The sequence below is a fragment of the Prinia subflava genome, chromosome 1 (assembly GCF_021018805.1).
Source record: "Prinia subflava isolate CZ2003 ecotype Zambia chromosome 1, Cam_Psub_1.2, whole genome shotgun sequence".
In the NCBI taxonomy this organism is placed as follows: domain Eukaryota; kingdom Metazoa; phylum Chordata; class Aves; order Passeriformes; family Cisticolidae; genus Prinia; species Prinia subflava.
In genome coordinates, this window is record NC_086247.1 from 72,890,148 (window position 1) to 72,962,236 (window position 72,089).

The 72,089-nt window shown below is 41.0% G+C and overlaps 1 protein-coding gene across 1 annotated transcript; it reads right to left on the reverse strand.

Annotated features, from left to right (window-relative positions):
• Nucleotides 1-2,999: 2,999 nt before the first annotated feature.
• DAP (death associated protein) lies at nucleotides 3,000-55,887 on the reverse strand. Its single transcript, XM_063399994.1, has 4 exons — nucleotides 55,722-55,887; nucleotides 49,287-49,383; nucleotides 7,693-7,735; nucleotides 3,000-5,790 (listed from the first exon to the last, which is right to left on the reverse strand). Exons 1-4 carry the CDS (start codon nucleotides 55,774-55,776, stop codon nucleotides 5,671-5,673), a joined length of 315 nt encoding a protein of 104 aa, XP_063256064.1. The 5' UTR covers nucleotides 55,777-55,887; the 3' UTR covers nucleotides 3,000-5,670.
• Between the last annotated feature and the right edge of the window lie 16,202 nt (nucleotides 55,888-72,089).

A 72,089-nucleotide genomic window follows, 5' to 3' on the forward strand; every position in this document is an offset into this window, starting at 1 on the left:
ATTTGTCATTTCAGCTGTTATCAGCGTACAGAAATTAGTGGCTAAATTTTGCTTTTCGTTTTAACTAAATCCACTGTTCTGTATTTCAAGAGCCACTTCTGGTTTAAGAGAGAAGCCAAGTGGACTCCATTGTGACCCTGAGATTAACTCAGTTGGCCAGAGCTAACCACACCAGGGTTGTGGGTCCAATCCCCCTATGGGCCATTCACTTAAGAGTTGGACTTGTTAGATCCTTGTGAGTCCCTTCCAACTCAGAGTATTCTGTGATTTGGAGACTGTGCCCTCCAGTTCACTCACTCCACTACGTGTGACACAGTCACTTTCCATCTCAGCATGGTATCAGACATCCACCGACACCTGAGCAGCTACTACTACTACACATGGCTACTAAGAACTCATTTCGCACACCTTCATAACCTGCCACTTGCTTCTCTGCCAGAAAGGAGCATAAAAACTATTATGCTGAACCAGCTTTAGGCAGGACAATGTGAGACTACGCTAAGGTAACACGATGTTACCTTACTGACGCTGATGCGAGCTGCAGTGTCATTAGCAGCTAAGCAAATTTCGTAATCCTTAAAACCACTGTGGATTACTAATGCTTTTCTTTTTCTAAAGATAGGAGGGACCTATAGCATGCCAGACACTCACGTTTTCTAAACATACCTCTGCTGTAAGCTGGACAGCAGAGATTATGTTACAGGGCTTTTTTCAAGGCCACTTGCAACATCTATGCTTGCCATGGCTTTAGTATCCTGCACTTCAGTTTTGTCATTGAGAGCATTGTGTTTTTCAAAAAATCATCAGCAACTGTGCTTGCCTGTCAGCTCCAAACAGTAACAAATTACATTCCCAGAAAGAGGTATCATATTCTTTTTCTCACCTCTGATCAGCATTCTGAAGGGAAGGAAAACAGTCATTGCAATAGAAATTACTTCTTTGTTCACAGAGTGCTTTGTCAAATACAATGCACTCCACCTCTCCTCTCAGGCCTCATATCTGAATGCTAGTGCTTCCATTTTATGATTCAAGAAATAGTATACACCAGCTGCAGTCTTTTCTCTGATAGGGGATGAAGAAAATCAATAAATGCACATTCTTGAAGGAAACCCAAAAACACAGGGACAAGCAAAATACAAACCTCCACCTTCCTAGGAAATTACCTTTACTAATTTTATATAATACAATCATGCACAGCACTAACCAAAGGTTACAGCTACAATGCTGATTTACTTTACCCATCTGCTGAAGAAATCCCGTGATTTACTGCTGCAGACTTGACTCAGTTTCTTCTCGAGCCAGGCAGTCACTATGATCTGCATCCTTATACAGCAGATAACCTTAGCTGTAACCAGTTATATTTAAGTGTCTTTATCTTCTGAGAGGTTTGTGTGCAAAGAATTTAAACAGACATTTGTCTTCTTAATTCTTTACATCACTGCAGCCTCTGACCAGCAACATATCCCCCTGTTGTAAAAGCAACTGTACCCATACTGATATGCCCACATTTTCTAAAATCCAATTATTAATTGCATGTATTAACTAATGTATTAATTCAGCATCTTAAGGCATTAGCCTAGACCTAAATCTCATTTTAAACTTAACATACCCAAATCTGAAGGGGACACAAGAAGTATAAAGCCCACACCTCCCTTCCCCACGAAGAGTATTCAGAATAAAGTTATTCCAAAGGGATAAAAACATATGTACGTTCATTCCCCTCACCTTTGTATGGAAAACTGCTGTGAGTATTTTTATTAAACAGCCGGGAGCATACAATGGTCACACTACTGTGGAAAAAAGTACAAGACTTCTGTTTCAAGGCATTCAGTGACAAAAGGGTAGATCACACTGTTGACATAGAAGTAAATAATTTCTAATTACTAATAAAATTTGCAATGCTGCTGATAACAAGGCCATGGAATTTGGAGTAACAATGGACAATGTAATCAACAGCATGCTCAACATCATGCACATGTATTTCCCCCAAATTTTAATGAGAGAAGATACCTTTTGAATAATGTAGCATGAAAAAGAGGCTGAGAGGAGACCCTATTACTCATTACAACCTGTAAGGAGGTTGTGGCAAGGTGGGCTTGGTCTCTTCAAGGTAACAAGTGACCATAAGAGGAAATGGCCTCAAGTTGTGCCATGGGAGGTTTACATTGAGTAGAAGGAAAACTTTGTTCACCGAAATGGTTGTCAAACTTTAGAACAGGCTGCCCAGGGAAGTGGTTAAGTCATTACTCCTGGAGGTATTTAAAAGATGCATGGATGTGGCTCTTACGGCCATGGTTTAGTGGTGGACTTGGCAGTGCTGGGTTAATGCTTGGACTCAATGACCTTAGGGGTCTTTTCCAACCTGAACAATTGTATGATTATGTGAGCCCAGAGTCTAAGGTCATAACGCTGCAATAGTCCCAGGGCAGCAGCTGTCACCTCTGCTCTGTATCACATCCATTTGCTGTATTATATACACACTACACATACACTAAACACAGGATGCCCAAAGTATCAGAAAGGTCCCAGAAACACTGGCAATTCCTCCATATTCTTTAGCAAATCACTTACATTACAGAATGCCTTATGAAATGTTAACTGCAGCTTCATGAAAAGCTCGCCACCTCTTCTGATTACAATATTTTTCTGAAAGACTAGAACTTGCAAAGCAATGGAAAATGTTACATTTAACTTCCTTTACCATCCTGGTTTATTACCAGGCTTAGATTCTCTAGCTTCACAGGGGCTGAGCAAGCATCTCCAATTTCACAGTGGATAACAGCAACTCCCATTCTGTCTGGTAGCATCTACTTTTTATTTTGCATGAGACTGGACTATTCAAAACAGCTCATCCACTGTGTCATAAAACTTCATAACAAATTTCACTATCTATAAAATGTTGATTAGTCATGCAGCAGTCTGTAATAAAATCCCATAAATCCCACAAAGCTGCACCCTGCTGATTTACATTGCTCTTACAGAGAAAAAAGAGCCCAATATACAACTTCATGCTTTATTGTTGCATTATTGCCACATGGACAATTACAGAAAATTTCTTTTGCAGTTATTTCAAGGTAACATCTGAACATCTCCTGTGCTTACATGCTATTGCAACATATTTTAAAAGTATCAATAACCATCAGTAAGAAATCCAGTTCACCAGTTATGATTATTTTGGACAAGGTAATGCTTTGGGGTAAGGACATCTACGTTATAAACATGGATACCTCCCAACCATATATAATACGCCTTCATACAGAGACATTTTCTAATCATGTATGAATTTCTGCACTCTAAAAGCCACTAAAGCAATCTTAAAAGCCATATTTTATTGTACAAGTCTTATATATCTATCTAAGTAATCAAAGACAAAATCAGGTATTGTCTATATATGCTGTATATATTGCATTAACAACCAGGAGCAGTAGTTTGTAATCTGAAAGCGTCCATGCTCCTAACTTTTACTGTCAGAATGGAGATGTGGCGTGGCTTTCAAAACCATTTCTACCTGTTACAAGACCTGGAGCAGAGGTACCCAGCCCCACCTCACTGTGTGCCTCCACACGGAAGTTTAGTTTTCCCTGCAGTCAGTGGAGCCAAGAGTGATCCAGCTCATCCTGAAAGACCCTTCCCTTCGGCCAATGATGCCAATCCTAAACTCTGCTGACTGTCCTGACTGCACCACCACTGACTACAGCAGGCTCTAGACACTGCCTCAGATGCAGGCACAGCACGAGGCAGAGCTGAATCCCACCCAGCTCCCCCTCAGGCCAGCAGGCACCAGCAGTGACTGCGATGATCTGCTCCGCTGCTGACACAGCACATGGACAACCACAGCTGCACCACAGCCGCCTCCTGTCCGAGTCTGCAAACATTCCTGCCACCAAATCACCTCCTGCAGAGATCCCAAGAGGCTCAACAATGTTACCCTTATGAGTGAGTTGCTTGCTGTGAATCATTTGCACACTCACAAGCAGCTACAAACAAGGCCTCTGCACCGACATCAGAAACAGAAAGCAGATTTGGGAAGTTAGCACATACTCTAATACAGAATAATTCTTACAAAAACCCCTCGTTCCTTAAGGCAAGTATGGTTTCTAATCAAACTGAAAATAAGGACTGCATATATAGATTGTACATCCTTCCTTAGGTTTAGGATAAATATGTCCATGCATATAATTTGCATCATTTCCATTTCAAGCCTATGAAGAGATGGAAATGTCAGGTTCCTCGCACCCACATGGAGTGAGTTATTCCACTTGTGAAATGGGCCATACTTCCCATTATTTGGTTGTTGTTTTAAATCACCTACTCAGGAAATAATTACTAAATCTGCAGATTTTTTTTTTTAATACAGTTTTTAAATTTTCCTCATCTTTATGTTTTTTTAACCATAAAAGAACTGGTAAAGCCCCAAGTGACCCTAAAATTTCACTGATTTGCCAGGTGAATGGCTGCAGCATTAGTTCCCACTTTTTTGACATCAAAAATAGAAAACTTTCTAAACTAGGAGGGTACATAAGGCTGTATTGTATTTGTACTCAGTTAAAAACAGAAGGACACCTTAAAATAGGTAAAATGTATAATTTTTTTTTCCTGTTTTTCACAGAGGTGTGTTGTGGAAGGAAAATGACAGAACCAAGTAGCTTTGAACTGAGAAATCAAATTATTTAATTATGTGGTAAAAATAAAACAATTGTTCTACTTGGAAATAACTTTCTTTTTACTCCCTCATATCACTAGTGTCCTTCAGAATAAGAAGACTAGGAAAAACTACGATGCACAAAAGAGGTTGGCTCATAAACATATTTACTAATGGGATCTCTTAATTTCAAAAGATTATCTCATTCTAAATTAAAAAATAGTAAACAGATTTTTCACCAACTTATTTTAAGTTCAATACAGAGGGTCATGAACTACTTCAGCTTGTTATTAGAATGTAAAATCATCACCTCAAAAATACAGCCCCCAGTGAGACCCATGAGATTACAAATGAGTTGTCTACAGCAGCAGTGTTCTTGTGACTCTGATTTCTCTCTCCTCTCCATACCCACAGACCATCAGAGGGAAAAATCTCAGCAAGACTGTGCGAGTGCAAAGGGGTGTAAAGAAGATGCAGCTGCATCTCTGCCCGCTTGAGAATCTATGGGGCCCTTGCATCATCTCCTTGGTTGAATCCAGAGGGCACTGGGGTGTAACTGCAGGATACTGAAGGCTGCAAGGGCTCTACATAATCAAGACAGCCACTGACTTCTGTCTTAACACACCCAACACACTCCCTCCCGACAGTAAAGGTACCAGTACAAAAGGGCTCTTCTTCCTTACTGGCTTAGCTTAAAAACTACATTAACTATCTGCTATTGTAAGTCCACAACTAAAAGTACATTTTTTAAGCTCATTAATCATATTATTCATACTAAAATTTTTATCTTGACAGTAAGAAAATCTTGTAAAAAAGCACCCCTGATCAGCAAATACTCAATACAGAATTTTCCATCTGGGATAACAACTGAACAATGCCTTCATTCTTATTTACCCTTGAGAATTAAAGTAAAAGAAACAGCACATTATTTTAGATGTCAGTTTTACAGATTTGACAGTAAAGGGCTTTTGTCTTCTCTTGAAAACTTATTCACTGAGAGCAGTTTGGCAGAGATGCTGACGGGGAGCTCATTTGCGAGGCTGGTGGATGTGCTGCTTGACGTGCTGTGGGTGAGGAAGCTTTTCCACAGAAGGATGTGGTTTCTGATGAGCCACCTGAGCCGCAGCTGGAGGGAAGTCCTTATCTCCCTGTTTGAAGAACACAGCAGGAAAAGTTCAAAGAATTTTAAAAGTGTACTTTCTGGTTTAAATTGATGTAAGTTCTAAAAAATGTGACAATCAGATGGAAAACAGTGTTGCATGTTATTCTGGACTCCCCCTGTACACATTCTATGTTTTCATCCTTTCAGCCAACTTCAAAATTTTTCTTATGCAAGCTTCACTTCTTCCAGTTATACACACTATCTAATAATAAAGCATCTTAATGTTTTTCCCTAGGGGAAAAAAACCCCAAAATATTCCTGTCTTCAGACACGTTTGGTTTTCAAAAAGCCACTAGAAAGAACAGACTATTTTAAAAGTAAGTCACGGCAGCATGAAAAATACCTGCACAAAAAGCCTGCTGTAGGAATCAGAATTGCAAAATGGGTTGGAAGGAACCTTAAAGATCATCCAGTTCCAACATCAATGCCATGGGCAGGGACATCTTCCACTAGACCAGGATGCTGAGGACTCCATCCTGGCTTTGAACAATTCCAGGGATGGGGCATCCACAACTTCTCTGGGCAACCTGCTCCAGTGCCTCACCATCTCCACAGTAAAGTATTTTTCTTAACATCTGATCTAAACCTACTCTTTCAGTCTGAATCCACTCCCCCTTGTCCTGTCATTCCATGCTTTTGTAATGAGACCCTCTCCATTTTTCTTGTAGGCTCCCTTCAGGCAATGGAGGGCCGTAGTTAAGCCATCCCAAAGCCTTCTCTTTTCCAGGCTAAACAATGCCAGTTTTTAGGAAGAAAACAGGATCTAAAATTACTTATGACTCAAATCTTAGGGATGGCTGGCTTTTAAGTTTAACCTGCCCTGCTAACCAGGTGTGCTAGTGCTAGCTCTCAGGTGCTGCTGCTGGGCAGTCTCAGTTCAGGTGTAACCCACATGCCACCTATTTACTATTGCCATTTCTAGGGTCAGTCCCAGGAGGCTTTCAAAAAACAACAGGAAACAAACACCATCAGTGCTCAGTGACAGGGGGACAAGAGCACCACAGCTTCCCCTTTCAGAAAGGGGGACAAACACATCACATACCAGAAACTCCGGGCATTCTGCTGGCTCACAGGGCAATAATCTTACACGGGTTTGTTTTAATCACTATGTTAACTTGTTACATTTTGTATGTTTTTCTCTACTCCAACTTGCTTCCAATTTTCAAAGATCTGCTCTCCTCAGACTCAATGTTTTCTACCTTCTCTCCCCTGATGCTGCCAATTGCCTATTCCTTATGGGCTAAGGAAAATTGCATCAGCTCACTCTTTCCACCTATGGGATCTGACAGAACTACAGATCTTACAGTAAACCACACTACAAACCCCAGTGATGTAAGGTAACCACTACATAAAGCCATGACAAAACCCCTGTCACAATGCACAAATTACTGATCACATGCTTAATGGCTAGTTAATACTAAGGATTTATAGCTCCTGCCTGCTCTTAAAGCCCAGGAATAACACCCTGAATCCCCAGTACCTCAAGGCACATATGGCAGCTGAGACACACTATCTTCAAGCATGTATCCTTACAGGCAGGAGGGCTGCTCCTCATCACAGATCAAGCTACAGCAGCAGTTAATATACAGCTGATTCCAAAAGAAATGAATACAGTAATATCTAGCTTAGATATGAAAAGACAATCTAATAAACTTAAAGTGCTAAAATTCAAAGAAAAATGGTGGAAATAATTTCAATGAATAATTTCAATTTCACACAAACCCAGGAAGTATGCTCAAAGGGCCTTCACGAATATGGAAAACATGAGGCTTCTTCTCACAAAAGAAAAAGGGGTATGAAAAAGATTAATTTTGCTCTGATTGGCAGTAATTCTGAAAAGCTTACAGTACTTTTGCTATGATTGAGAGAAATTTACTCATGATCTTACCCTAGCAATGACACCGGAGATGAACACCGCTGGCTTAGGTGGGCTGAAAAAAATAAGAGGGATTACTTACACCACTTATTTAGAAGGTAAAAATGAAAAGGAAATCACCCACACAATGGGAAAAAAAAAAAAAAAGCATTTTTGGAAACTGATTAATGTTTCAAATAGACAAGACAAATTTCCTCTTCAAATGACTATTCCCTTAGTAGTACTTACTGCAGCCAAAACCAGATCTGTAGGTTTTGGCTGCTCTTCCTTCACACTGATTGTGACAAGAGGCTAGTCCAACAATACTGCTTCTTAAAGCTGAGTCTTTGTTTGCACTAGTTTCCTAATCCTCAAATTTTATACATAAACTGCCAGCAGTACTTTAGGCTTAGTGTATTTGTATTGCACAATGAAAACTGTAGCTGGACTAAAGTCACTGCTGTGTTAGAGAATAAAATAAATTTCAAGTTCACATCTGTCAATCAAATGAATGAGGATTCTGAGTCTCAGGAAGAGCAACTATCTGCACTTTCATAATAGATTTTCAAGCAGGTAGTCTATTACAAGAAAAACAATAGTCTGTGATCAAACAAATATTAAAAAATATAAAGCAAAGCTTATCCTGGTTTCTCATTTGCAGACCCTCCATCCACACCAACAGGAACAGACTCCCCACAGCTAGAGTTCCCTGAAGCTTGGTCAGCACGAGCCACCGTGGGTCCCCGATCTCCTGAAGTGACCACCTCTACCTGGAGGCCACGGCACAGGCGCATCCAACTGCCCGCCCTGCTGGCATTGCCCGTGTCTGAATTGCAGACACTCAGCAATCCCGGTGCCTCTGGGGCAAGTAAAACCACTCATCTGCACGGAGTCTGCAGAAGGCTTGAGACCTGGAGCTCCAGAAAATCTCCACAAAGAGGCAATTTTGTAAGAAAACCATGTAACCTGAGGCACTGCAAAGGGAAGCAGAGTGGCGAGGTGAAGGTGTCCCTTCCCCTGAGAACATCTGTAACTGAGGACTCAGGGCAGGCGGTTCATTAACCTCGGCCACAGGGAGGGCTCTGCCCTGAGATGTTACAGCTCACGAGGCTGCAACAGCACAAAGCACACACAAATCAAATGACTTATTAGAGGAATGATAGTGATTACTATGGTGCACTTTACAACTACACAGCTTGTAAAAATTTATTAACAGGATGATGTGTGAAGTTAAGATAACAAGCAGCACAGTATTAGACTTGATATAATGAACTCATAAATATTTCCTCAGCCCTGTTTAAGTCACAGTATTGCTACTCAGTCTCTGAACAGCTTGGTTATTTAAAAAAGCACAGCATCCCTCCTAGAAATTTTTAAAAAGTCAGAAAGAGAAAGACAAGGTTAGAAGAAAAAGGAGAAAGGAAGAGAGTTCTGCTTTAAAATACATCCACGGAAGAGTAACAGTGATATTTCCTGCAATGAGAAATAACATTTTGATATCTATATTAGACATTTTCAATCCAATTTTCTGTCAGTACAAACTAATAACAAGCAAAGAACAAGAGCAAAACACTTCCATTTCATTCTAATTGTACTGAGCCAATTAGTATGTTACAGTCTGCATGAGACTTACTGGATGCTGAGTAACAAGCTCAAAGAAATAACTCTGACTGAGAAAATACAGATGTACTGCAGTGGCTCAAGGTATGGTTCACACACACCACGACATTATAAAGGAAAGGAACATTAAAGGGGGAAAAAAAAGCATGGCAATGTATTCTTCCACTATACATGGAATCTGGCTTTAGTCACACTCAGAGAAACCGTTTTTTGCTTGACATTGCGTTATTAACAATACTGGATAGTGAAAAAGTCAAATCAGAAGGATTTTTTAAAATATTCTTAACATGACCTTTCAATGTTCATTATGCTTGGATGATGCATGGAATTCAAATCAACATTTCCCCAAACGAGCCTGCATCTGCTGAATGTGCCACGAGCTGTTCACCAACTACCTCACTGTATTACCTGCTGTGTGGTTCATAATTCTTGCTTTAAAAACAAGTGCAATGCTGCATGGCTTTGGCCAAAAATGACAACCAGAAGGAATCTCTTGCATGGTAATTTTGAACACATCTTTTACTACTGCAAATTGCACAATCTTCTCAAGAACCCTGGTCTCCTGTTGAAATGTCATGCTATTAATATTTCAAGGACCCAAACTTGCAATTGCTAGGTCTCCCAAGTACATGATAGAGCTGGATAGTTAGAATCCTTGGCAGATTTCTGTACTTATTTTAATTTTATTGTATGTTCTTTTGTTTCAGGAATTAGGCTGAAGATCCTGTAAAGATCATTGTCATTTTCAGGTAAGCTAAAATCCAGTCTGAGGTTTATGCTTCAGGTAATACTTCAGAAGCAGCTAGCGCATCTTTATAAGGAATACAAAAGTCAGCAGTACTGTTTTCCTAGTAAAAACTATATTCTTCAGACACAAAGCATGTACCTTGAACACTATCACGACATAACATATTCAGCCTTGTTTGTATGCAGTGGGTTCTGTGACTGTCTTTAGTTACACGGCCTTGGAAGCAGGACAGATAAGGGCTCTCCCACAGGCATGTGGGAACACCTCACTTAGGGTTCACGTGGCACATTCTAGGATAGCACTGACACACAGGGAACAACCTAACAGGAAACAGTTGCAAAAGGTACCTACTCCCAGATGCAGCTGGAAGAGTTTTCTTCTTGACTTTCCCCCTTCTTTGCCATCTCCATGGATTTTTGACTGGACTCCTCCTGCTTCATACTAGATTTCCAGCTTTTTAAATGGAAGAACTAATAGGAATGCTGACCCGGCTTCCAGCTCAAGTGCCTGTCCCCTCCATCTATCTTGCAGAAACCCTGGCACTTGTTTCTGGCTGCCCTAAGTTTCCATGATCAGCTGCAGGTGCACACAGTAATGAGGTTTCACCTCTCTAACTCGTTAAACAGGCAAAATTCTTTGCTACTGCAGAAGACACACCAGCCTAATAGGAAGCTCATTTCCATATATTAATTATCTTGTAGCAGGGAAAAAGACAGAAAGCTGGCCAGAAATGAGAATGATTAAGTGTGTCAGTATTTATGTCCTATGTCAAGCCACTGGCTTTCCTTACATTTTTACCAGATTATATTGCTCCAGAAAAAAATCTTAAAAAAAATATTATTCATTATCTTGATGATCTATAGAACCAGAACCAGGCCAGAGCACATATAATCACACATCTGTACTAATGAAGAATCCAACAGATCAGAGAAAGGCCTGGATAATCAGTCACTGATTCATGCTTTAATTTCATTCCTAATGAGAGAAATCTTCCCACAGATGAACTTTGTCATAATAAATTCAATCTCTACTGCCAGACTCCCAGACTGTGGGCTTTTGTGGATCCAGATTAGCTGCCAGGACCACAACTCTGTAATTGCACTCTGAGACATCTACTGGGATTGCAGTGTTGCAACATCACTCATCATCTTTCCCAAGAACCTCTTGAAAACAGAAACAAAAATGGAGAACAGGCACAGGCTATCATTGCTACATTTGTAAAACACTTTTAAGTGCTTTAAATTCTATTGGTGTTTTATGCAGAGCACAACCTACATTTCCAGTATTTTGTAAGCTGTGATGGTTGTTCTGAGGATATACTTAATCTGATGAAAATTGGTTTGACAGATGTTGTTTTGAAGATACAGCATTCCTTTGTCTAGGCATCAGTAAACAAGAAAGCAAAAAATTTATTTTCTGATAAAAACTATTTAGCATGGATATACATATGTGTGCTTTACAGCTATTTAATGCATTCATTTATTTAAAGTTAATTAATAGCCACAGCTGATACTGTGTAAGGAACACAGTTTTGTGTTTGCCAAGACTGGTTAGCGTTTGTGTTAATACTTGCAGAGCAAATCCTTATTTTGTTATAACATATGGAGAAAAAGAACACATCTGTTAAGATCTAAGTGTTCAGAGAACTTATCCTGATTTTACATGTGTGCTGCTGCACCTGTTTAACATCAGATTCTCTACTGGATTCATTTATCCTGACTGTTCAAATAGAATAAAGACTTCTATTATTTCATAATACTTAGCTTGAATATGATCTTTATCTGACATGGAAAGTAAATCACAAAGAAGATGAGATAACTCAAAGAGATCATTAACTAGATGAAACGAGGTACTAATAATACTAAAATCTTATGCCTTCTCCTTAGAGGGGTTGGTTGAACTCAAGTATGACAGACGTACTGTAAAGACAAACACGGTGACACAGGAGTTACTGTGAAATCTTTTAGAGGCCACAGAACACACACAGGGCAGATGAGTATTTATCCAACTCCATTAAAACAGAGAAACCGACTAAATCAGTTTTCTAATTCCGCAGGGAAATTTAGAGTTAACTGTATCTCTATAAGGGCGGTGAGCGTGTGCACATACGTGCAGAGGCTGTGCATGTACACACACAGAGGTTACACAAATTCACAGCTCTTGCAGAGTGGTTCCAAATGCAGAACAAAGCAGAGCACACGGCGGTGGGGGGATGAACACCTGCAGCCACTCCAGTGTTTGGAGCACCCAAATTGCCTACTGCATCCCTTACCTGATGGGAGGGATTGGATCTAATGCTGGCTTCCAGCAGCAGTTCGAACAGCAGATCCAATCTAGAGGGAGGACTGTGAGCACTGCTCACAGTGCAGTCCACACCAAAGGGCTCCATTCAGAGATGATAAAACCAGGAAACACCCCCATGCATAGGCATAGTTCCTGTCCACACGATCATAAAAGCCCCTAAAATGGGAAATGGATCTCACTGCAGCCAGACAGTGCAGAAGGTGAGTGCCTCATGTACACTGGTGATCAGAAAAATCAAAATAACATACCAAGACAAAGAGAGAATGAGAAAAAGCAATAGTAAAAATAGTACCTCACAGTACACCTCAATTAAAATATGGTCCTCAGGCCAGGAACACAGTAAGTGAAGAACTAATGCAAAAAATATAGATGGAAAAAATAGCTGAGAGAGCAGAAGAGCAGAGAGAGCAAAGAACCCACATAAGGAGAGAGCTAAGAACTATTAGCATACAGTATACAGAGGAGTAAATAATATTGCTTTCATTTACCTTCTTTACTGTATAAGTAGAAAGTGACACTTGCAGAAGACTACATTTAAAATTATTAATAGCAGATACCCTTAAAATAGAATTAAATGTAAAACCTCCTAAAATAAGGCATCAATCTCAAAATTTCCACTATGCTGACATTCAAAACAGGTTAGCCTACTTTAAAAAGGACAAAACTACATGAATGCAAGGCTTTTGTTAGACTGGATGATTTTTTTTGTCAAAATATGTTAGACGAAAGTTATATCATTAAAACTGTGTTAAACTAATCTTCTAGTTGGAATGATTCATCTTTATGATTACAGAATAGGAATGATTCATATTTATCTTTTAATATTCATAGGAATTAATGGTATGTCTTATCACTGATCACTTTTTGCTCTTTTAAGTAAGCCTGGCAAATAGATACAAGGAATCTATAAATACATGTTTTTTGCAGACTTTGGAACCACAAATTACTTCATCATTTTTAACTATCCAAGAATAATGCTAGAGTTTGTTACTTGGTGTTTCCTTGTTTTAATCAAACCATCCAGTGGCACATATTGCGACTCATAGTTGGCTTATAGCTCTGCAAAGCAAAGGAGCAATTTCTGTGACAGGCATGGAGAAAGCAAAGAAGAAATTCCTGCAAACCAAAGAGATTACAACACAGGACCTGGAGCTGCACCCAGCTCCCTGACCCTTCAGGCAAAGGCAGCACATAGACAGTATACTCTTGTCCCTCCAGCACCCCAAACCAGCAGGGACTTGAGAAGTGAGCAGAGCCTTCCACTGATCAGCTTGCCCTTTATTTCCCTGCTCATTTCCAAACACCATTCACTTTCCTCACAATTAGCTTAGGCAGGCAAATTAAAACCATATATGAAATACCATGATCTGCAGTTACTCACTGATCCCCCCACCTGCTCCCTAATGAGACCAAGTTTTGTAGGTTTTTAATTTTTCCTGGCATGATACTATCTCCATGAACAGAAGATTCCCCAAGTATTCTGAGCAGAATTTCCTTTTCAGTCAACAAAATTTCAAACCTTAATCCTGCCCTTCTATCTCTGCAATTGAAGGTATTGTTCCCAGTTGTTCAAATCATCCAGCTTAATCTTCAAGATTGTTTGGGAATTTGTATTTTCTGGTTATGAAACATGAACATTAACTGTCTTAGTTTCTATCTAATGCTTTGTTTCCATCTAAAGATGTCCAGATATGTCATTACAAAGGTGCTTATTTGAATTTACAGTTGCCTTTGATTTTGGCATTGTCTGCAATAATAAATTCCAAGATGATTAAAACCACACTGAGATGATTAAAATCACACTTCTCAGCAACAGAATAAAACTAACAAGCACTCTGCTCATCAGCTTGCTTGAAATAATTTCCTATTGGTTATAATACATTTAGGTTACTAATTTTCTGGACAGAAAAGTAAAAATTAGTCTGACTGACTACCAGAGGGAAATGTTTTAGCTGATTGCATGGGGACATACAGTATCTGATATTCTATAATAATTTATTGTGTTGAGGTCATTTGTCTGCCAGAGCTTTCAGATCTGTAAGATCATCCACAGGATGGCACTGTTGAACCTCAGAGTCTCCTGTAGATGAGGTAGGGAACAACCTCAAAAACATCCAGGTGCTGCAGCAAATACTAAAACGAGTAAAAAGCAGTACTTCCCCTTGATGACAAATCTTAATGAAACACAGTACATACACAAATACACCCAAAATTCTTACACCTATCTATAGATGCTACTTTGGCATACAATTTTCTTGTCCACGTGTCCTGATACAGCCCCAAGAGAATGCAATGCCCTATCAGAAAATTTTAATTACTATTTGTTTTGGTTTTCACATACAAGAAAATTGGATGTCCTGATCTTTTAATGAGGTGGTAAATGACTGGCCATTACATTTAATAGAAACTGACTGGCATTCATTATTCTTACATTCATTATTAAGGCATTGCAGCATATGGCCTGATTAATCTCACCAGCCTCTCATTCATCTTTGGTTTTTGTTCATGTATAACCCATAAAAGGAAATTATTTAAGATCCACCATCTCTTATCTATATTGTTGTACATTATATTGCTATCAGAGAATAAATTTCTCTTTCATGCTGCCTTCTGATCACAAAATGAAGATTTAAGTACTTCACCTTTTCCATAGACTCAGAGGATTCAGAAATAGCCCACAATTCTCCAACTGCTGGTTGATTTATAAAGGTTCCACTGTGTTATTGCAGTATCTCCATTAGCTCTTAGTGAACACCAATGACCAACTTTTCACATACGGCAACCGCAGCATTAGCACACTTAATAGTCTGTAACTACTTAACTGTGGAGAAAAGAGAGGTATGAAAACTGACACAAAGTAGTGCTTAAATGGTGACACAACTCAAAGGAAACTCTAAAATAAGGAATGAAACAGGGTAGACTTTAAGCATTTGCAAAACTACCAAAGACTGTGGTTCAAAAGGGAGAGAAAACCAAACCTTCCATGTGTTTGTCAGGTGCTGAAGTGCATCCCTGTGCATGTTCCCATGACAGTAATGCACTTCCATGCTGAGAATATCATGACCATGGGCCTGCACTGCAGTGTCTTGGCTACAGAGACATAGAAGCCAGTTGTGGCACTGTTGTACTCCTCCATCTCTCAGCACATGAAATATAGAGTGCAACTGGAAGAACAGCTTGATGCTGTACTAGGAATACAGGATGTCAGTGCAGTGAGAAAAACACAGGAAGGTAGAAGCTGAGAAGGTGAAAATCTTATCATTTCTGCCCAGGTGAAGTTGTGTTTGTCTCAGAGCAACACAGCAGTGGCCCAAGACTTCCCAACCTTTCCTGTTAAGAGTTCATGACATGAATCTGGTATTCCAATGTTTCACAGTGTTAATCATTCTGTAGATGTGCACCTTTCACTCTCCTACTGCTTTGAGCAACTGCAGTATCATTTGTTACTATCCCCAAAACCACTGCAGACATGAAGTCAGATATGCAGGTGTGTGCACATTCATAAATACTACATCACCTTCCACCCCATGCAACTGTTGTGAGGAGCCTTCTCACCCCAATTTTACACCGTGAATTCTGAATGGTTTCCATTCTACAGTCACAACCAAAGCAAACATCTCTGCCCATAGCACAAGGGACCACAAGGAAGTTCTTGACCATTTCAATAGGCCACTCCTGGGGAAGCTCTGAACATGATAAAGGATGATGTTGTAAGGCTGTGAAGATACTCTGGTAGAATCAGATTCCAGTGAAAATTTTTTAAGCTAACTGTTCTTGGCCAAAAACTTGCTTTAGTTCAAATCCTAGTGTCAGTTATCAACACAATTTTCCTTATTCTCCAGCAGCAAGTGGAGTCATAAATCATGTCATCCAGAAATAGGAAACATTCTTTAAATATGAAATTTTATATTCAGAGCTCACACAGGAGCAACAGAAGATGGAATTAAGAAATGTTTTTAACTTAACAGCTTACTTTTAATAGCAAGAAACCCCCTAGTCCCTAATACACTTAGCCCAGATAGGTTTTTACTGCGACACAAAACAAGGAACAAAGTTCACTCAAAGGGATTCAGACACAGGTGCATCTTTGCTTAAATGAACTTGGTGAAGTCTAATTTCTCCACAGAGAAGCTGACCTCCGTTGACCTGAGAGGAAGCAACCACTCGATTCCTCTACTATCATTACTATGGTAGCCTGTGCTGAGAGGTGGTGGTTGGAAAGGCAGCATCATTTTCCATCTAGAAACACCCAGTCACCTGAACACTATCACAACAGGCTGTTTTTCCTTCCATATTAATCTTAAGGGTTTCATCTGGAGGGTCAATATCAGACATCATTACATTCATCTGCAAAACTTCCACTGTCAATGGGACTGGGACTTGTTGTCATCAAAATACACAGAAAATAAGCTTGAGGAAATCAATAGCAATGTGATTCAAAGCATTGTAATCTGAAGGATGTCAAGAGGAGTTCTTAGACACCAACCTTTCACTCTGTGTGAAATAATGTCTAGCTTTGTAAAGTGATAATAGAAGCCATGACAATTCAAATGGGTAACAGATCAATGTGCTGTTAAATCTGAATATAGTACTAAAGTAGTACCCATTCATTTCAATGGGATGTAAAAATCTTAAAGCAACTACAAACTCCTGAATGTCAATACCACTAGTGATTTTTCTGTTAATCAAACAAGAATGACTGCTACTTTTCTAGTTGAATCTCTTAGATCTGCTGCTTTCTGGGGTTCTATTTGTTTTAATGGCTTTTAATTGCTTTAGTAACAGCCAAAGCAGTTCCTTTCCTTAAAGAAGCACCACAGCACCTGCAGGATGGCAGCTGACCACCTGGCAGCATTACTTCTACCATACAGAGCGGGGTTAGGCTACATTTTTTCTGTTTATGATGCACACATAGCTTTGCTTCTTTGGGACAAACAGATCAGGCTCTCCAAGGAATGAAAATAAAACATACATGCACAGTCTCAGTTGAGTTTACATTTATTAAGCAGCAGCAGTACCAGTGGTACTTTATGCTGCAAGTTTGTGCTAGTATTTCATACTGGTCATTTCCATGCACAGCACAACAGAAAAGAATGAAGAAACACTAGAAATTACTCATTTTACTTTATGCACTACCTGGTGGGACAGATCTGGCTAGAGTAGTGTCTAAAGCTACATTTCTGTACTTCCAGGTGAAGGGTGTCCTCAGCAAGAACACGGTTTTTCCAAAATAAACTGCCTGGTGGCAGTACCTCTGGCCACTGTCTGGATGTTATAACAAGTGACAATATAATAATGGGAGCTGACTTAAGAAATCATTACCCTACTCATCTTTGAAAAGTGTACCTATATAAGTATCAGCTTAGGTTGGATTAGCAAAAATAACAATACCATTCCTCTGCACGCTTCAAAAAACCGTTTCTGTCATCCTGTGTATATTTGGACATAGAAACATTTTAATTAATGTCTTTTTATTTACTAATGAAATGAGACATGCTTTGGAAAAGCCTATCAACATGCAAATGCAGAGAGCTCTCACGACTCCGGTCATTTTTAGTTTTAGGTAGTTCAGTGGAGTCCCAGTACATCAGTGTGAAGATTCATGAAAACATACACCACCACAATGAGATTTTCAAACAATCAGAAAGTGAAAATAGCAATTGTCACAATTACTACAATATCTATCATACACACAGCCAATTTGTCAATTTGTAAACACTAGTTTTCATAACTTTATATAATGTGGTGTGACTCACAGCTAATTTTTTTCAAATTTTCCCATTTGGAATAAGCATTTTGTAAATAGGAGCTATTTGTACTACAAGAACATATTTTCTATTATTTATCTCTTGGTTCCATTAAGTTTTCTGATTTCCCTTCCCACCATTAAGTCCTCAATATGCTGGGACACAGAGCTAAACATGTGGAATGCTGATTATTTTAAGAGTTGTAATGAAAACTCATCCCTGTTGAGTTTTCATTACAAAAACAAGCGGTTAGAGGGAGCTCAAGATCTGCAGGAGCAAGAACCAGAGGAAATTTTTCAATGGTACTTTTCTGGCAGAAGGTACAGGGGAGGTAATGATCCTGTCCTTCTCTAGCAGCCTTTTAGCCCCCAGGGACTTGATCCCAAACCAGCAGTTTTTGTGGTTGTTTTTATTAGCAACACATTAACTGTGCAACAGTGGCAAGGTTATCACCAAACTGTTTATTTTCTATGATGTGATGACTTTGGATAACATATTTCCAAAGTCAGTGCTTTCCTGAGAAAGCATCTCTGCAACTTGCAGCATAATCACATGTAAATACATCAGGAATTTGAAATTTGTAGCAACCAAATTTTGCGCCAGGCTGGAGTGTAAGATGCTGCACTACCTGATTCAGCTGAACTCTTCTGAATTTACATGATCTTAGACACAGCTGAAAACCTTTGCAACGAGAAGTCTTAAAAATACTTTAGAGGAACAACAGCACCAACTTGGATCTTGTCATTCTTCCTTTTTTAAATCAAAGACCTGGGGAGAAGACAGAAGATATACTGCCCAGGGATTGCCAAGTCAAAGAACACAGGAAAGGATTCAGATGGTTATCCTGCTTTCATCAGAAAAACATATCATGAAGGAATGTGAGATAGAGAGTAGAAATCATGCTGACAGAAATGCATACATCTGAGAAAGGTCTCAGATTCCATTAAGGCTCTACATTCTGCTTTGGTATCTTACAATACAGATAATCTTAAAAAAATTAGCCCCTCCCCCCAAAAATCCAAGTTTTCATTTAACTGAAAAGTAGAGGTATTATCTGAATATTTTATTCAGAAGAGAGTTGCAAAACATAGAATAGCAAAGGTGAGTGGAATGCAACAATGCTGGAAGTAGCAATCATGTATTTTGGGGTCTATCTGTTGTCATTTCTCAGGCTCTGAGTGACTCTCAGAGCACCTACCCATGGCTGGTGCAAATTAATCATGAAGCAAGACTGCATTTCAGGCTGCTCAGACACAAAAAGCTGTGGTTCATTGAAAATCTATTCTCTGATAGGGGCTGAAAAATACCCAAACACATGCATTACTACAGATCTTTGGTAACAACCAGACAGTTGTGACCTCAAAAAGCTCAAAATAAGAACACAAGAAACCAAATTGATGTCAATTAATTGATATTTACTACTTCTATCTGTATTCACTTATAATCCTCTTTTTACATTATATTCAGAGATCACATTTTATAAACTGATACATGTAAATTTTTGACCAACAAACAAGTGTGTGTACTCCTTTCACATCAAATGCCTACTCATTCATACTCATATGACCACAAAAAAAGCAAAAAGAGCAGGTGTAAAGTGAATGTCCCTAATTTATCAAAAGGCCAAATAATTTTCTAATTTTCATCCTCTATATTTATGGAAAAATTTTGTATTAACCAACATGGCACTCCTATTATTAACCTCCACTAACAAGAGTGGAGACAGATTCTCTTGTGTATTCTTGCTCTGAGTACTTGCTGCTATGACATTAAAATTGACAGAAGGGTATTGGGCTCCTGTCATATTTATTTAAAATCTTCATACAGAAGAAGCCCATAGAGACATACCCTAGGCACCCAGATGACAGCAATGCTATTGCTGCTACATAATGGCCAGCTGCAAACTTAAGTTTAATTTCATTTTTGCCTATCAGAGGGATCTCTTCCAGCTACTTCTAGTTGTAAAGAAATGTCCATGGATTTTACAGCACCAATCCTCATGCATAACTGTAGCACATCAAAAGAAGTAGAAAGTAAAGCATGCAGGAGCTTTAAGGGAGAACAGCAAGTTTTATTGTGAAGCTCTGCTACAGAAAACAGCAACATTTCCTGATGCAACACAGAGAGGACAGCAGTGCAATCCAGAGTGCAGAAAAACACAGAAGCAATCAAACTACTTGATCCATGAATAGAAGTAAGAAGAGAATGGCCCATTCCTCCGAGGTTCAAGAGTTTTGTGAGTACTGGGCAGTAGTATAGTAGGGAAGAAAACTGCAAGGAGAGGGAAAGGAAAGGGAAATGGGGAGGGGACGGAAAAAAAGGACAGAAAAAATAAAATCTTCTCCTTTGGCTGTACTGCTGAATACACATCAAGAAAATATCCTTAAAACACAGTGGAAGTGTAACAGGCCCAGACAGGCCTTTTGGCCTTATGACAGGCCTGGATAAACAGGCAGGAGAGATATCCAGGGATACGCTCCATGTCAAGCACAAGCTATCTTGTTCTGTAGACAATAGTAAGGCTAGAGAAAGCCCATGAAAAGACAATGCAAGGATGCCGCTGATCTGCCTCTGGAGTGCTTTGATGTAGGTACTCCAGGGTATCAGTGACATGTTGCCATGCACTTCCCACTTCATGCAGACAAAGGGCTTGGCCATGACCTTGTTAAGCATATGAAGGGACACAACACTGATGCACAGATATTCCTTCTTCTCCCCACTATGTGTGGGTGGGTTAAGTATAATCACATGTATGCTATTCCCCACCCCCCTCCAGTTTTATAGCTGTGACATGGAGAAATGATCCAAGTGTTTTGTAGCCTACCCAAAGACGAGGAGCACTGCCATTCTTCTAAAAGACCATCAAAAGACAGATTTGCATCTCATATGAAAAGCACCAATAAACTATCAGCAGTAACGAACCACCAGACATCCATGGGTTAATTTTGGTACCTCTGCTATTTCCTGAAGCCTAGTTTCCATACAGACCACTGGAGATCCTTAGTCTTTTACAGATCAAAATGTTACGACTTTGGCATTTGAAAGAGGAAGGCCACAACTCCCCACAGCAGCAGAAAAATGCATGGAGAATTCCCCACTCTCTGTCTCTGCCTGTGCTGGCATGACACAAACCACACTGTGTGACAGAAAGCAGCTACCTAGCATTATGTCAAAGGAGAGCTATGATCACCCTTGGAAGTGGCAGGAGACATGCTGATTTTAACCTGCATTTGCTTTGCAGAGCTTCAAGTAACAGTAGGGTGTTAACACCGAATGGAAACACTCCAGGAAACATGAGCTAAGCCAATTCACTACTACAAAAGTCCAGCCTGAAGTAATTCCTGTGTTTCTCTAAGTCTCACAGACTGGCAAGCAGCCCCTCATAACTTTCTCATAAATCACTCAATGCTCAGAAAGTTTCATTTTTTATTTCACCAAATGTTATCTCACTGTCACTCTTAGCACATGAAGCAATTTCATCAGCTGTTACCATTTCTTTTAGGTATGGTAATCTTGAGGAACAAATTAATTAAAAACTTAAACCAGACTGACAGGTGTAACTTCAGAAGCAGTTTTTAATGGAAATGCCTATTTAGAACTTCAGGAAGGCTTGTAATTATTTCACGTAGGTCAGGTGTTAGATCAAAGCAAAATATTAAAATAGCAGTGGGAAGGTGTAATTTGGGGATATTTATGTCCTTGGAAAATCTAGGGAAGCCTACTCAGCATCTCAGCTATTGTGCACATAATGCAACAGTTTCAAATGCAGTTTGTAAACTTGAACTCTTGCTATTTTCATTACTATACCCTGCTGCACTTTTCAAAGGGCTTAGGCCTTCACAAATGTGACTGATTTAAACAGGAACACCTGTGCCTCCAAAAATTGAGTGAAGACTATTAAGCAGGGTACTTGCACTTGAGAAACCACTTCTGAATTTTCAGTAGAATGGGTGACTGAGCTCTCTCAACCACTATCATAGAAGCATGACAGAAGGGAAATATCTGATATAGTCCTAAGGGAAAATATGAAAGGAATTTCAGCACAAATTAACACAAACAAGACAGTGCAAAAGAGCTGATAATTCACCATCTCACACGTGCCTTTTTACTATTAACAATTTGGTTGTAATGACAAGGAAATATAGTATTGTGCAAAATGTGGACTTGACAGCCCAGAAGATCATAATCCTTTTAAGCACAGAACAGACAATGCAAGCAGAGGCCAACTCAAACATTGTTGCTAATGCGACCTTTCCCCTGGACCTGCACTTCAGTATCTTCCCTAGTGGTTCATCTGGCTGCAGCCTAGGCTCAGTTAGCAGTGCCCATGAACAGATGCCAAGCCACAGCAACAGTCCCATCACTGCAGCCACGTGCTGGGTCAGTGCTCAGGGCAGGCTGTCTCTCTGGAGGTTCAAATGCCCATGGCAGCTGTTTCACTCTGAAGATCACCAGCCTTTTCTTCCTTCATGGTGCATTTCATTGTGAATGTATAAATTTTTTGCACGCATCTGACACTGGCAGCCTACTGATCAGAACTCTGGTCACTTTGGACCAACACAGCTGTAGAGACAACAGAGAGCTGGATCCACATTGTCCCATCAGATAATTTATAAGATGTGGGGATGACTGTACAAGGCCACACTCTGAAAAGGCTAGATGGCTCTCATGGATCATCCAGTCTCCAGTATGTGCTTGCTTGGGTGGCTCCCTCTGGACAGCAGCACAAAGGACAAGTGCTTCCTCTAAGATCCCTCTTACTAGAGGTCTGTGACTACACTTCAGATAGAAACTGAAAATCAATCTTAGATTATATCACTTCTTCAGCCTAAGAGCCTTGCAAACACTCATTCCTAACCCATTCTCTGGAAATTCTATTTACAGAGTTCATAAACCAAAACTGCCTTCAATGATTTGAGAACTAAGAGAGCCTAGTCTAGGCAGTCTAAAAGACAAACAACACTGAAAAAACTAATAAATTACAGAACTGTAATTACAGAGCACTCCACAATCCAATCCAAGCTCCTGCTCAAGCTTGGTGATCTAGAACAGGCTGGCCACAACAATGTCCAGGCAGCTTTCTATTATCTCCAAGGATCTAGACTCAAAAATCTCTTTGGGAAATCTGTGTCACTCTCCCAGGAAACACCTTTTTTTTTTTTTGACTGATGTCCACAGAGAACCTCCTGTATTTCAGTTTGTTCCCGTTGTCTCTGGTCCTGTCACAAGGCACCACTGAAAACCGCTGTTTCCCTTTTCTTTGTGCCCTCCTGGCAGGTATTTATACACATTGAAAAGCTCTCCCTGCCTCTTTCAACCTCTCTTCACAGCATAGGTGCTCCAATTTCTTCATAGTTTTAACCGAGTTGACCCTCTTCAGTAGCTCCAACTTCCACTCACACCAAGGAGCCCAGAACTGGACACAATCCTCTAGCGTATCAACCCTTCCTCCCAGTTATGTGTCATATGCAAACTTGCTGTGGGCACGGTCTGTCCCATCACCTGGATCATTAATGAAGATGGTGAAGAGGACTGGGCCAGATCCAGTACTGACCCCAGGGGTACAGCGCTAATTACTGGCCTCTACCTAGATTTCCTTTAACTGATCAACGTTCTCTGCACACGCTGTTCAAGCAGTTGTGAACTGACCTCACTATGCCCATCCAGCCCACACCTCATCATATCCTCTCTATGGAGATCTTTCAGCAGACAGCTTTGAAAGCTTTTCTGAAGCCTAGGTAGAAAACATCCAAGGCTCTCCCCTTGTCTATCAAGCTAGTATTTTCATCGTAGAAGTTTATGATGTTTATGAAGTGTGACTTCCTTTTGATGAATCCATGTTGACTTTTCCATAACTTTCATGTCCTTCTAGTACCTGGAAGTAGTTTCCACGATTACCTGCTCTATCAGGAAGTGAGGTAAGGCTGGCCAGCCTGTAGCTCCCTGGCTCTTCCTGACTGCCTTTTCTGAAGTGCTTAAAAACACTGGGAATTATCTTATTATTATTCCAAGAGTTTCTGTTAGGTGCTTCAAGAAAACAAAAAAGCTATTGTAAGGCTGGGACTGAAAAGTCAGAATTACGAATAAGATATTTTATTCTTCAAAAGATTTTAACTTAGCTGAATCTTTTAACTGTCCAATATAGTTCCACATAAAACATTCAAAACTTTTTAAGTTGAGACATAGACATCAGATTATGCAGCATTATTCTGAAATAAATACCAATGATAAGTACGGAACTTATGAACTCATGAAGTGATCAAGATACCCACATTTACATTTTATGGTTTAGAATTAACCATATACATGTACATTCCTCTAGGAAATATAGCAGATTAGTGAATATCAGCAGTATGACATTTTTCTATAGTCTTAAAAGTTATCATCTACCAAAATAGTTTTTTTTGTAGTGCTATTGCACAGTAGAAGTTGATTTCCTCTTTTCCTGCTTTTATGAAGTCATCTTTGGCATAAAACAATTCAACCATTCTAATACAATCATCTAACAGCTGAGAGACTTCTGGGGTATGGAAAGTTCAGGAAGTATTATATGGAGACATATTTGAATTAAGCAGCACGTGAACACTAAAAACATACTGTACCACTGATACACAGCCTAGACAAATCTTGAGCTCCTAAAAACAGAAGATTCATGTAAAATTTCTAGAACATAGACAAACTGGAAAGCAATGGGCCTCTGCAGCCAACAGTGTTCAGCAACACAGAAAGTGTGTGGATTAAGAGACATTAAAAACTTAACAGAAGACTCGTGAACCTATGACTCAGCAGCAGCTTAGCCAAATCCCATGAAAATTAACTTGTAAACTTCGGTTTTTTTCTCCCATTAGCCTTTTTACCCTAAAATAAAGGTGTCCAAAGGTTGGCTGGTTGCTGTTTAATCCTATTTTGTGGGAGACCAGAATCATGATAGAGGAAGCAAAGTCTCTGCCAGAGTTACCACAGTAAAATATAAGTAAAATGACTTTAAAAATCCAGTTCTGAGAGCAGAGAATAGGGAACCACTGATAAAAGTGACATCCCAAAAATAATTCTGCAACTGCAATACGTAAACAAAGGCAAATAAATGAAATTAGATCCTAGGAACTGCCTTTCATTTTAGTGGGCCTGAGATGCTTCATCCTGTCCAAGCTTGGACACAGGAACCTGCAACACGCCCTTTAAAAGGAATACCTAACTACCCTTCACACCAAAGTTTGCTTTGGCTGAGACGAATTCCATAGCCAGGAAGACATGCACATTTCATAAATAAGGCTGATATCAAAACTTCAAGGAGCAAGTTTCTCTTACTATTAGACGCAGGACCAATCTTTTTTCCTATTGAAAACACAAAGCTTGTAAGAATTTTTTTTCCCATTTTTACAATGATATAGCTATCTAAACCTTAGGCTTTCTACTTGTCTATGTGCCCAGGTTTATTAATCTAATTTTAAAAAAATCCAGTGCATATCTAGATGGCTATTCCTGTGCTGTAATTTGACAGCATTACTTCATTCATTGCAGACAATTTCATGAGAGCTTCATCCAAGATAATGTCTGTCTCGGTAAGAATGGACCCCTAATCCATGGCAAGAAGTGCTCTCCAAGATGCTGAGCTGTTTGGTTGCAGCAGACTGATAATAATCTCACATGTTCTATATTATTATCCTTTGAATTAAAAAAAACCCCAACAAAATAGCAAAATTACCTCTGTTTCTCCCAGGATACCTTAAGTTCAGCAAACTAATTAGGTACGGGTTGTTTTCTGGGATCAACTGGCTCTTGCAATTCAGCTAAGGGAATATAAATGCAAATAAAGATCTTGAAGAGATGTCAGCAGAAGTCACAAGGTGGGACTCACATGACATTACTTACTTGAACTCCTATATGTAAGTCAGAACATGTTATGTCTTAGCTTATTAAAAATTCATCCTAACACTTCTTGAAATATTCCTGTGTGATTGATAGCTGAACTGAAACAGCTCCAACCAGGACTTCACTTCCTCCATAGCAACAAGGCTGTCTACCCTCTGCAGGTAGAAGAATCTACTCCATAAAGTGTGGATCCTCTGGAAAACAGGGATGTAGTTTAAGTCTTTGAAGAACTATCTTCAAGAGAAGATCTGGTGCCCTGCTATACTGAGAGTGAAAGCAACTTTAAGAAGACATGGCAATGCCACAGCTTATCAGGGACTCTCAATTGCCACTTGTTTGTCAAGAACATTCTCTGTGGCATTTGTGCATGTGGCAAAAAAATGAGGCGTTGAGGTGACTGTCTCAATAATGAGAACACATTGTTCCAATGATGGGTCTCAAGTAAATCAAGATGGGCAGGAATCTTCAGGCGCGAAATAGAAGTCCAAGTATTTCAAATATATAAAGGTTCACAAGACCAAGAGGTCATCTAAATTTCCAGCTCTGTTAGGAAGTCTAATGAGATACACCATCTGTGCTTGCAGATAAAGCATTTCTGCTAGCAGCTATCTGCTCTGCATGGCTAAGGCAAAGTAAATACAGCTTAACCTGCAAAAGATTTCTCAAAGCTTCATGAGCCAAATGAGACTGTCCTGCAATTCTGGCAGACAGTAATATCCCTGAAAGCAACACATAAAACACCAGCTATTCTTTATCACCACTGCTTCTATTTGTTGTCCCTACTATACACTGTTACAAAGGAAAATCCTAGGAGAACCAAGGGCAGAAAATATGAGCTTCACAGGCCAGGCAGAAATAGATGCAGACAAAAAGGACAAAAGATTGGGATTTGTGAAAAAAGAGGTAAAGACACCTAAAGCTAAACTGGAGAGAAACCTGACATAGAGTGGTAAGTTATGAAATATAGGCTATAGATGATGAGGCTGATGAAGAGATCAAACTAAATTTTACTATAACTAATTTATCTCCTGTACTCCTGGTGAACAGCAAGCTGAACATGAGCCAGCAGCACTTTCTAGTAGCCTATAAATCTGGCTTTATTTTGTGCTGCAGATTAACCTGCTCTGCTGAGTGCTCTCTAGACCACATTTGGAATAATGTGTTCAGTTCTGGGCCCCTAAAACATCACTAAAGTAGTGTGAGCTCAGGGAGGGCCATCAGGATGCTCAGGGTGTTGGATCACTTATCCTCTGAGGAAAGGCTCAGGGAACTGGGTTTGTTCAACCTGCAGGAACAAAGGCTTTGGGAAAACCTAACAGCAGCTTGCCAATGCCTGCAAGGATGTTACCAAGAAGACAGTGCCAGGCTTTAAACAGTGGTGCATGGCTGCAGGATGAGACAGCAGGGGTAAGCTGATAAAAGGGAGGTTCTGTGTGGAAAAACTTGCCACGAGGACAGTGGAGCAGAAGAACAGGTTGCTTTTAGGGATTGCGCAGCCTGCAGCTCTGGAGATTTACAAGACCTGGCTGAATAAAGCCATGAGTATTCATCCTGATCTGAGCTCTGGTTATCCCTGCTTTGAGGTTACACTAGAGATCTCTCAAGGCCCTCTCCAACCTGAGTTATCTCATGATCCACAGCCTGGACTGTGTCCTTAGATGCTATGGTTTGTTAGAAGCTTATAACTTTAAATCAGGCAATATGCATCTAGCAATTGGTTTCTAACAATGACCTATTGTAAAAGTTTAGCAAAAGTGCTAGTGACTAAACTAAGTTCAAAGTGATCACTTCCCTGCTATTCATCTCATCAACAGCTCTTTGTCTTAATCTGCTCCCATCCATTTTGGCAATTGGATGAGAGATTTTTCAAGTCTCACCATGGCCTTTGGTGTCAGCACGCATCTGACATCATCTTCAATTAACGCCCATGTAGCATGTAACCAGTACAAAACGAAATTCTGCTAATGGTATGTAAATTGTTTAAAATGAAAGAGGCTGAGAAACTGAAAGGAAAGTAGCATGAAGGTGTGTCTGAAGCAGACGTTACTTACTGGAATTTAGATGATTCTACTCTTTTTGTCTACTAACAAACAGACCTCACAAATTGCACTGAATGCTCAACTAATTTCTCTTATGTTACCCTCATATTAACCCTGTCTTTCTTCAGCAAACAGAACAGACCTCTGGTGATCACTGAGAATTACACAAGCTGCTTGCTGTAGCTGCTGGAAAGGGTTTAGCAAAAAACCCTTTCTTTTTTCAAGAAAGAAGACACCTAGAACTAAAGGAGGCCAGTCATTTCTCAGAAAATACCCCAAAGCTACACCTAGTAAATCATATAATCAAACTTTTCACAGATTAAACTTTCTTCATTTTTTTTATAGTGTCCAACCTGAGATATTCAATTCAACAGAGGAAAGGCCAATGCAAATAAAGGCAATAGGAGCTATAGCTGGAAAATACCAAGTGCTACATGCCAACTAAGTATTCTAATATGACTGCACCTTAGGGTCAAGCTGGCCAGCCCGTTAATTATACTCTCTGCACTTTAACTTCAAACTTGGCTTATTCATACCTGAAGAACATTTTAAAAATAAACTGATTCTGAAAGCACCACTTATAAGCACCATCAAAAAGCCCACAAGGAAATTATTTGGAGACTCCTGTGAAAAAAGATTTTTAAAGTGTAATAAATAGGAACTAGAGCTACAGGAAATTCAATGGGTATTATAAAAAGTTGGGCAAGCAGCTTCTTAATGGCATAAATTCTGTGGAATAAAGCAAGTTCTGAAGAAAACCTGGAGAGTTGATCATGCAACTAAAGTCTTTCTGTGAATATACAGATGGAACAGATTTGATCCCAATCCTTAGGTTTGAGGGGATTTGTTTGCTTCTATGAGGTCATACTGTTATTTTAAGACAATTTTTGCACATATGGAACTTCTGATTGGTATGACTTCAGTGTGATGGTCTAATAATTAACAGAAGTTAAATCTGAAACAGTTGTTATTGAATTCTCAAGTCTGGAAGAACTGACAGGTTTTCTGCAGCCCCCACTGCTTTTAAAAGAAAGCACCCAAACCAGGGTCAGTGAAGGTTGATTCCTTTTTTTTAAGCTTAGCTTAGTCTACTCTAGTAATATTATTTAGGCTGAAATCTTTCTTGCAGCAGGGTAAGGAAAAGGGAGAAAGTGTTTTTTTGTTCTTCTGAAGATTGCTTTCACACGGGGTGCAAGGCTGCACACAGCTCATTAGATGGTAAGCCTGCATGGGACTAAATCTCCAAGTTTGCCTTTAACAAGGAAAGTTGGAAAACAGATTTCATCATACTAATCATCACACTGATGAAGGTTAGCTACTTAAGCCAGAAGGCTAAGTGATAATAGTAATGAGCCCTCTGTGCTGCCTAGCACTGCATGAGGTAAGGGCATGCTAAGATCTTGTGTCCAGTTCCTGGCCTCAAAGGAGAAGAGGCAGAAGTATTAGAAGCAAATACATTTTTCTGCACTTCCTTCTGTTTCTCAAGTTTATTCGCTTCTGCCATTTTAGTAAATCTTGGTTTTGATCTCTTCCTTCCTCTCCCTCTTTCTATCCAGCCCTTTTTTAACTTCAGTAGGCCTATCACTCAGTTTTGTGCCCTATCTAGTACAGTTCAGGTGTCTCTCTCATACTCAAAAAGATCACCTTCCCATTATCTTTTCAGACATTTTTGCAATGCAGTCTTGTCTTCAGACAACTGCAATCTTTTCCAAGAGTCTCCGATTCCTTGACCCTCCTTTCGTTGTCCTAGAAAGATATTCACTCCCTCAGGATATTTAATTCCTTTCCCTTATTATCTAGCTCTGATAAATTACTGCTTGGAGACATTAGTCCCTGGATATTTCTACAGCAAGGATCCTCTGGTGATTTACATCTTGTTGCAGGATCAAAAAGGAACTTCCTTCCCTGCTGCCACTAACCAGCACCCCTCCAGAGATGACAGCAGATTGCACAAAGAGAGAAAAAACCAATTCCTTAAGAAAGAAACAAATGCTTACACATATTTAGAAGTAAATTCAACTTGAAAGCTTTGCTAAAATCTTTCTGGTACTGTTGCGCTGTTTTGGCCGCTGTCACAAGGCAAGAGCCAACAAATGTTAAGTGCCTTCTTCAGAAAATCAAAACAGCTCCTGGAACAAAGCAAAGAGAAGAAGCTGGTGGCAGCAGTAAAGACAGCTGCCTACAAAGACAGTACTTAGCCCAGATTTGTGCCTGAAGTCCTACCTTCCTGACAAACCACTGCCTTTTCTATTTCAAAGCCAGTCTCACAGCAGTATACAGCAAGCTGCTTTTAATTTTTGAGAGACTACATTCTATATCTGCCCAAAAGGTAAAGCCTAATTAAACAAGTCTGAAGCCATAACAATAAAACTTTGATGATTCATACAATTGGTTCCCAGTTTATCTATGTGATTTGCCAGTTATTTTCAGTCCTCACTTTGATCAGAGAAAGTGACCTTGCCGTCCTTTTTATACCAGCTGTAAAATAAGCTTACAATTAGTTCTTTAAAGTTCAAATGATTCTAATGAAATCTCTTATGACCAAAAATGCAAATTAATTCTTTAGTTCTACATCTCGGTAGTTTAGGGAATTCGGATTGCTCTCTGTCCCGGATATGCTTGAGTTGGGAAGAAAAACACTAATGTTGCCACAGCTAGCAATATTTTTACGCCTATGTTAATCAGCAAAGATTACGAAACAAGAGTACAACAGTTTTTAAAAGCATTTGATGAAAAGACCACAAAATATTGCCTTATTTCTACATATGCAAAACTTATAGGCAGATGTTCCTAAAAACATGCATGTTTCAGCTCTTCCTTTCTCATTAAGTCAAACAACAGTTAGATAATAGAGCTGAAAACGATTTTTGGTACCAATGTGTTTATCACATTTCCCAGCACATCAAGCTGTCAAACAAACAATTAGTTTCATTTCAAATTAAACCTGACAGGCAATCCCTTGGTGACAGAACACACACTAATTTAACTATAACACATACCTCTTCTCTTTCAAAACACCACTTCCATCAAGTACACAGCTTTCTTGATACTCTTCCTGCTGGTGCGTACTGCTTTTCCCGTCATTCCACAAATTGTTACAGCACATACTGCAAACCTCTTAGTTACCCTCAGGTGGTAAACAAAACAAAAGTTTTTTCTGCTCCCTAAAGTAGCACACGTGAAATCCAGACTTAGGTGCTGCCATCATTCACTAGTGACCCTGCTAATAATGTACAGGCAACAGGACAACTTCTCCTGCATTACCCTGTTAAATAAGGATGGCAACCCCTCTGAGGAACTGACATTCAATAGGCAAAATATCTTCTACACTTCATTGCCTTTCCTCAGATTCTTCATCTATCCGTGCCCTTATCCTTTTGCAACTGAGGTCTACAAAGTGCCTCCAGGACTGAGGAACAATAGCCAAAGTCACGCAATGGGAACACTTGATGTTTAACTACCAGAAACCAAAGGACACTGAAGGACAGCTGTCTTCCCATATCAAATGAAAAGAAATACTCAAAGAAACGCCAGGAAAATCAGCCTTGAAGACTTGGTATTTTTAATTCAGTATCAGTCAGTGTTCCCTTCCCTTCACAGCCTCATCTTGCCTCAGGAAGAGGTGTCAGACATACAACAGCAAGCAAACTGCACCAGAATCTGCTTATAAGGAAATTTCTTTCTACTGTATCATATAGAAGCTGGTATTTTTTAATGAAAATGATTTATACATAAAAGAGACAATAAGTATTGCTACTCTAAGTCTTTTTTTTTTTTCAAATCTTCCACAGCTCTTGTTTGCAATAACATCAAATCTCTCCATCAAGTGTGCTGCAGTTAAACATTCTATTTTTGCTTGGACTTTTAAAAATACAGTAATAAGATATTCAATGGTCTGAAATTCCCTCCTCCCAAACTATAAAACAACATAGGCACTACCTGTAGACAGAGAACCACCAAATGGTTTGAGTTGTAAGGGTTGTTTAAACATGATCTAGTTGATTTTCTCTGCCATGTGCATGGACATCTTTAAGGTTGCTTTGAGCAGTCTGCTCAAGGTCTCATCCAACCTGATTTCGAGTACTTCCAACAATGGAGCATCCACTACTTCTCTGGGCAACCTGTTCCAGTGCCTCATGACCCTCAAAGTAAAGAATTTCTTCCTAATATCTGATTTAAACCTACCCTCTTTCAGCTTAAACTATTGCCCCTTGTCCTAATTGGTCCTATTAAAAAGTCTGTCCCCATCTCTCTTGTAAGATCCCTTTAGAAGATGAAAGGCCACAAAGAGAGATCCTGGGAACCTGCTCTTCTCCAGGCTTAATAACCACAACTCTCTCAGCCTTTCCTCATAGGAGAGGTGATCCAACCCCCTCACCACTTTTGTGGCCCTCCCCTAGACCGACTCCAACTATCCTTTTTATCTTGGGAGTCCCCAGAGCTGGACACAATACTCCAGGTGGGTGCAGACCAAGGTACAGCTTGCCTTTTGGGCTGCATGTGCACACGTTCAGCCTCTCATCCATCAGAATCCCCACAAGTCCTTCTCTGCCGGGCTGCTCCCAATCCATTGATGACACAGCCTGTGTGATGGCAACTGTCCCAGCCTACGTGCAGGACTTTGCACTCGGCCATGCTGCACTTCAGTGTTCACACTGGCTCCCCTCTCCAGCCTGTCAAGCCTGCCAATCAACCTCAACTCTGTCCTTCTGCTCACTCAGGCAAGAAGTGCCAAATTATCTGGCAAAGCCGATGCTTTTTTTTTTTCAGGAACTTGGAGTATGTCATACAGATTTTCATAACCTCCTCACAACACTCCTGCAGCATGTTTTGTTGAGGAAATTCCAGTTCAGCAGCTGTGTTTATTGTATGCCAGGTAATGAAGAACAAAACTATGCAGGACTTGCATTTAAAACCCAAAACTCCACAACTGATTAATGAACTTCAATAAGAACCAGCAGAGATCTCAACAGAGCAGTGGCACAGATGCAGAAGATTACTTCATAAATATTTTAAGGAACTGAGCACTGGATACTGCTTCTCAGTGGGCCCTAGCAGAGCACACAGCACCACCCACACTAAGGATCAAAGATCCTATGTTTAAAGGCAGGTAAAAAAAAGAGGAAAGTTTTTAAAGCTAGTGCCTCCACACCTCTGTTTACCCTAGGAATATAAAAGCAACCTGACTACCTTGCAGGGCTCTGCAATAATATCTTGTCTCCTCTCAGCTGGCCTGAGTACAACCCAGCTTGCAGTTTTTAAAATGTGCCTTAGTCCCTGAAGAATTTTTCCATGTGTTACCCAGAGCAGAAAAAAGATACTAATAGATAACAGCTCAAGTGGCCTCCAGGGCAAGTACCCAATTGCTTGCAATGTCTCTTGGAAGATCACTGACAGGTGGGACCAGGTAGGAATCCAACAGTTTTCATAACCAATTTTTTTTTTCGCAGACATTGCGTACAGAAATGAATACTTATGCTGCTTCATTTTTTTACTATGACAAGATCATAAATTTACAGTTTGTAGTTTCTAACTCACAATTGGGCTCATATAAAGCAAATCATTCCGCTCTAGAGAAACATGAGAGAAGTAATCAAATTTGTCACCTCAGAAGTTTCTTTTCTCCTCAAGAAGGTATTTCAAATTGGAGTTAGAGGGTTAGCAGTATAGTCTGCAAACCCAAAACCACTACAAGCTTGTTCCCAGCTAAGCTGAAAAGTAACCACAGAGCTCAAATGCTCTGTGGATAACCTCAGGCAACAGATTATTCCTCCTAGCTGGTGGAAGTAGGGGAAGTAAGTTATTTCTCACTCTAGCTGGAGCCTAGACTTCAGTCATTTTATCTGTTAACCTGCACAAAACTGTAAGCCCATGGCCAGGGCTTGCAACAGCAGCAGAGCTCCCAGCACAGAGATGTTTAATTGTTCTAGTGTCTGACCTCACCAACAGCATGCTGTCCCCACCTCCACCCTTCTGTCTCTCCCTGACAGGAATCTAGTCAAGATGCAAAGGTGCCACATGAATATTTCAGACAGTAACAAGACTGCCAGCTGCCTGGAAGTGTTTCAATCTGCAAGGCAAAGCAGGGACGACAGTGCAACTGAAGGGATTTTCATCTGTTTCTCATGTTCTTGTGGTATTGGATCATAAAAATCCCTCTTTATCCATAAATCCTGGAGATTAGGACTGGAGGAGATTAGCAAAACCAAAATAATGCAGGTTCTTGCTTATTGTGAACCTTACAGGAAAGAGATCCAAACCTGGATGGTCCAAGGATGGAAGTGAACAGGAAGGACAGGTCCCTCTCGAGGTCAGATCAACCTTCTGGCTTCAAGTTGGGTTGACACCAGGTGCCTGTGATCTTGCTCCCAAAACACAGTACCATCCACAGCCCAGGTACCAATGCCACTCACCAGCCTAGCTTACAGCCCCTCGGTTAAATGCCCTGCCAGTGGCAAGGAATTCCAGAATGGCATCAAACTGCAAAAAGAAGGTCTGGATTATAGAGGCCACTGAAAAATTAATAGAAAATGGTTTGTTGAGGGCTGCTATATGCAGGGATACAAGAGGCTTCATGCTTTCAGAAGACTTCTCTTGCCTCAGGAAATGCTGCTGTTGCTCTAGTTTAAAGAGATTTACTTTTGAACACTGCTAAAGAAGTGTCTCTGGTCCCAGCTACTGCGTGGGCACGTGACAGACGTCAGTTCTGATCATCTCCAGCTTGCCTGTAATTACCAGTCAATATTTATGCTGCCAATACCCTCCCACTAAAAGTGAACTCTTCCAGGACATTGTATCTAAAAGAACATCTCCTGCAAATGAAATATTTCAAGATGCCTAGCAGCAGATGGACCACAGACTTGCATTCTAAGTGAAAAGTATCACACCAGGGCTGCAGAGGCAGGTGGGTGAAGAGAAGTTCATTACTGAAAATGAAAAGTCATGAACAACAAGTACTACACACTGAATTAAAGCCACTTGACTCTGCATAAAGATTTTCCAGGCTTCTTTCCATAAAGCAATACTTCATATCTTCCAATGGTTTATGGTTTACTTTAAAGAAGTGAAAGTAAGAGATGTACGCACAGAATCAAATTAAACTTTTACATCAAAACCATCCATACCTTGATATTCATCCAAAGATCAACTGACCTCACTAGAATTTATTTGCGGAGACTGTGCTAATTAGACTAACATGTGGTACTTAAATTTTTCATCTATATTTACCGGGTTGTTTTCTCAATTTTCATCTGGAAAAACACAGACATTTCTCAACAAATATCTCTACCAAGTTTGTGGTAAATTTTCTTTTCTGAGAACGCTTACATTTCCTTCCTTTTCCATATTTCAAAAGCCAAAACATGACTTTTAGGTGGACTTTTTTCCCCCTCATCTTTTAGTCAAGCTTATTTTGGCAGATCATGAATCACCAACTAACACTGCAACTCTTACCTTCCTTCATCTTACGAAAGAAAAAAAAATCAAACTGAAAAATGTATAAATTGAGGCTCCTCTTCTCTCTTTGCTCTTCATTCTTTTCTTGTATCTGCTAGAAAAGCTGAGTGCATATTTACATCCATGACTATAGTCTGAAGAAACCAGAGAAGAATTACTCATATTGAATTTATGCCATGTATTAAAGATAACGGGTACAAATCTTAGGAAAGCCTAGGAAAATCAAGGTGCTAATTCATACACTGTTATGCCAAAACTGAACTCCTGGAAGCACTTCTTGGCAAAGAAATCTTAAAAAACAAACCAAAACAAACAAACATATGTATGCCTTGAATTCACCCTCCCCCAAACTAATTCTCAGAATCCAGCCAGGAGACATTTCCCAAGGTACTGTAAACAGTATCAGTGTTATGTCTGAGCAATTAGATTTACATTTTTTCCTAGCCTATTTTGCCTAGGGAATCTTGCGAGATTAAAGGTATTAATAATGTGTGCAGCCGTGGTGAATCCAGAGAGCAACACTGATTTTGAGCTGTTCCATGAATTTGCTAGAGCCTTCAGACACAGTGCACACAACATAGGATACAGAGACCCATACTCATGTAAGGCTATGGAGGCAGGCCTGTCACCGCTTGAGACTCTAGCCTACTTATCCTACTTCCAGCAGGGCTAAAGAAAGCAGCAGGTTATTAGAATAATTGAGAATCAGTTTTAAAATGCCTTCCTAGAAGGTGCTTCCAATTTTTCAAGTCCCTAAAAATCCAGTGCAAAAGACGTTTTGCAGCCTAATGCAGAGTATTGGGTTGCCTCTGTAACCAGTTAATACCATCACAGCTACTGAAAAGAAATTCCCAAACACTACTTTTACTCAGTTTCACTACATAAAACTTTCATTAGATCACCATTTCTTCCCAATACATCTGTCTATTGAAATAGCAACTGATTTTAACATTAACTCAGTCTAAAATCACTTGGACAGTGTTGGACACATACTCCCCTTGCTGCCTCTCAGGGGGCAGCAGTGAACACTTGGGGTGGGAGATAAGACATGGAGTATGCAGAAGTGGGCTCCTGAGAGCACTCTCCAGAAATCTGCTGCTCAAGAACTTCCCAAGCCAGAGGCTGTGTCCTTGTATTATCCTATAGTACCAACTACATTTTGGATTTTGGATTTTGGAATCCAAGACTTCTTTTTGCAGACTTTACTGATGTGCTTGGGGAGTTCCTCACCATTGGTGAGCATTTAACTCAGCAAAACAGCTATTTACCATGAGCAGACTTGAAGATTTTAATGTTTACTTCCAAGGTCACTGGCAACAATCAACTCTTTTACAGTTGCATACATCAAGGAACATGTCCACCATTCCCATAAATGCAGCTTTTGTTTATTCATTCAAATCCTACTGCGTGACTGTTTGCCCAGAAGCCTGGCTGAGCAGTGCCTTCTCTACTGAAAGGTGAGACACGCTATAGAATCTCAAAGCTGTAAACACTCGCTGAAATTATGGCACACCAAACATCAACTGCGAGGATTCAATAACTCCAGCGTCAGCAAACATCACTAAAATGGCTGTGAAAACCCAAGGGGATGTCTGATGGAAATTTTGCTGCTAGGTTCTTTGCACAGACACTTTGTCCTATTTGATGACAACATTTTCCACCACATTTTGTAGTAACATAATTAAGTTCAAATAAAAACAAATGAATGCCACTTATCTCACAGAAGCTATTTATCTGCCAAGGCTTCTCTCAAGTATGTACATAAAAATAGCTTAGAAAAGGAAATACTAAAACCAAGCAAATAAAGATTTCATTTTTTTCAGCAATTTGAATACTTATCTAGATTCAACAAGATGAATCTATTACTTAATTCCTTTGTTTGCATATTTTTGCATTCTACCTGGAGAATGTAACAGTATTAGGAAACCTTAGATGAGAATTTTCTAGAGAGAGAATGAGTTTTTTGAAGGTAAAGTTACTGTAAATTACCCCAAAATAGAGGTTATATTTGTCGGCTAAATATTTAATAGGACTGGTATTAAAATTTGAAGGAATGTTCAAGTGAAGAAACAACCTTCAGTCTATTTGGTATGCACAGAATTCCAAAAAATGCAAAGAAGGCTCCTCAGTAAATAAACTGAGTCACCATGGGATATGGCAGAAGACACTCTCGAGAATCACAAACTGAAAATAGAGCAGAGCAATAAATCGAGTATCAGAATGATGGAGGTTAACAGCAGGATCCTGCAAGAAACTTGAAAAGAGGTCTAAATAGATGACAATATATGCTAATGCCAGTGAATTATGCAGGATAAAAAAAGCCCGAATGTAAACAGCTACAAGAGATCTCAGAGGACTGACAAAACAATAAAGGGAAAGAAAAAAGGTGGCACCATGATAAATGCAGAAAACACACACTGGGAAAGACAATCCTAACTGTACCTACATGGTGACAGCCTCTACCATAGTTATTACAGTAACAAATGTTGGAATCGTTAGGAAAAGGATTTTTGAAATCAACAGCTTAATACCTAAAAAGTAGTTAAAAAGACAGCTGGAACACAAGAACAATTAAGAGAAGGAAAAGAAGAAAAATAGAACTATGTCAGTGCATAAGTCTGGGGCAGGCTTTTACTCTCCACACTGCAATTCTAGTTATGTCTGCAAAAAACCAAACAAAAAGATAAAGCAGAACTCAAGAAAAATACACAATAAAGAGGAGACTGTAAACCAAATACAGTTATTCACTATTTCTTAGTACATATGACTTGAGGGACACAGGAAAAGTTGCCAGGCATGCAAAAAGAAAAATGTTTTTCAGCACACACCACTAGGACTGTGCTGCTGCCTTTTCAGGAAGGAGATCAACAAGGTGAGAAATGTACATATGGTTAAAAGAGAGATAGAGAAATATGAACTAGGTCAAATGGCAGTAATTGGATTAGCAAGTTTCTAAGCAGTAATTTTGATTGCTAGATGCTGAGGAAGTTCACCGGGCTCATTGTACACAAATTCTTCTTGTACACTGCCCCGAAGGACCATCTGCTGGGGAGTGTTCCACACAGGCAGAGTTTTGTGCTGGCCCTGCAGAGACATCCATACTCTTTAAAACAGAAGAGAAAGAAAGAGAAGATTATAACTCCCTCTTTCCTTCATTGTATTACTACTTACTTATTGTTTTAGAAGATATGGGAACAGGCAGAGAGAAGTATGAGACATTCAGTGTCTTAAAAAGCCATTATGTAATAAACCTGCAGAAATTTTTAAAAAGGTGGGAAGGAAGACAAAATCTGGTGCATTAACTGTGAGCAGTTATCTTCCCTTTCCTCCTCCTATGGCACAGGACAACAATGTGCATTAACTTGGCAATTTTCTCTTTCCAGTAAAAGGTATTAAAACCTGACAAGATTATCAAAGCAAAAAAATCCCCAAAAACTTCTAGCCTACTTGGTGTGCAGAGATTTCCAAAAATGCCTGTTAAGACCTCTCATTAAACTGAGTTAGCATGGGATAAAGCAGAGAGAAACTGTAATAGTCAAATACTATTGAAATGACACATAAATGGCTTTAAAACATATAACTACTACCTATCTATTCCTGTTAGAACTACACAGCTCCTTAACAGCAGATTTATTTATTTCTCAGTCAGACACAGAAATTTTTATAAAAGAGCCAAGTCCTGATCATCAGACCAGCTAATCTGTTAGCTCTGCATAGGAGGATGAGAGGTAGACAGGTCTCTCAGCATTAAAACTCTTCTCAGGATAGAAAGAAAGAAAGAAAAAAAGTGATTTTAGGAAAATACAACAGGATGAGAATAACTGGTGATCACTAACTAATACAGAAATAATTTCAAGGGTAGGACACAACACAAAATAAGAACTTGAACTAGGAAATAAGGTGCCATAAAGAGAGATCTTCCAAAGAACAGCAGAAGGAAAAAATAATACTTTATCAATAGGAATTCAAATTTTCTCTAATTGTGACTATTTATAAGATATGAAGGAAAAATGTAATATTTAACTTCAAAGCCATATAGAGGTAATCCAAACCATCCCAGTATAAGGAAGGAAACAAGCCAACCAGTGTTATTAGTCAAAAGCCTATGCCTGGAGAAAACAGCAGAACACAAAGCTCTGCTCCTCAGAAACTTTTTTTTGTTCTGGCCTTTTTTTCCCTATTGTAAATTGGAACAAGAATAAAATCTTTGAAACACACCAGCAGAAACAGAACTGTGTAATCTCTGAAAACAGGAAATTATTTCTACAACAGTTTTCAAAGCAATAAATAAGAAAGCTAGATTTCATTTAGTCAAAAGCCTTCTAAATAGCCTTATGTGGAAGAATTTGCAGTAATGCTATTAGTGTCACTGTTGATACAAAACAGCACACACATGGCTAAATAAACATTTCCTCTAAAATCACTGGGTGGAATGATACCAGAAACAAATGAAGAATCACAGAAGTGAAAAATACTCAGCTCAATTTACTAAGATTTCATTCCATCACCTCCCATACAAAAGCAACATTTTAACAAACAAGCCAAATGAGGTTGCCCATTAACTGGTTGATTAATTCCTTAGTGCTCCACAAAGTCAAAACATTACCACATTACATACAAAAAAAATTGCTTATTAGAAACAAAAACATGTTGCACGTGAGCACATATGTTAATGTTTAAGGAAAAATAAAAGATTTCAACAAAAATAAAAATCTAGCAATGGCAGCTTTCATAAATACCTTAATGCAAAGTACTCTTGATCATCCTAACAACCACTAAACAGTAAATACAGTGTACCACTGTATGTTCTAAACACTCATATGAGGTTGCAGTCTCAGGAGAGTGACCATCAGCTTATTAGCAACATTCAAGGTGTACAAGGATGCACACAGTGAGTAATGAGATTTTGCTTACTGAATTATTTTGCACATTTTTGGTAGTTCCAAATACTCTCAAAAGAGACACTTCAACTTAAATTGTTCTAGCAAAAATCCAACCTAGTTCTTCCACTGTAACACCCAGAGCTCTGCATTGACTTATTTGTTTAAAGAAAAAAGAGAAGGCTTTAGAATAGGGTTTGGAAAGCAATGGGCAAACCACTCAGCTCTCCAAGTACCTGTATCTAAAGGACTGTTTGATTCAGTACTGCAGTGTGAGGTGCTAGATGAAGCCAGTCTACTATTTAATTACAGCTGTAACAAGTTGGGGAAAAAAAAAGAAGAAAAAAAGTTAAATTTCAAGATTATTGGGATAAAGAACTAACCACTTTGGTTGTACCCAGTAGCAATACTTCAGCAACATTTAATAACTAATTTAATAATTAATTGGCATCTATTTAACATGATGTCTCTGACCAAGATGTGGCCTTTAAAATGTCAGACTGGTAGCAGAAAGCAGCAAGCCTACTTGAAGTGAACATTCCCCCAACAAGCAATGGACTGCGGTGAACAGGTCTATGAGCTGCCACAGCAGACTAAATAAAGCTCTAATGATGACAAAGCAACAAATGCTTTCAGTGTTGTTCTTATCTATCTCCCATATATCTCTTGCTTCTAGTACCAGCGTCCTGCAAGCAGCTGGAGTGAAATACATTCCCTCCTGTTTGGCACATTGACAGTTAAGAAATGATAATTCAAAGTTTATGTTAATATTAAGCTACTTCAAAGTCTGGTGCCTGATACAGCTGAGGCAGAAGAAACTTAATGGAGAGGAAGGTGCTACTGGAAGATCCCCCTCCTTGCACACAGTGTCAATCGCACGCACCTCCTACTCATTTTCAGCTCTTGGTGACTTCACTTCAAACACAGTGTTTTGATGTCAAATAAATGAGTAGCATCTAGTCCTCTGCAAGCTTTTTCTAGGAGAAATTCATACCTTTAGCTTTAGAAATACTCTCTGTGTTGTTGAACACTTAAATAATAGAGATTTGGGCTTAGTTAGTATAGTGAAATGGATTTGACTGTACTCCTGGGTTTGAAGATTTTTGTGCTTTATAATGCCTGTGCCTTCAGACTGGCATAGTCCCCTTCATCCCATGCATTCCAATACTTCAGAAGGATATCAAGAGAAAAGAATTAGGAAAAATACTACACAAGCTATTAGCTCAAGATCATTTACTTTTCTGTACTGACAAGGAACACTGTGCTAACTAAGCCATGCCACTGTAAAGACACCACTTCCCATCCATTTTCCTCTCATATATGACTAAGCTGTTCTCACCTTCCTCATCACACAGAATACAAATCAAAGACTTTCATTCTTTTAAAATCTTTTTTCTTACACCAGCTTGGCTGACAATTCAACTCAGCTTTCCAGCTAATTTCATAAGACAGCATATGTTTTTTCAGGACTGAACCTGGCTCTCGCTGAGCTGGATGGCGTTATCTTCTATTCACTTTGAGGGGGAGAAATATCAGATCTTTTTTAGTTCTTTCACACATGCACACAGTACTTCAGGAATATGAAAAAAGCTATCCATATAATGTCATAACTGGCACTTACACTGATGGATTTATCAACTTACTGCTTCAATCACCAAGAAATATTGGAAGCATAAAACAGTCTTTCAGAAGGCTCTCATCTTCCTGTATGAGAATTCATAATCTTGCCTAGCTTTTTCTCCATTCCCTACATTCACAGATATTTTCAGTTCTTAAATGGAGACATTCACAGCCTATTTTCTTGCTTTAAAGTAGCTCTGCATTTAAAAATCAGTATTACACATTCTATTCTCTGCACATACACTTAAGTCTGTCACTGCATAGGCGTTTGATAGAGTTCAACAGAGGTCACAGCAATTACTGTGCTACTTCTCAAAGTAACTGGTCATCTGCAGAAGGTATTGTCCTGAAAAATCACATGAACACAGCTAATACTGATTTCAGGTTTTATAACTAATCAAATTATGTATGTATAAACTTTAGCAGTCTTGAGCATCTGCTAATCGTAAAAACCCTAGGCAAAAGATTGAGACACAAAGATGAATAATAAAGTAGGAAAACGCATTGAAGGCAATGCTGCTTATGTAAAGGAGAAGAGTGTAACACTATTAAGAAGCTATTCCCTTAACTGTGAACTAAATTTAAGTCCAAAATAATAAAGATAAGAAGGGAGAAGGGATTAAAAAAACCCCAAGCACTAAGCACAGAATCTTTTTTGAAAATAAAGACCTTTTGCAGAAGGTTGGAAGCTATTTCCCTAACTGCACGATGTTCAGTATTATGCTTAATAATGTTACAAAATTATGGTTGCAATTCTTTGACAGACTTTTTCCAGCAGAACTTTTTAACCTTTGGAATATTTAGCCAAGTAAAGAAAAAGTTAGTCACACAAAACTCTACTATGACCATGGAGTAACACCCAATGTTTACTGCAATTTGCATCTTTCCCAGAAACCACAAGCACAGTATTCACAGCCAGGTTGCTTTTCCATTGTATTTCCAGACACTTCACTTTTAAGGCCAGTTGCCTCCAAAGCTCCATAGCTGAGTAACAAGAGTCCAAAGGCAGGAATAAAAACCTCTGAGTCATATCCATTATATCCATACATTTAATCAAATTTCATTTTTTACGTGGTCAAGTGTAAAATGACAATACAATCTATGAATGTAACTTCTTCTGTGCAACCACATCAGCTCACAGAGGTAACAGAATCAGGCCACAAAAAGAGGGGAAAAAAAGGTGTTTAGAAATATGGCGGAAGAAATTTGAATTCTGTCCAAGAAGAGGATGACACATGCTTTTACAGAGTACCAGTTCACTCCTTCAGGGCTGCCTCCACTGACACAATAGCCCAAGGGATCTTTGAAGTGCAATGGGACGCAGTCCTGTACCCACCAAAGTCGCACATCTCTTCTCCAGAAATTTAAGCAGAAGGTGTAGCAGTCTATCTGTCCTGACCTGTCTTTTTCTTTTAACTTTAAATATTCACCACATGGAGTCAATGCCTGCTTACATTTCTAGTACTTTGATTTTACAGATGCATGAACACAGGTAACGAGGTCTTCTTCAGCTTTATGTCAGTGAACTGCATGGGAGGAACACCAATGGGTTATTCACTCCGAGTATTGATGGAAGTTCAATGCTACCTGTTCACATTTATATGGGTTTGATTTCCATGTTTAACAAGCTGCAAAGTTTGGGGTTTTTTTTTGTTGTTGTTTGCTTGTTTACACATAAAACTCCCAAGATTTCCTTCTGTTAAACACCTGTTGACTCTACAACAAACAACACCAGAAGCACCCGGACTGGAACATCTTCATACATGATGCAAACTACCTCCTAAAGAACGTGCATGCATGTGAGCTGAACACTGCACATAATTTCCCAGATCTTAGCTGTCCTGAAGAGCAGTTATGCCCAAGCTAGAGTCAGAACATTGACTCTGCACTTTCTACCCCAGCTAAAACAACCAGAACTACAAAATATAAGAACAGAAATGGTTTCAAGCACCTCCATATTCAGGATATAAACAGATATACAAACCTTCTCTAAAGGCTTAATTATATAACCAATTTATATTATTTTATTTCTGTCAGAAGTTTCGTCAACATGGGTCATGACAAGGCAAAAACTAAGAATATTTTAATGACAGGAGAATCTTCAGTGGCAAATAAAAAAATGGAAATAATGTCTGTGACTTATTTCTTGTCAGCTGTAGCAGAGCAAAGTGAGGGAAAGGAAAAACAAATTTACTCTTGAATGGAAGTGTATACCCACAGCCAAGTTTTGGAGATTTTCACTGCACTTCCAAAAGAAAAAAAAACCAGGTTCAGCTCCACTTGCATATTCAGACTTAACAAGTAACACTGAAGGATAACAGAGGCCTTTGACAACTCCTCTCTCACCATGTAACTAAGTATTGAGAGTACTCTTTGACATACAAACACCCATATGCTTCATTAGCATAATTTCACTTTTGAGTCAACATTCTAAATTAGTCTCTTGGCTTTTTTCCTTTCACCCAGCAGATATTACTAAGGCAAATATCCACATTGTAAAAGTCAGGCATAATGTTGAGTTCACAATTTCCAGGTAGGCTTAAGATACAAAACACATACAATTTACATAAATATAGAGAAACAACACTAGTGCATTTATCTTGAGTAATTAAATCATGGTAATTACCCACTTTGTTTCAGAAATACAACAAAAGAGAAGGCAAGAGTCTAAGATATAAAAGCCTTTGCAGTTTATGCCGTTTGTTAAAAACAAGTCAGATATTTGCTTTAAATATTTTTTTAAATACAGATCCTGGTAGATAATTATAGTTTCTTTTTCTTGAGATCCCAGCGTGACAATTAATGAATCTCTTGTGCAAAACTGAACAAGCAGCTCTCAATTCAAATTATCTGTCTTTCAGGAGTATTTATTATGCCTAGAGTCAGCTGCTGACACAGAAATGCACATGATACTGCAAATCTCAGTTAAACAGGCATTAATGGGCTTTTAATAAAGCCCAGGACTGTGAGTAGCCTATTTATTCCAAATAATTTCTATGATAACATATAGTCCTGAAAAATGGTAGTTTTGATTCATAACCATACTTCTATTTATATGTTTCACCCTCCTCTAGCATCCTAAAAAAAAAGCCTTCCGGCAGCAATCAGTATGACTGTCAATCAATAAAAATTGCAACCATATCCAAAAAACCAAACCAACACAAGTGTTAAGAAATTACAAAAACCTAAGAAAAATCAGTAATTCATCAGTGCAGAAGTTCAGCCAGCCGGCATCCTAGCTCTAATCAGGTTGATCAAAATCACTCATCTTGAAGAGAATGCAGGCCAAGGATCCAGCCTCACAGTACAGTTTAACACTGACACCCTGACCATGGGGGTGGCACTGGCTTTGGATGCCAAATGTATCTTTAGTTCACCTAAACCAAACTGTGCAACTCCTCCCATCTTTCACTGAGCCTTCTCCACCATATAATTATATACAGACATTCCTTTTTTAAGTAAAACTACATTTATACCAGGCACATAAAATTAATTCTGCTACAGCTCAAGGCTGAGACCTGCCCTACAGGAAAAGTTTAAATTTATGTAAAATGGTCTTATCACATATTATTTTAAGGGATCACGAATCACCACCCTGACAAGTATCTCTACAATTTCATTAAATGGGAGGTTTCAGAACAATTTTATGTTAGGAAACAGAACAGAGTAAAATACTTTGCAGAGTAAGATACAGTAACTGGATTACAAGTTACTAAACAACTGAGAAAAAGAAACAAAGACCTACATGGTGAATGTTAAAGTCACCTTTATCACAGCACAGTTAGCTACGACAGGGGTGTTTACCTGTGTCAGCTTCATTTACATTAAGATTAGAAACACTGTTCCAAGTCTTTTCCTGCAAGCTGCAAAAACAATGCCAGCTGTCTCCAAAGCCACAAATAGTTCTATGAACTGAAGCTAAAAGGTTTCTTGCTGAGCAACTGCTCAGATTTGTGCCATCATGGGGAGGCCATGTGCTTTGAGTTCCTAGAGAACTTTGGGAAAGATGGAATTCTTCTGCTTCCATTTACTGCCAGTTCCACTAATCTGTCTTCAACTAAGTTTACAGTGAGATTAAAATAATGACTCATCCTAGCCTCCCTCTTCACACACAAATTACTCTTCTCTGTTTTATTATTTTCGCACACCACTGTCAGCTGCCCATATCAGCTGGCAGAAATTTCCTGAAGGGCTGTTTGCTTCTTTTGACTGCAAATGCAATGGGGAGTAGGGATTGCATCATATCAACAATACCACCTTAAAATGGCAAAGACTAAAACCATGACAAGCAGAAAGTTAAAAACACAGATGTTTCCACATCTGCTTAACAAAAGGACATAAAATACCAGCTAACTAAGCCCCAAAACTACATATATACTGGTGCTGGAGAAAGCAGCAATGCTTCACCCTTCCTGAAAAATACACCTCCTGATAAAACCATCCCTCACACACATCAGAAATCCAGGGGTTTTCAAACAGCACCATGAATCACCTGGAGCAGACAAAAACTCTGGGGGACTGCACCTTCCAGCAAAAAAGCAGCTGATGCGCTGCAAACCTAATTTAATTTTGACTAGCTTATTATTCTGTCTATGGCTAAATACCTTCTTGCTCAAATCTATAGCTTGCACTGCCACCAGAGCTGTGAAAGTATTCCCAAAGGAGCCTACAACAGACACATTAAACCCTTACATACACAAAAGGCTCTCAGTTCTACCGGGAAACAACTTCTCTTGACTTGTAAACAAACTTATATTATAATTCATATTAATTCCCACCTAGCTATGCTCCTTATGTCCTCCTGCTGCTTTCTTTCTCAAGAGGATTAGATCAAAGAAATAAAATAGTTCAGCTTAATACTTTCAGTATTAATACACAGACTCAGAATAACTGTATGTACAAGTGCCTAATACAAACCAACAATGCATCCTCTACACGAAAACAAAAGCAAAGAGCATACTCAGAATGCGTATTTTGATAATCAACTGATCAGGTGGATGAAGGAATGGATTTTGAGGTGCAACAAGCTAACTATTCACTAGTTAATAAGATAGTCTAGAAGACTCTAGAAGTCTTTAAACTTTCTCCTCTGTCTTAAAAGCATAAACTTTGCTCCCAATATTAAAATACAGTTTGTTTTTGTTAGCATCTACAGATCAAGAGTGCACTCTCCCCCAGTCATTCTAGCCTAGTTGCCTAGCCTTTGTTTCATGCTAAGGACTGGTCTCAGGGCACCTCATCTAGACTCCCTGCAAGTGATGCCAAACTGACACACACAGATCGAGACACCTAACACACACCAACTAGGATTGGTCCTTCAGTCCAGATGACCAAACTAATTCATCTCCAAAACACACACAGTGTGAACATCAAGTCCTCAGCACCCGCTGTTTACCCCTACAGAGGTGCTTCTACTGTGTCACAGAACCTGCTCCAGCAGACACAGCCACAAAAATCAAGGTTAAATTTTAACTTTTCCCTGCACTATTTGAGTGAAACAGGGAAAACAATCTTATTTGAAGAAGGGAATAGATCAGGTGCTGTGTAGTAACAGAGGCTTAGATCTGTGAACAGGCACAAGAGGTCTTGTCATTTGGATCCTAATGAGGCTCCTTGCCATGAGGCTGGCATGCCAGGGAAATTGATGAGCAGGTATATAACACTGTGCTGGCTCTGGCTGAGGTAGTAAATTCTCCCCACAGCAGCCCTCACAGTGCTGTTCTTTGTTCTGATAGCTAGAAACACACTTATAACACACCAATATTGGCTCAGTGCTGCTGAGCAGCACCTCCACAGAACCCAAGCTGCTTCTCCAACATTATCCTCTCACCTGCAGGCAGTGGGTAGACAAGATCTTGGGAGGGGACACAGCCAGGACAGCTGATCCCAAGTGACCAAGGGAATATTCCATACCATCTGCTCAGCAATAAAAGTTAGGAGAAAGGAGGAGGAAGCAGGGATAATTCATTACTATGATGCTTGTGTTCCAAAGCAATCACTAACACATACTGAAGCCCTGCTTCCCAGGATGTGATGGACATCATCTGCTGATGGGAGATAGTGGATACATATTTTATTTTCCTTTGCTTCCATGCATGGCCTTTGCTTTTGCTTTATTAAACTGTCCTTATCTTGACCTGTGGTTTTTCATCCTACTTTCTCCCTCCTCATCCTGCTGAGTAGGGGAGTAATAGAGCAACTTGGTAGACAGCGGCTGCCCAGCCAAAGTCAACACGCCTCAAATAAAAGGATGTATCCCTAAACAAAGTTTAAATTGACCCCAAAATAAAATTTCCTACTTTAGACAAAACTTGGCTGCAATACAGACTCTTTCAACTTATGTGTCACGGTACAGAATTATAAGATGACCAACTTGGTTGATGAAAAAAGGACATAAATTTTAATTCTCCACCAGGTATTTGAATTTATTAGTTAAAATTACTTTTCTCAGAGGGTGTTTTGTGTTCAAGTAAATAAACACATTGGGGTTTATTTCTAGACATTTTCACAATGCTTATTTATTACCATTATTTTACGTGTAAAATAAATATAATCTAAGTCAGCCTACTTACCAAAACACAGGAAAGGTTCTCTGGGTTTTTTTTTACTTGAGCAAATAGCAAGGACAAACCCATGCCCTAAGTTAGTAGATAAACAGTTCAGGTAAATATAGTCTTGGCTGGAAAGAAAAACAGGTAGCTGAGGAAAGCAGCACAAAACCAGGTGGCTTTTGTAAGAACAGAAAAACAGCGACAGTCCATCCTGCTTTCATTTCTAAACAGAAGTAATCCAATAAATCTAGTTAAAACTGCTAATGAACTGCAGTCTTAGTATTCTCCACCACCAAAACCAATAGATTCCCATCCAAAAATAAATGCAGGTAATATTAGTACCATATATTTTTACTTGTCTTTTCAAAAGCACCATATTGTCAGATGCCTCACAGACGCGGGATTACAGACCAAAGAGTAAAAGGAAACACCCAGCATACAGAAAGACCACCTTGTACATGGACTACCAGCCTCATACTTCTGTCTAAATGTGCTTAGCCTCTGTGCTTCGGCACAGCCTGAGCTGAGACATTTTAGGAAAGCTGAGGTTTCACTTCTATTGTAATTTTTTCCAGCCTTCTCTTACATGGCAGGACCATTTAAAGAAGGCTCAGAAATATGAAAATTCCCAAATTCCCCAATTCTCTTGAAGGAGCATATAACTTGCTACTGCTTTATGATACCAAAACAACTGTACCTCTGGCTGGCTAATCACAAGGAAAACAAACTGGTGATAAGGTTCAAGGTCATGGAAACTCACTGTAGCATACACACCAAATCAAAGTGCTCACCTGCTGGTTTCCCAGTCTTGGTCATCCTTATCTTTTTCTTCTTTGGCATCTGAATTGTGTGGGTGTTTCTGCACAATCCGCATCCCACCGGCTTTCACTGGAATGGTAATTAAATAGATAACAACAAACCTCAGTCAAATCAGCATTAAGTGAAGAATGCTTTAAAGATTCTGCTTTCCCTGCTTCCCTTCCCGATACTTTACATAGTAATTTAACAGTAACCACAGGTTGAAAAAGAAGCCCAAAGCGTTAAAAAAGAGGCAAGTCTAAAGAACAGCTACTTCAGGACCTCATCAGCCTTTCTCTTTCACATGATGCCATCTTTGCTTATCCTGAGGAGATGGAGCTCATTTTACCACGTGCTTCCAATGACATCTTAGAAAACTCCGTTCTAATTCCCTCTCCACCCTCTAGCTTGCAGCAGTCAAACGAAACTGAGGCAATGACTTGCATAACACTACACAAAAGACCACAAACCAAAGAAACTAACTTGTCATTTCATGTTAAAAAGTACATCTATAATAACAGTATTTATACAAAGAAGTACTTCACAAATTGTGTAATAAAAAGCAAATTTAGGAGGACTATTAACTCACATTTTGGAACAGAGCTTTTTGTTTTGCAAAACATATGAGCATTTACAACATTTTAAAACCCTGCATCATTTAAGTTTTAGAAATGATGCAAACATGAAAGCAGCCCTTTGAAAAGCAAACCAAGAAATGAAAGCAAATCCACTTATGTGCATCACTTATCCACTCCAAAGTGCAATCTAAAACAGGAACCAAGCCAGGCTTAGCACTGCAGCTACTAAGCAGAGCAACAGACAGGTTGCTCTTGATCTGCCTTCTGGTTCAATAGTGTACTTTTCCTTTTCTTCAACAATTCTTCTAGCTACACATTGCTACACAGGACAGCATAGGATAAGATGACGCATCTAGTTAGCTTAATTGGACGGGTTACACTGCCATCAGCAACCACATCAGAAAACCACTACAGTGGTCAGAAGTCAATCAAACCACTTAGAGACACGCTGGTTTGTGTCTCACAGTGCCCTGACACGGTGTGTGTGGTGAGCCTCGGCAGAGGTGTCGGCCGGAGCACGCAGGATGCCAGAGCAGCACCCGGGAGAAGCTGACGCTGCACGGACGGGGAGGATGCGCTTCTGAGAGCCCTCCTGTGTCCTGCCACAGAGGGACCAGGGCACCTCACAGCTGTTCAGTGCTAACCCCAGAGAGCAAGGCACAGGTCTAATTCCCAATTCTTAACCAGGACAGCAGTGGAAAGGCCACAGCCATGCATAAATTTTAGAGCCTGAATGAAGGAAAGCAGGAAAGTGACCTGCTCCAGGAGAAAGTGAAAGCTCTTTGGCCTCATCTTTTAAAAAGATATTTTAAGTTCTGAGTGATATTTGAATGACAAACTTCATTCAATTCAGTAAAGATCATTAACTAAAGACGAACGAAGGCAACGAACAGATAAACTCAAAGAAATATCTTTTAAAACCTATCAAAACTGTGTCCTCTTATCATGCACTAAAAAAACCCAAACTCAAATCACTAACCATTTTGTGTTCTCTCCAGTGGAAAACTTTAATTGATGAGAAGTGTTTCACATGGGACAAGAAAGACAGTTTAAAAAAACTACATGTTTTTAATTGCCTAAACTGAAGCAAAAATTAAAATTCCAAATATTTTTCTTGATTCAAGCTCCTTATAAATCTAAGTTTGTTTGCAAAAGCAAACACTGAGTTCTGTCAAGTGCAGTCTTGTTTTAACATCTCAGTTAATCAAAGTACTGCTACACTTTATTTACATTTATTTATAAAATATTAATTTAATTAAATTAATTTCCAAATTTAACATCATTGCACAATCAGGACCTTTTACTCATTTATTTCAAATTACTTCTTGTGGAAGATGCTGTCTCCACAGCAACATCTGCCAGGGTTACAAACAGCAGTTCTGAACAACACACATGCTTCCATGTCCTTCAACATCTAACAGACAACTAGAGAAAACAATACCTGAAAATTTAGTGTTAATTTAGATTTAAAATATCTCTCCTCTCACATTGTGTATCATCAGGCCACCTCTTTATCTGTCACTGGAAAAAATACACAGCTAACACAATCAGATTTGCCTGTATGCAGAATTAAAAAGAAGGGATTGAAAAGCAAATAACCAGACAACTAAAAAGCCATAATAGTGACTAATGCAGCAACTTGGAATTTTAAATCTGACTTTTTGAACCAATATCAGCAAGCATAGTATAGACAGCTTAAAGTACTTTGGTGCATAATTGAATTATATTTAGCAATCCAAAGTTACTGTGCAGAAGGAACCAGCAAGCAGCTGCAATAATGATGTGTGAGACCAGAAGTGAAATAATTAGATAGCATTCTGTACATATCTGCCACCCATGACACAGCATGCTCATACCCAATCCAGTTTCAGGAGATTTAGCTTAAAATGATAAATACCCTTGCAGCATAATTCACGTTCCTTTTCAAAAGGTATCAGCTAAGCTACATTACCTCAGGGTGTGACAAGAGAAGAAATGATTATATCCATGAAGCTAATGAAAAACCCACTCAACATTTGTGAGATCTTCTTGGGAGTTATGAGGAATCATCTATTTCCTACTTGCCTAGCATTTACTGCCTAATTCGACAGATGCTCACCATGGTGATTTTGTCACTTAAAAGTCATTCTTAAAAGAGCTCAGATTTCCTTATCCTGCAAACAGAGGATTTAAATAACTGATAAACCACCTTCAGAACACCGCCAGAAAGCAGTGTTCAGAGGCAGATGCTGTCCATGCCCCTGTGTTGGGATTAGGAAGAAAGCAGCTCCTGTGCTGAAGAGCAAGTGCAGAGCTCAGGTGCCAAGACAGGAGAGGACAGGGAACGGCTCCCTGGAGTCATTTGAAATAAAGAAGGGTTCATTTGCCAGCACACTCAGAAAAGCAACAAGTCTATCTGCTTCAGTACTGAATACAAGTTTGGGATTTTAATTATCGTATGTCATGTTTTCCCCCCTCGAGAGGCAGACAGGACTACCTTGTCAGTCCTGTGAATGCCAGCCTGTGTTCCTCATAAGGGTATGACTACTCCTTCTGGAAATGTATTAAACAACTGTGTTAATCAATTACCACTCAAGCTGATCTGGAGTTGGGAAGTATTCTGCTCTTTCCTCCCTGCCCCCACTGCTGGACTCCTCTGTTTCTGAGACTGAACTCTAAAATAAACCCCACTGAGTTGGAGCAAGTACCAAGTGCTCAGAGAGGCACCACAGGTCCGGGCCGCCCTGGCCCCAGCCTGCTCAGGGTGCAGACCTGAGGCTGTCCCTCCCAGGGAAACCTTCCAGCTCAACCCCAACCACCAGCTGCTCACAGCAATCCGACAGGAACTTTCACAAATCCAGAGCACAACCAAGAGTCTTAGCTGCTTTCCTTTTTCTTGAGTATGTATTCAATATTAACAAGAAAATTTATTTCTTATGTACGGTGTAATAACAGATTCCATTACAACAATAAGATGTATGAAAAGGGAAACACAAAACACCGTTGTACCAGATTAAGGGAGCATACATTAGTGTTCCACAGAGTAAGAAGAGTTATTACAAGCCTTCATTTCACAGAAATCTCGACTCAGAGCTATTTTTTTTAATGTACAAAAAAGCACATAACTATTTTCACAAATCTATCATAAAACTTCCTAAATGCACTTTTAACACAATCACCTTTCTTTATCCCTCCACAGTACGCACTAGACGAACAGCTAAAGCATAATTAGACAGATCTCTTCAGAGGAACTGTACAAACCTACTCAGCAATGTATTATGGGCACACTTGATCTCACTGACAGGCGGATATTTAATAAAGATTAAGCTAGGGCCCTCTTAAATTTCAGAGGGGAGGTCAAAGTCGCTTCCTGCCCTGAGGTCTTGAGGTTTCTTTCCATTTCATTACCCTTTGTCTTTTCAAGTGCCTTTTCTTTTCTCCCTGTGTGAAAGATCAATGCAGAGGGGAATGCAATGCAGAGAGGAATCAGTAAGCAAGGGCCAACAGTGCACTCGAAAAACAATAGAATTGTCAATTTTGCTTTTAATTTGATGACCGAAATCCTTCCTAACTTACATGCCCAACCTACTCAGTAGGCTAAGACACATCTGTAATTACAGGTCGTGCTCTTTGTAAAACTGTATGCAGCAAAACTTGGGCTTTTAAGCCATTTATCAAAGAAATACCCTACTCACACCTTTTCTTTGATAGAAATTTGCCTTGTTATTCATGAATAAAATTCCACCGGTATTAATTTTTTTAAAAGAATTTCTTACTTTCATTTTATTAAAATTTGTTTGCAGACTGATCTATTGCACTATTCTAATATTCAGGGATCTAAACAAGCTTGAGATACAAGATTAAAACCTATCTTCAGCCACTAGAGTAAATATATACTCTTGCAAGTCATAACACTTCTTGTGGATTTTCCAGCTGTTAAAAGGCCAAAGGGCCGAACAGCTTAGAAAAATCTTCTTCCCAAAGAAACCTGAATATACAGTAAAGCATTAGGTTTTTCTGGCCTCAAAGACAGGCTCCTTCCAAAGATAAATTTTGTGTGCATGTTCAGAAAAAATAGAAAGAAAATAGGGATGGCAATGACCTTAAATGGCACATAGTCGAACGTGTTCTTTAGTTTGTACGTGGGTCCATGTTTCACAAAGAAAATAACCTCAAACCCAGATATTCTGATGGCAAAGGAAACCTGTACTGTACTCCAGCTGAGCTTTTACACTGTACATTGCTAGTTTCTCATGTGGCCTAGAGAGGCTCACTTCAGGTCTTTTAAAAATTTTCAACCATTTCAAAACACAGGTTTTGAAGCAAAACTCTCAAACGTGGAACAACATCAGAAAATACAGTTACAAAGCACATTTGTTTCATCAATGATGTAGCTGGAAGACCGATGTAAGATCTTAATGATCCCTCCACTCTGAAGCTGACGTGTACCTCAACACAAGCCAGCTTGAGGCAACAAAAGCTGTCAACTTTGGAAAATGATGCTTTGGTTTGTTCCCTGAAGCAGCTCAGCAAGAAGCCAGGTAAGAGCTAATGCCACAACAAGGGAGGCTGCAGGACTGGAACAACTGCTCAGCCAAGAGACTGACTTACATGCACTGCTGAGCTGTATCTACCATGAAAAGCAAAGCCATTATTTCTCACTTCCATGTAGAGGAATTTCAAGTCCTCATTGTAAAGAGCATGGGATTCGATTATGGTTCAACAGCTGTTTACAAATTTAGCTTTAAATCTCATCAACGGATTTGAATATAAAACTAGGCACCTTGGGATTTTTTACTGGAACACTTAAAAAAAACGCTCCCCAACTACTCCACAGGGAAACATCAGATGACATATGTAAAGCTGCTGATGCAGGGAAAGTTCTCATTTTTAAGAAAACTGTATGAAGCAAAACTAACAGTACATGAAGGAACACAACTTCAGTAGTGCAAGGAACTGAACCCCACCTGTACAGAGAGGAGCTACCATGTATGGACCCTGGCAGATGAGTGTCCCATTGGAGGTGACACACAGCTCCCACCCTGTCCGCCCACTCGCACACAGCAGCAGCACGGAAGGCGATGGATCTCCTTTGCTGAGCACTTCTCAAGCACCTTTACCTGTTTGTTTCCCACCCTGCCAGGGTCCAGAATGGCAGGCAGGAGCGCGCACGCTGCTCTGGCACTCACACCGTGGTGCCCACGGGCACAAGGATGCACAGAGCACTCCTGGTTTGCGGTGATGTTCACACTCAGCGTACTCTCTGCTGGAACAGCCCCGCAGGCTGCGACGGGCCGAGACCGCTCCGCTCCCCTTCCCACCGCCACCAGCCCCAGGCGGGGTTCCGGAGGCCCCCGCCGCCTTTCGAGGGGGGGATGCCGGGGAAGATAACGCTGTCTGCCTGCCGGGTCCGAGCCTGGAGATGCCAAGTGCACACACCCGATGAGGGCTTGGACACAACCACAGCTCTCCTCGGGGAGAGGCAGGGCAGGGAGCTTCGCCCCGTCACCGGGAGAGGCTGCCGGAGGGCAGGGAGCGCCGCGGGCGCCCAGGGCTCAGGCGGGGATCCCAGCGCACCTCCCGCGGCCAGAGCGCCGCATCGCGCCCGAGCAGTGGAGAGCGAGGAAACCCACGGGGGCTCGCATCCCCGGGGCCTCGAACCCACCGGGGCTCACACCCCCGGGCTCGCATCCCCGGCAGCGGCGGGACCCGCCCGAGGCCGGCCTCGCCCTCCTCAGCCCCGGCGCGCACAGGAGGGGGCTTGGCGGGGAAGCGGCGCCCGGCCCCGCCGGCCCGCGGCCGCCCGGCCCCCCCGTCCCGTCCCCGGCGTGGCAAGAGAAAGAGCGGAGAGACGGGAACCGGCGGCCGTACCAGCAGGAGGGTGTCCGGCCCGCGTCTCTGCTTTCTCTTTGGGAGGCGAAGACATTTTTACTGTGGCAGCGGCCCCGCTCCCGCACCGGGCACCCGCACCCCAACACGGCCCGGCGAACACGGCCCACGCCCGCCCTGTCAACGTGGCCGCCGGGGGGGCGGCGCCGCGGCGGCCGCCGGGCCCTGCCCCGGCCGGGCGGGCGGGGACGTGGCGCCCGCAGCGGGCGGGCTGTGCGCCGTGAGGGCCGCCGGGCAGTGCTGCCGCCGGGGCCGCCCTGCTTGTTGTGTTTGCCGTGGGGGAACGGGGCGGGCAGCTAACAGCGTGGTCTAGAAGCGTCTGCGTGTGCGCTTCCAGTAGTAGTGACTAATTAGTGACTAATTGACCGTCCGCGCCTGGCGCTGTGTTGTGCTCCGCCAAAGAGCGTATTTGTGAAGCGGCATAAGGAGCTGTGCAATTTTTGGCTGGGGTAGAGTTGATTTTTTCCACGATGGCTGGTGTGGGCCGTGTTTTCGAGTTGTGCTGGAGACCTTGTTGATAACTCGGAGCAGTAAGTGCCCACCTTGCCTTTGCTTCAGACCTCATTTCCTTGCTGTTTGAAATTACAGAGCTGATTCAGATCGTTTTAAGAGAATTTTCGAACACTCGAGTTAGCTTTTGCAAGTCATGTGGAAAGGCACAGAGCACAGCATCTGAACGAATTATATTAGCAGCAAAGTGTAAACCATGTAGGCCATTCTGGTTTTCTTCTATAGTTTGAAATAAGAAAACAAGTACCCCAAAAGATGAGTGTATGATGTTTGAGAGTTGACCCTCCCTGCCTCCAAAGTGGTATAGAAACATTTCATTGCACATTTGTTACAGGGAAATTAATGTAATCATATTTCATTTATCTGCTATCACTCTATGTAACAACTATATTACCATTGCAAAAGTATGTGTGATGTGTAAATCCACATTTTGTTGGTGTGGGTTTTTTTGTTTTTTGGGTTTTGTTGTTGTTGTTGTTGTGGGGTTTTTTTGTTTTGCTTTTGTTTTTGCCACAGTCTAAAATATAATCCCGTCATGGTATCCTTAACAGCTTGAATGAGCAAATGTAAAAATATTGCAACTAAGTTCTTGCATTTTGCTGCTGGGTTATTTCAATTTCTTGCACATGCAGCACGTTAGAGTCTCAGATTGTATTTTCAGCTCTGTCACCTTCAGTGTAACCTAACACAAGTTACTCCAATTCACTTTCTAGTCGCTGTCAAATTCTATCCAGATTATATTTTTTTTCTAGAGTAGTATTATGAGATTTTAATGCTTTTTTGTCTACCATCCTCTGAATTTGAATTAAAATATTAAATTCTCACCTTTTCTTGATTTTCCCAGGTTTGTTTGCTTTGGATTTCCCTGTGCTGATTACCAAAGTTGATGGAAATTTTTGCTGTCGCAAGTTTAATCTAAACCAGCTGTTATAGAAATGAAATTAGCGAAAATGTGCTATATGACATTAAAACACCTGCAAGTGAATGATTTTTCTCTAAGAAACAGTTTAATAATTTACTATTCAAGCATAATGTTTTAGTTCATGAAGATGCACTGGGATGAAGTATTCCGTCAAAGATGTGCTTTGGCTGCTCTTGCTACTGCCAGCAACATTTCTTTATGTTATGAGAGTTCACATGTCGCTATTAGCACAAGTATTTGTGTGAAGGCTTGCTGTGGCTTCGCTGCTAAAATACAACATCCACCCTGAGCATTTCTCGGAGACATATGGCTGAAATTTCCTGAAAGCGCAGCTGTGCACTGGGTTTGGAAGCTGGGATCTCAAGGCAAACCATACTAGTGCAGAAGGAGCAAGAACTGGAAGAAAGGAATACAGATTGGAACCAGAAAAAATGAGGAACAGGAACACTTGGCCTTAGTGGACCAGGAGACGAGGTCAAAAATTTGAGTGGGTGGTGGAGAGGTAACATGGGAATTGTGAAGCAGGGCAAATACCATGGCAGAAGGAAATAAATGTTTTTTCTCAAACAATCAAGTAAGAGCCAGAACTGGTTGAGTGAGATGAGGACCCCATTAAATTGTTGCAAGACAAGCAAAAGGAAGACAAAATTCCAAAATTAAAATAAATACATAAATAAATAAATAGAGATTTGTAGAATCAAGCACCTAAATGAGGAGATGCTACTAAGTTTGTAGGTGGTGCTTCAGTTTTGTGAAACACTATGATGGTTTCTTTGGCAAATGTAAGGAAACATGCATTTTTCCAGCTAGTGGCAGTGTCATAATACTAGTAACAATCACAGCATCACAGAATAATTAAGGATGGAAAAGATCCTGAAGATCATCAATCTAGCCATCAACTTAGCACTGCCCATAGAAGTGTTGAAGAATGTGTGGATATGGCACTTGAGGACATGGTTTAATAGTTCGCCCTGGGCAATCGTTCTAATCTTTTACAACCCCTTCCATGAAGACATCTTTCCTAATATCCCATGTAAACCCCCCCTGGCAGAACTTGAGGCCGTTTCCTCTCATCCCGTTACTCGTTACTGGGAGAAGAGACTGGCACCCACCTGGCTACAGCCTCCTTTCACAGGTACTTGTAGAGAGCAGTAAGGTCTGCCTCGAGCCTCCTTTTCCCCCAGCTAAACCATGTCCTGCTCAATTCCGTCAGTGTGCAGAGAGGCGTTCTTAATGACAGGCAGTAAAATGCCAGGATTTTTCAGTCACTTAGTCATTTCCAGCAGGCCGGTTGTTTGTACCAGCACGCACAAATGGCAGCAACAGTGGGGAACTTCATCGGGGAACAGGCAGAGTTTGTACAACAAGCTGGCTGCGGAGTCACTTCCTTTGCCAATTCAGCCACGCCTGGTGCTGACACACTTTCCCCAGAGATTGTAGCAAAGGCAAGTCCCTACTGGAAAACGAGTGAATGACAGCATCACAGGGCACTGAAATGTAGCAGCACACTGAGGGAAGAGTAAATAAAACAGCTTGTTTAGGATATTTCATGTTTTAACGTGTTTTCAAGACTGCTGGATGTTTTAGAATATGAGTATTTTTGTGGAGAATTCCACCACATACCTCTTCAGTTCATGGGTAGGAGCTGGTAACAGACACCTTAAGTCTCTGTGATATTATCCAGCACAACCAAGAAAGAGGAATCTCCAGCAACTACTAATTTTGACTAAAATAGCAGGCAGAAAGAAGCTATGTCTTATGTGGTGATGGTGCAGGCGAAAAAAAAAAAAAAAAAAAAAAAAAACCAACACCAACCAAAATAGGACAAAGCCCTTTACAAATCCCACAGTTAAAAGTTAAAAAACAACCTGAAGAGAATAGTTAGGAAAGTAGGAAAAGCATGCATATCATAGCTATTTTCAGTGGCAGTTGGGGATTCACAGCACTTTTGACAGTAATACCAGGTTCTTATTTTTTATGCTCTATAGCCCAAAGTATGTTCAGTAAGCAGTCTTTTTAAAAAATAAACAGTCTGTTGAACTATGATTAGGACACCATTTTTGTCAGTTTTGAAAATGCTCACCAGTACTAAACAGATGGCTGTAGTTTTGGTGCTTTCACTTGGAGCCTGCAGCAAAATTTTGTGTTCTTTCTGAAAATACTGACACACAGAGAAAAGCAATTTTTGGGTTCAAGGCAACGGGGAATTAGTGCAACCTAGGGTCACTCAGCATTTAAGAGGCAGCTAACTTCTTTGCCACGCAAGTTCTGCTGTCATTTTCAGCACAAATATGCACATGCATGGTATAAATCCTGCTCTGTTTAGCTACAAGGTAGGCAAAACTCTTTCAGTGAACAGGGTTTTGCCCAATTTATAGACAAGCATGAAGTCAATGAAAACTACCAGTTGATTTTGATAATGTGTCCAAGATAGTTTTGCCTGAAAGCAGGTAGTTGTTTCAAAATTTTGATTATTTCAACAGTATGTTTTAAAATTTTTCTAATTTTAAACATTAAAAAAATGGGGAAATGAAATTATTTTCTCTTTTTATCTTCTGTTCTTTTCTCCCTGCCAGTTAATAACAATATCAGTTATCATAGAACATAGTTCTAATCCTTTGTGACATTTTTAGGGTGCCATAATTTCTGAGAAATGATAAAACAAACCAAAGGGTTTACTTAGGAATTTGATCCTTCACTTTGACTTTTTGAGTTTGCAGTTCTTTATTTGTATATGTTGCCACCCACTACTTAAAGGAATGGGCTTGGTCTGATGCAGCCAAGTTGGGAAAATTCCTTGCTTTTTTACTTATGTGGGAATATGTAAAGCTTTTAGCAAAAGTCAGATAATGTCATTTTACTTCTGTCTCACTTCTATGCCAGACTGAGAAAAGGACTATGATTGTCTTATGAAAGGACTTAGGACTATGATTGTTAGGAAATTTTCAGAGATTGTGTGGGCTGCCACCCAAAAAGGTGATTTTATTATAATGTACAGACCTGGAAAAATAGTTTGTAGAACAAGCAAATAAATTTGGGGCAAGGAGTAATTTGCTTTAGTAATGATTTTCTACCTTTCCCTTACTGATTGTCATTGCTTTGATTCATTAAAATCATTGGGTTGCAGTGTTTGCTGGTTTCATTTTATCCTGATGATCTGATTAATTCCATGTTGTTACTCTAACTGTACTGTTATTCTGACAAGGAACCCAAATTTATTTGTTTGCTTGATTTACTAATTTAGTTTTCCAGAAAAACCTATATAATTCTTTTTTTTTTTCTTTAGAATTAGAATAAATTCCCACTGGGTCAAACATAAATTTGTTGAGTGTTAAAAGTTTCTGAATTGAATCACAATTGTAAGACTCAAATGCTCTTTTTTTTCTCAGTGTTTTATTAGATTTCCTTGGAAACATTTCTGATAAAAAGTGTACTACAGGTCTATCTCATGAGAAAGGTAGAATGATTATGCTTTCAGAAAGAAATGTTGCAATGTTACATTGCCACTCTTATATTATGTTGTCATGAAGTTCAGACTTCTGAGCTGTTATCAAATATTAAATCAGCATGAAAAGCAATTTCTCAGTATGATGGATTACTACTGGGATATGAATCAAATTCAGGAGGCTTGTAGCAAATTAAGAAATTGTTCTGTATGCCTTTTTCACAAAAACAGACTGTTACTCTGTTAATATCTATCTTAGCTACAAGGACTGCTTTTTGCATTTGCTCCTCCCCACTGTACAATATTATTTTAGCTGTTAAGTTTTAGACATGGGGCACACTAGAGTCACATTGTTGAGGCTTCTTTTCTTTCAAGAACAGGTTGCTGTTTGCCATACAGCTGAAGTAAAAATTTATATTGAGTTCACATGAGAATTCCGCCTTTAAGGAAAACCCAAATGGAAACTGCTATCACAATACATCCTCATATTAAGCTAGAATTTATTGCTTTTCATTAAATGAAAATAAAATTATATTTAAATGGCTTTACCGCGATATACTAAAAGGAAAATAAAGAGAACAAATGTTTGTGAGTTTCTAGAGGCTTTGGCTTGCAAAATATTAATTCTTCCTCCAATGCAGTGCACAGCAGTTCTGCTTTAAAACACTACTCATGGTGATGCTGCCACAGAAGAATTCCGATATGGAAGATTAACAAAGCAATTTATAGATTCAATGGAAGAATGGTAGAAAAGGGGGAGGAGACAGAGGGAAGAAGAAAGAGAGGGGAAGAGGAAAAAAAAAGAAGGAAAGTAGGGAGGGATATGTCTGCTTCAACAGAAAAAGTAAATTTCATCTTTTTGAGGTTTTTAATCTAAAGACATCAATATTCTCCATAAAGGCCATAATTTTCGTTGTCCACTGCTTTAGAATGGGTAAGCAGAAGTACAGAAAATTAAGTTGCCAAAGCCAGACTAGAGGCAGAGATGAACACAGAAGCCAGGCCCCTTGGGGCACTGTTCTCTCTCCATTGTCTCATTAGTCTGGGATTACTGCAGAAACAGTGTATTTTATCATGATAGAAAACGGGCACATTAGTGCTGCCCAGTTAGAGAGCATCTTCTTCTTCCAGCTCTGTCGACGACAAGGGTTCCCTCCACTTGAGATAAATGTGCAGCGCCTCTGGCACTTTTGGGCTTTCATCACAGCCTCAGGATCAGTGTGAGTGGGGGCTGTGATTGCTCCTGGGGGTTATTGCTGTTCATACCAAATGAGGCTCAAAAGAATTAGATGTTGCACTCGGCAAGTGGGTCTTCCCCACTTCTCTCTTCCTTTCTTTCCCATCCTGTTCTGTCTTACTGATTTGGACCTGTGCAAGCTGTGCTTTTTCAAGAAAGGAAAGAATGTTGGTTCAAAAGTGAAAATGAAAAAAGTCAAGCTGATTTAACTTCTTGGTGTTTACAAACATTGGATTTGATGGGGTTTTTTCTAGATTTCATTTCTAAAAACAGTTAGCATCAGTGTGGGGGTTTTGTGGTTGTGATGGAAACTGAGAACCTGGCTAACTGCAAGCCTTGCAGTAAGCACTCAGTACAGAACTGATGGTTGCTTACTGTCCATATTTCATATTTGAAGTCAGATGCTGTGGTAAATAACATCAAACTTTGTTGATTTCAGTATCTTCAGATTATTTCTAGTCTTTCACAGAAACTTTCTTGGCTTCAGAGGGAGTTTTGTATGCAAACAAGTAAGTTGCTGCTAGCTTCTAGGAAATAACTTCTTAAGACTGTAAGTTTGACTGCCACAGGTGCTAAAAAGCTGCCATTAGCACAACCTCGTAATAGGTCAGCACATCTCAGGATGTCTTTTAGCTTAGATGGAAACAGCCACTGCTGAGTGAAGCTGGTACTCAGCTTCTCACAGCACCAATACCTGACATAGGCTTTGCCTGGCTCTGCTTTATCCTTCTGATACAGCCAGACCTATTTTAAAAGACACTTTTTCTCCTGGAAGAGCCTTAGTGCCTTGGTTTCAGACCTAAGATTTCTGTTAACTTTGCAGCAAACATATCAATTGCAAAGTTCTGGTCTTTACACTCTGCATTATTTATTTATGTTCCTTCCAGAGAACATTAAGTAATATTCAACAAGAAATTATATATTATGGTGTATATTTAGTTCAAATGTGTCTTTGTCTAGAGTAATGTAGTCATTTTTTAATCTTTGAACTGATCTGAACACATACATCAATTGTAAATCTAACCAATAATTTTCCTTTAGAAACACTACTTTATGTTTCAGGGAGAACTAATTGCTAAACAGCAAAATCCCTTTTCAGTTGAATTCTAGATGCCAAATTTCCAACTATAATTCTTCACTCTTATTAGAAGGACTCTCAGTGTGTCAACATTCTTATTGATGTTTTCTGCTGAATGCTTTGTTATAAACTGAACATAATTAAATGTAAGGAGACTGGTATTTCATCACAGCTCAAGGGCTTAAGGCAAACAAATTTTTTCTCCTGTTATCTCTCCAGTCCTCTTTCTTCTTACATGAAAAGAATGCAAAGTATCAGCATTCTTTAAGGTTGGGAAGTTTTATGACCTCTCCTTAGGAAGCTGCAGCATTTGAACAATGGTGGAAGGGCTGTTTTGCTTTTCAGTTGTGTCCCAGAATTATGTCAATTTTAATGAGTATATTTTCAAAGCACTTGCTGGCTGAGAGCTAAAGGTTATAAGATATTTTTAAAGTATGTATCTATATTTTTTCTTTGCACAAAGATTCAGTTTGTTTAGCAGTTTTCTTTTTTTTTCTGCTGTCCAGATTACATAATTTAAATTCTTCTTTATTTTTCTTTTTTGTTGTTGTTGTTGCTAGTATTACAATTTTTTTTATACTTTCCACAGAAATCTAGTTTTATGTTCACCAGTTATCCTGTGTTAAGAATTTATTGATATATCATTAGAATGTTTTTCATGCTTGTGCTCTGTCAGTCTGGGATGGGGGTAATTCTCATCATAATTGCCCTTATGGTCCTGTGTTTTGGATTTGTGAGCAAAGCAGTGTTAGCAGTGTTTGGGCTGTTGCTGAGCAGTGCTTGCACGGCATCAAGGCTCTCTCTGTTTCCCACCCTGTGCCCTCAGTCAGTGGGAGAAAGGGAGGAGGGCGGGTGTGTGGTTGCTTGGCTGTTGGCCCAGGTCATCCCACCAGAGTGCAGACTGTGGGAAGCTGAGTCCCAGCTTCACTGTGACTTCGGAGTGGCTCTTGTGCCAAAGATGATCCCCCTGTCGGGAACTGAAAGGTGCTGACCTGTGATGAGCCTGTGTTAATGGCAGCTCCTTAGCACCTGTAACAGTCAGCCCCTAAAGTCCTACATGGCTTCCAGGAAAATTTGTTCACTGTTGCGGTGCCTTGAAAGCCTGTCGCTTTCCGCCGTGCCAGCTCGTGCACCCCGACAGTGCTAATCAGGGTCAACCTGCAGCAGGCTGAGCAGGGTTGATCCCTTTGGGTTCTTTGCCCAACGAGAGAGATTTTTGTTCCTTTCTAAGGCCCTTCCAAGTGTGCAGAAGCGAAGAAGAGAGGATCCAGATTTGGTGAAAGCAGGAACAGATTTATTAACACCAACAGGAACCAAACGCTCTGGACCCTGAACAATGCTTGTGCACCAACTTTTAAGGGACTTGTATGGGGGCGGGGAAAGGGGCGTCTCCTTTCCCAGGGACAAATCACACGCCATCTCTGGGGAGCATAGGGGAGGAGTTGGGGATTCATAACCAATTAGGAGACGTTGGGAGGGGAAAACCACAGGCGGGAAAGAGGATTGACAGCTAACTGATGTGCTCAAAATAGAACTGGCTGTATGTAGCTCAGCAGGGAGCCTGAATATCAATTAGGGAGGAGGGGGGGAAAAAGAAGGGAGAACACACAGTACTAGAACCCGTACAACGTAATATGTATATTAAACTTTCCTACTTAACATTTCCACGTGTCTATTTTCTACCCACAATAGTAAACCACTCTAGAGTCCTTCTCTACTTTCCCTGTCTCAGTTTCTCTCTTCCCTGATCTTTCTGTCAGCGCCCTCAGCTATTGCTCCAAACAGTCCTTCCAGAGTCTTCTCTCTCGTCTGTCCGTCAGCCATCTTAGCACAATCCTTTTAATTCACTTGCTCAGTCTCTCAGAAGGTCCTTATCTCACTTTCATCAACCAAATACTCATAAAAGATCTAAACAAGTTCATAACCCAAAAACACGCGCCACCACATCTCCCCCTTTTCTTTTAATTAAATGTAGCAATCTCATCTCCAGTGTCCGAATTGCCGAGGATCTATCCGGTACTCAGACTTTGGATAAGTCTCGGCAAACCATGGCTGCTGAGTAGGCCATCTTTCTCTGGGCAGGCTCTGAACTTCTTCTACAGCAATTTCAAGTTCAGCTGCCAAGTCATCTTCATCAGCACGGCTTCCCTCAGCATCCTCAAATTTTTCTGCTACTTCAACTTGGTGGACTTCGTGTTTTTTGGGAGACATGGAGGTGGAAATCAAATTTAACAACATTCTCCTGATGATTCCGAACCCCACAACTGCGACTAGAACAACAAACATGATCAGCAAAATAGTTTTGATAACAGAAGTGGCCCACCCTGACACGCCCCAGCCTTTGAATAAATTGCTGATCCAATCTCCTGTCTCTTGGCGGATTTGCCCCACTATGTCTTCTAAGTGCTTGATCGCTTCCCATGTCCCTTTGGCTCTAGATGTTAAATTAAAACAGCACAAGCTATCGAATTCCTCACAGGAGTGCCCATGCAAGAGCAAGAGGTAATCGATGGCCGCACGATTTTGAAGAGTTGCCTGCCTCGTGATTTCTTCATCTTTCAGGAGGTTTGATAGGGCCCTAGAAGTAAAACGGGATTGTTTAGCTACCTAACATTCTAGATGACCTAATTCTCCGAGGGTTTTTGCAATTGCGACCCACGGTGCAAAGACCGTGATTGCGACTCCTTTAGATCAGCTCCAATGAATAATTTCGTCGTCGCAATCTTCTGCCAATTTTTTGAGAGAGTAGTCATCTCTCTTCTTTCTGGAGTGCGTCAGTGGGTGTGCACCATTTGTATAATTTTGTCTAACCCAATCTAAAATTTGTGTTTTGTTGGGTGAGAACAATCTGAGGGTCCCAAAGGTGCACGGGCCTCCGGAAAAATGAGAGGGGATACCCGCCCATGCGTGGTCTCCACAAATCAAAAACGTTCCCTTAGGGAGGCGACGGGGATGGGCAAGGACTTGCGCAGATTTTGGGTAGGGAGCTGGAGGATAACTATAAGATACTGCATTGCACTAATGCGTATTGAAGTGGGCTTTGGAGGAAGTGAAATGACGGTGGTGGCGCAGGATTTGGTCATTGCGAATATGAAAACAAGATGCAGCTTTAGCAGAGCCTAGAAGCTCAAGCTCTTGGGGCTCATTTTCTAATTTGGGGAGACTTAAAAAATAATTGTACCACGCAATTATATAACGGTCGTGCTTTAGGTTATACTCCATTTTCGCAGCTTCTTGCCTAAGCCTTTGAGCATAACCTAAGAGCATCTTGGGCATTTCACGATCTTTAAATGGGATCCCCACGAGGCAGGACGCCAAGGGATTGGAAGCACCTGTTTGACTTAAACAAATGTGATCTTGGCCAAGTGACTTAGCTAGTACGGCCCACACGTTTTCCCGGGGCTGGGGGACAATCCAGGCCTGGATCAGGACGAAGAAACTGGCGAGCGTGATGGTTCTAGAAACGACTGTCATAGCTGGGGCGGTCAGGTTAACCTGAAACAGGCTTCATAAAAATAAATCATCAGCAAAGCAGGACTCAAATCGAGAGGGTATTTCTTCCCACTGGGAGTTTGCTCTCTTGTCTGGGTCCCTGGGACTCCGCCGCTTTCGGCGGAGGGCTGCTGACGCGACCTGCGGCTTCTCGTTGTCTTCCTTTCTGACCCTTTTTTCAATATAGGGTTTTACCCATTTTGAGGGAATCCACTTTGGCCCGACATCGGTGAGGACGCAGGCATACCCGTGCCCCCACGTCAAAAGCCTCCGTGGCCCCTCTACCTTTCCAGTTTCGGGTGTTTTATACATTACCCAAGGGGTGCGTTCCTCGATGGTCCAGTCCTTTCTGCTGTTGAAGTGTCTGACTACAGGCGGATTGGGGTGCTCCAATGAGCAATTTAAGAAATTTATGACATAAAGAGCTCTTGCCAATCTGACTGCCGGATTTTCCGCCTTCAGGACTGGCCTCTGCTGTGAGAGAACCCTTTTTATATTCTGATGGGTTCTCTCCACAATCGCTTGACCCGTGGGGGAGTAAGGGATGCCAGTTTTGTGACTTACTCCCCATCGCTGCAGGAAAGCTTCAAATTCCTTGGAGGTATACGCTGGTCCATTATCCGTTTTAACCTCCTTGGGGATGCCCATGAAAGAGAAGGCCTGAATAAGGTGTTGGATTACATGAGAGGCCTTCTCCCCTGCGTGGGCAGAGGCATAGGTTACACCCGAGAAAGTATCCACTGACACGTGCACATACCGGAGTTTTCCAAATTGGGCAACATGTGTAACGTCTGTCTGCCAAATCTCGCAGCTCCCCAGGCCACGAGGATTGACCCCGGCGTGCAGTGTCGGCACACAGTGGGACTGGCAGGAGGGACATGCTGCCACAATTGCTTTCGCTTGTTGACGCGTGATGTGGAATTGCCGCACTAGGCCTGGTGCATTTTGGTGAAAGAGGGCATGGCTGAGCTGCGCTTGATTAAATACATCCGGTAGCGGGGCTTCTGTTGCCGGGGCAGCTAGAGTGTCTGCTCTTCTGTTGCCCTCAGCAACGAAGCCTGGCAAATCGGTATGAGACCTCGTGTGCATCACATAATAGGGTTGCTCTCAGTGGGACACTAGTTTAATCAGTTTCGAGAGCTGCTCATAGAGCTTCTCGTTAGAGACCTGCTGGAGAATCGCCTGATCTGCCCTGGAGACTACCCCCGCAACGTACGCGGAGTCGGTTACGATGTTTATGGGTCCGGGGAACCTCTCGAATGCCCTGACGACAGCGGCCAACTCAGCAACTTGAGGTGACCCCTCAACGATCTCAACATCAGCGTCCCACTGCTGAGTTTCGGGGTCTTCCCAGGTCATTACTGACCTGTGGGAACCTCCGGACGCATCCGTGAAAACAGTCAGAGCTTTGAGAGGGACTGGGCTCCGGATATTCTTCAAAGCTAATTTAAAGTCTATATCTGAATTAAATAATTTATGCGCCGGCTTGTGAATCGAAATTTGGCCCGTAAAAGAATCCAAGGCAAACTGTAATGCTTCATTTGTTTGGAGCAGGTTCTCTATCATTGGTCTGGTTAGTTGGCCCGATGTCAATTTTATAGGAATGTGAATGAACGCGAAGTCACAACCGGCCAATTCGCAGACGCGGGACCGCGCCTTGCGAATTAACTCAGCCATCACCTCCTGCGGCTTTGTCAGTCTCTTGGGCCGTTGATGGCTGAGAAAGACCCATTCTATGATAAGAAGTGGATCTCCTCTGCCCTGGCCCTTTGTGTGTGGTGTGCCGTGTGAGTCCCACTGAAAAATGACCCCGTACAGGTGTGGCAACTTACCCAAGATGATAAACCGAAAAGGTAAGTTAGGGTCATAACGATGTGCCTGGCGCGATGTCAACGCCTGTTGGACTTTCTCGAGCGCCTCCTTTGCCTCTGTGGTAAGCACCCTGGGAGAACAGAGCTCCTCTCCCCCCTTCAATAAACTGAAAAGGGGCGCTAGGTCTTCTGTTGAAAGACCCAGCCAGGGCCTTATCCAGTTTAATTCCTCGCAGAGACGATGGGCATCTGCAAGGGTCCGGACTGATGTCCGGATTTCTAATTTTTGGGGGACAATTGTCCTTCTTCCGATCTCGAGGCCCAGGTATTTCCAAGGGGGCATCCGTTGAATCTTTTCTTCTTGAAGCTCGAACCCTGCAACGACTAACAAATTTGTTACTTGGGTGAGCAATCGTTCAAGTTCATCGGTTGTCGGAGCGCAAATGAGGATATCATCCATGTAATGATGGATGATACCCTCCTCCGCGGCTGCGCGCACTGGGTGCAGCAAGGAAGAGACATACAACTGGCACATAACTGGGGAGTTCTTCATCCCTTGGGGAAGAACCCTCTAGTGGTATCTCTTCCTCGGGGCTTCTCTGTTGATTGTGGGAACAGAGAAGGCGAAACGCGGCGCGTCATCTGGATGAAGGGGAATTTGGAAGAAACAGTCTTTAATGTCAATGACAGCCAATTGCCAATTTCGGGGGAGCATGGAAGGGGACGGCATCCCTGGTTGGAGGGACCCCATGTCTTCAATGACTTCGTTAATTTTGCGAAGGTCGTGGAGGAGGCGCCAACGTTTTTTGTCACTCTTTTGAATGACAAAAACGGGCGAGTTCCAGGGGGAGTTGGTTTCCGCCAAGTTCCCCTTCTGGAGCTGCTCCGCCACGAGCTCCTCGAGCGCCTTTAATTTATTCTTTGGTAGCGGCCACTGATCGATCCAGACCGGAGAATCAGTTTTCCAATTGAGTTTGAGGATCGGGCGCTCCTCAGTGACCGCCAGGCAAAAAACCTGTGGAGGGTCAGGTATGCTAATTGTGACTCCCCACTGTTGCATGAGGTCTCGTCTAAGCAGGGGCCGCTCATACTTGCAAACAAAAGGGCGTACATAGGCCAATTGCCCTTTTGGCCTCGTAAATTTGACCATGCTCTTAGACCTTTTCGCCGATTGAAAACCCCCAACTCCAGAAATATTCGCGGGCGCGTCTTCCAAAGCCCAATGTGACGGCCACTCCCGAGTGGGAACGATCGTCACATCTGCACCCGTATCAAATAGTAGTCCTTTGTTCACTGACTCATCCCCTATCGACATTGTGCACTGGATGATGGGTTTCTGTGTTGTAACTCTGTGCACAGTGCACACGGTGGCACTGTCCCTTTCGCTTCGGTAACTTTCACGCAATCTAGGGTCAGTGATTTGAATGGCTTGTGCCACTACCTGCCCTGATGGGAAGAATGTCGGGGGGTGAATCGAGCGCAGCCAAATCCGGATTCCCCTGAGATCGGTCTCAATGGTCCCGGGGAATATCTCTATCTCATGCGGAGTCAGCTTGCAATCTCCGACTACCATGAACTTACCTTGTAATCCCAATGGCCAGTCTCTTGAGTCAGTCAGTTCAACGTCAGTATATTGCCAGGACTCGTCTGTGAGATGGATCGGGTGGACTAATCGGAGCCTGAAAGGATCAGAAAAGGAGACTGTTGTCACATCCGGTATGTTTTCACTCTTCTCAGAGTGAGGTACAAGCCAGTTAGTGTGTGTTACCGAGTCCCAATGACCCCTGAAAGTGACTGCTGCTCGATGTTCTTGACCCGCCCCGTTGGGGTCATCGCGCCGGGCGGGCCCGCACTCTCCCCCTAGTTTTTTTGATTTTGCTCTGGGGCCCCTTGTTGATTCCTTGCTTGCACTAGCGCATTGTGCGGACAGTTCTTAACAAAATGTCTTTTGTCACCGCAAATGAGACACCCTGTTTCTCGAAATGATGGTCTCTGCGTCATTGGCTTTCTGACAGATGGTCGTGGCGGCGTGCTACTTTCTGCTACGTGCACCTTCTTCTGCTGTAGTTTAGTCACAGTGGGTGTTTGCTGAAGAAGGAACGGAACTTTTTGCTGGCACACTTGTAGCATGCTCTGGAGAGTCCTGGGTGGATTTGGGGGAAGACTCAAAATTGCCTGACGGCATACGTTATTTGAATTTACAAATACTATTTCTTCTAGGATTCGTTTTCTGGCTTCCCTATCTTTAACTTGGATTTCGAGAGCACGCGAAAGCTTATCCACAAAATCTATGAATGGCTCTTCTTCCCCTTGCTTAATGACGGTAAACGGAGGCAGAGGAGCCCGTGGTTGAAGGGTAAAAAAGGCTCTGCAAGCAAGGTCTTTTATTTTTGGGAGGACTGCTCCTGGAATCAAGGCCGCCTGGATCTCTGGGGACTGGTAAGGTCCCTCTCCCCCCAGCAACTCGACGGAGAGGGGATTCCCTCCCTCATCTATTGCTGGGAGTGGCAAATGAGGCAACTCTTCCTGCAGTGCTTGCTTAAAAGCTGCAAGCCATAATTCAAATTCTGCATTAGTCATTAAACAAGAAAATATTTGTTTTAAGTCTGCAGGAATAGTTGTCGCATTGGCCAAATCTGCCTGAAGGAGGCCGCGGAAATAGGGACTCTCCCTGCCAAATTCATTGTGCGCTTTGCATAAATCTCTAATTAAATTTTGGTTAAATGGCTGCCAATTCGGTTTGGTGTCACCCCCGCGAGTCCTGCGGTACGTAACTGGCGCAGCCGTTAGGCACATTTCTGCGTTCTCTCCATTGTTGTCTTCCGGTTCTCGAGCGTGGGAACCGGAAGAAGTAGCGTGGGAAAATCTGCTAAAAGATGGCTTCCTTCTTGGGCGGGGAGAAGGGCTTGACTCTGCCCCCGAGGCGGGCCGACAGGAGGGAGTGGGAGGAGCAACTTCGTGGGAAGGGGGAGGATCATAAGAAAATTCCGAGGGAGGAGACACGGGGTAAGTAGGAGGGATCTGGGAGGGGCAATGGGTGGCACCGGAGGAGGGGCAAAGGGGTTGCCCGTGGGAGGGGCCCAAGTGTAAAAGGGGTTGGGCTGGTGGGAGGGGGCAGGATTAATGAAGGGGTTAAGCTTAGGAGGAGGGGGACAAAAAAGAGGGGTAGGGGAATGGCGCGAACTGCCGCCATTTTGTAAGCTGTCGGCGCCATTTTGTGGCACTTCTGGCTCACATAAACTGAACCGAACGCGGGACTTTGAACTGGGAGAACGGGGGGTAGGACAACGTCTGCGAGCTGCTTGTCCAGGGCAGCCCACAGAATCCTCAGCAGTCCGGACGAGACTGCTGAGGCTAGGGGTTCGGGAATTCTGTGGTGAGCCCGAGCTGGCAGGCTTGAAGTCTGCGGCTCGCCTCAGAATCCCTTTCCTGAGGGTAAAGGGGCTAGGACTGGGGGGACGGGAAACTGGGGTTGGAGGGCGAGATGGCTTTTTCCGGGCTTCGAATTCTTCTGCAATAGTTTTAAATTTTACTATTAGGAACATAAAATTTTGGGGGTCTTTTAAATCTGAGTTCAGTGCTTTTCTTTCTACCGCAGCCCAAAACCGTGGATTTTTTATCATATCTTCAGAAGTGTTGCTGTACGTGAGAAAAAGCCATCTTACCAATTGTTTTAAAGCTCTTTTCTTGAACGAAACCTTATTTTCAACTAATAACTTAGCACAAAAATAATAAACTCCCTTCTGTGTGGTGGTAAGCGCGGCACCCATTGCGCAGATGTGTTTCACCACACCTTCCCAAGGCTTGAATAACAGAATATAAAGCAAAATATAAACAACCGCGGCTTAAACGCTG

What these genes read in the sequence shown, in the direction of transcription:
- DAP (XM_063399994.1), bottom strand. Translation starts at nt 55,776, where the DNA reads ATGTCTTCGCCTCCCAAAGAGAAAGCAGAGACGCGGGCCGGACACCCT. An exon ending in GGCCGGACACCCTCCTGCTG is followed by an intron (nt 49,384 to 55,721) that starts GTACGGCCGCCG and finishes TTACCATTCCAG; the next exon opens with TGAAAGCCGGTGGGATGCGG. An exon ending in CAAGACTGGGAAACCAGCAG is followed by an intron (nt 7,736 to 49,286) that starts GTGAGCACTTTG and finishes TATTTTTTTCAG; the next exon opens with CCCACCTAAGCCAGCGGTGT.